Here is a 72,089-nt window from a genome sequence, read left to right on the forward strand (position 1 = left end):
TGTGTTGGTTCTGGGGCTTGAACCTAGAGACTCGACCCGGTCCCTGAACAGTTTTCTTTCCTGCTCACCTACCGCCAAAGCTAGAACTCTACTGCTTGAACCTCCACTTCTGGTTTTTTGCTGTGTAATTACAGATAAGAGTTTGACAGACTCTCCTGCCTGGTTTGGCTTTAAACTAAGATAGTAAGAAAGCCAAGTGACATGAACTTCTCTTTTCAAACCAGAAATATTACATGAATTTTACTGTAAAGCTAATATTTGATAATTTTTTCTTTCTTTTTTATTGTGAGCATACCGTACAGAGGAGTTACAATTACATGGGCAAGATAACGATTACATTTCTTTTCTTTTTTTTTTTTTTTTTCAGTCGGCCGTGGGGCTTGAACTCTGGGCCTGGGCACTGTCCCTCAGCTCTTCAGCTCAAGGCGAGCGCTCTACCACTTGAGCTACAGCGCCACTTCCACGAGTACATTTCTTATCAATCATTGTTGCCTCCTCTTTGTTTCCCCTTCCCAACCCTTCCCATATACCCCTATTTTCCCCACCCGATCCTCCACCCGTCCAAAATTATAAATTTCTTTTTTCGACATAACAACCTGTACATCTCTTTGTTGCAATAGGTCCATGGGTATCCCTAGTTAAACGCTTTGTTTTTAGAGAATATGTTCAGCAAAGAATCCATAACATAACTCAGTAAAAGTAAGTGCACTGAATCATTTTGGAATTTTGTTTTTTTTTGCTTGGGAAAATTATTGATTTTGTCGTTCCTTTTGGGGAAACTTAAAGTCATATTTCAACTTTTTTGTTGGTTGTGGGGCTTGAGTTCTGATCCTGGGTGCTTAACTACAGCACCACCTCCGGGTTTCTGGTGGTTAATTGAAGGTTAGGGTCTCATGGACATTCCTGACCAGTCTGACTTTGAACCACAATCTTCTGGTCTCAACCTCCTGAGTAGCTAGTATTACAGGTGTAATCCACCAGCACCTGGCTCATATTTGCATTTATGTGCACTGAATTGACACTATGTAGACAAAGAATGGAAATTTTAACCAAATGACGACATTGCAGCATTTCAGAAAAATTGAAGTAGCAATAAATATGCCCTCCTTTTCCATTTTGTTACATTAATGACTGATGAGGTATGAAACCCTTACATTAGCATCCTCTGCCATCTGTATAGGTATATTTAGTATCAGGAAATGTTTATAGAGAAATATAGAAAGAATGAGATTTTTAGAAAGCAAAGGAGATAAGGTATGAAAGAATAGCATAGAAGGAGATACACTTATCACATAGAGATTAAGAGCTAGCCTAAGAGATTTAGAATGCTAAAGGCAATGAGGAAAAGCCTATGTGACAACTAGTCCTACAATAGCCAAAAATGGTTCTCTAGAACAATTTCTGGTATACCTTAATTAGTATAATTTATTCCTTCTATCTGGAGTTTTCCTTATTATCTGTCAAACCTATTAATTAGCCTCTGCCTTTTTGGTGCCATACTGACCAAAAAGATTTCAAAATCACACTTAGCCTAACCTTCTCTTTGTGATTAGCAGTGACAACACAAATCCTGGAATAGTTGAATTTCCAGAATTAAACTTTACCTGACATCTAAGCACATTCCTGGCATTAATTGCTGTGACTTAATGAACAAAACTTTTTCAACAAAGTATCCTCATATAAGTTACGTACATGAATTAGGGAGTGTTGTCAGGTGTCAGTATGGAAGGAACAATTATATATTCCAAGTATGGTATCTTTATTTTGCATTTACTAACTAAATTTGTTTTCTTTTGTTGTTGTTGTTGTTCTTTTTGCCAGTCGAGGGGCTTAAACTCAGGTGTAGGGAATTTTCCTGAGCTTTTTTTTTTCTTTCTCAATGCTAGCTCTCTACCACTTGAGACACAGCACCACTTCCAGTGTTTTTTATTTTTAATGTGTTACTAAGTAATTGAACCGAGGGTTTCAAGGATCCTAGGCAATCACCTTACCATGAAGCCACATTCCCAGAGCCCTATGCTTAAGATGGCATTACATTTTCATTCCATAACTATGTAACATAATTTTGGCCAGGTGTTAGAAAATGATGTAGAAAACAATACAATATAATAAGCCTAGTAAGGCTGGATGGACAATGAATAACTTTCATCGTCTAGCCAGGGAACAGAGGGGCTTATCTCATGGAGCTTTTACAACGAGCTGAGCGATACAGCTCCTGACCCACAGCCCACCTCCAAAATGAAAGGGCCACCTTGGGTTCCAGGGACATGAGGATGCTTTGCCACCTCCTCCAGCACCCATTCAAACAGTTTTTGTGAAAGAGAGAGAGAGAAAAAGTCAGAATTACAAATAAGTCTGGTGCCAGTGGCCCAGAATTCTAATCCTAATTACACAGGACACTAAGATATGAGGATGATGGTTCATAAGCAGCCCAGGAAGGAACGTCTGTGAGACTCATCTCTAAATAACCACCAGAAAATCAGAAGTAGTGCTGTGGGCTCAAGTGGTAGAGCACTAGCCTTTTGCTGAGGCTCTCAGGAACAGCACCCATGCCTAGAGTTCTATCCCCATGACTGACAAGAAGTGGACTTCCTACCACAAGAAATGGACTGAATAGCACCCATTGTCCTAGGGAGCATGGGAGTGAAGTCAAGCAGAGCTTCCTGTGAAGTTGAAATCATAAGTAGGTCACCTGGCTCCTCTGTGCCTTGTTTTCACCAGCTGCAAAACTAAACACAGTGAAGGATCCTCTTCCTCATGGGGATAGGGTAATGCTGAAAGAGAGCCATGTTTTGTTTCATAATCCCACATCTGTTTCACAATTCTTAATAGGCCCCACCTGAGCCCTTTCTGGCTATCTTCCTGTCATTTGCTCACAGAATTGCCGAGAACCTTATCTGAAGTTTGCTCCCTCTGTGCCTAGCCATGCTCCAGAGATCCCTCTGTATAAATCCCTTGTTTCCTCACAACTGTCCTGTGAGGAAAATGAGGTCTTATGGTTGCGACCCTACCCTCAGCTTCACCTGTGGTCAAGAATCGTGTGCTGTGATTTTTCTGCCTGCTCAATTTGACTTAAGAAACCATTCAAGCCACAGGAAAATCAAACACCACAAGCAGACCAGAGACAGGTTAAGGACACAAGGGAGATACAGGATCTTCCATCCCCCCCAAAAAAAAAAAAAAATCAAAGAACTCTTTTTTTGTACCTTTTATAAAATTTTTTTTAACTTTTTTTTTAATTTTTAACTTTTTTTTTTTTTTTTTTTTTTTTTGGGGTCCGGTCATGGGGCCTGAACTCTGGGCCTGGGCGCTGTCCCTCAGCTCTTCAGCTCAAGGATAGCGCTCTACCACTTGAGCCACAGCGCCACTTCCGGCTTTTTTCTTTTTGCTTATGTGGTGCTGAGGAATCGAACCCAGGGCCTCATGCATGCAAGGCAAGCGCTCTACCACTGAGCCACCTTCCCAGCCCAATTTTTAACTTTTAAATTTAATTTTTTTTTGTTTTCTATTAACTTTTTTTCTTCCTCCCATAATTTTTATTTTAGGGATATATGTGTGTGTACTTTTTTTTCTCTTTTTTCTTTAAAAATATTTTGTTTAGCTCTACTGACCACTTGTCCTTTTTTTCTTTCCTTCTCACTCTTTTCACTTTTTCTTCTTTTTCATTCTTCTTTGCGTGACTTAATTGCTGTTCTGCTCATCCTCAGATATGCTAAAAGTCGATTATTAGACCTTATCCCCATTGTGTACACACTTAATCTAGAAATTTGTTACTCAATTTAAAACTTCTTAGACTTAAATTCCTTAATAGCACTACTACCTCTTTATAACTATATGAAATCTTAAGCATTTTTTTAATTTTTTTTTTATTTTTTGTGAATGCACTGCACAGAAGGGTTATAATTTCATGGGCAGGTTAATGCGTACATTTCTTATCAAGCATTTTGCCTCCTCCTTTGTTTACCCTTCACATCCCTTCCCAGCATCCCCCCCACCCCCCACCCAATCCTCCCCGCTTCCCCCCCCACCCGCACCAACATTGTAAAGCTCATTTTCAACATGACGACTTGTACTTCTCATTGTTGTAACAGGTCCACCTGTATATTTTAAACATTTTTATTTTTAAGTTTTTCACATCTCCTTTCTATCCCTCCCCTTCTCTTATTCTATCCACGTTTTTCTCTGAATATTATGTTTTCATTTTTGCATAAATTTGTTGTCGGTTTTGGGGCTTGAACTCTGGACATGAGTGCTGTCACTCAGCTCTTCAGCTCAAGGAGAGCACTCTACCACTTGAGCTACAGCGCCACTTCCTCATCTTTGCATAATTCTTAAGTGTTGCTCTTAAATTTTAATTTTTGTTTTTCTATTTTTTCTTGTCTTTTTTCTTTCTCTTACTTCTTATTTTCTCTCTCTCTACTATCATTCTATCCAAACTATTTCCCGCTTTGAGATTAGGATTTAGTTGTTAACTCTCCCACTGCCTTTCCACATCAGTATATGCCTGTTTTTACTCATATCTCTCCCTAAACTTAATAATTTCTGTTTGCCAAATTCTTCTTTGCGGTTCATAGCCCATTAATACATAGTTGTTTGATGTTGAATAGGTATATCTGTTGATCTAGATTGTATCTGCAGATTTTTGACTGTGCAACTACAGACTTTGGTTGATGCTTGCCTTAAAATAGTGTGCTAGCACAAAATTAGCATTACTTTCATCCCAAATGGGCAGAAAAACCTGGGAAAACACAAGAAAAATGTCATGTCCGTGTATCTCAACTCACACTCATGATAATCAGGGGTCAGAAAAGATAATCAATAATCCAGAGGAGAGTTGCCAAATAACTCTACAAACACTACTGGTAAATATGGTAAATGAAAAGATTGAAAACATGTAAAGGACTCTGAATGAGCGTGATAGGGAGAGAGAGGAGGCAAAACAAAGGTTAATACAAGAATATCATGAGCGTGAGGAAGCTACTCAAAGATTGATACAGTAATTGCGTGAGTAGCTTGAGAACATTCAAAGAGAAATAAAGGAATGTCTTGAGCAGGCCGAGATCAGTCAAAGAGAACTACAGGAATTGTGTGAATGTGAAGAAGCTAATCAAGAGTGATACAGGAATTGAGAGAGCGGGATGAGAATGCAGAAAGATCACTAAAGGAATTCATGGAATCCATAAACAGAGAACTGAAAGAAGTCAGGGAGACCACAAAGGGAATGCTGAATGGAACCCACCAGAAGGAATGGGAATAACCAATCAACTAGTTGATTTGAGAATAAATACTGAAAACCAAATTTAGGAAGTAAAGAAGTTCACACAAGATCTAAAACATTGCTCCAACAAAGAATTTGAAGCCATCAAAGCTGACCAACTAGAAGAAAAAGAAATTAAAATCAAAGTAGAAGTCTTGATAGTAGGTTAGACCATGAAGAAGATCGAATTTTGGGGATTAAAGACAGCCTAGATATTACAGAGAAAGAACATACAACCATCCAAGACATCCAAGAAATATGATAGATCTATTCAACACATGGAAGACACCATCAGAAGGCCCAATCTGAGGATAATGGGTGTAGAGGAAAACCTACAGACAGAAGTTAATGGTCTAGGAAATTTGTGTAACAGGATCCTGGCAGAGAACTTCCAAACATGCAAAAAGATAGGCCTATATAGATACAAGAAGCTTATGGAACCCCAAATAGACCAGACCAAAACAGGACATCCCACTATCACATCATAATCTGCACAGGATCAATTCAGACCAAGGAATGGAGCACTAAAGAACTCAAGGAGAAAAGAACAATCACCTATATACAGAAACCAATTATAATCATGCCAGATTTCTGAGCAGAGTCGATTATAGCAAGAAGAGCCTGGAATGGTGTTTGCCATGCGCTAAAGACTAACAACTATTAACCAAGAATACTGTACCCAGGTAAACACTCCTTCATAACTGGAGGTCCAATAAAAACTGTCCATAGTAAAGAAAATTTGAAACAATATATCTCCACCAAACCAGCCCTACAAAACATTCTTAAAGACGTCCTACACATTGAAAACAAACAAGACCACAATAAAGGCCAAGAAATCGCACCCAAACTGAGAATCCAAGAACTGTAGATAGAATCCAGTTGACTCAGCCCCCAAGAAGGTGGATAAAATGGCAGGTACCCCCAAATACCTCTCAGTCCTATCTCTCAACATGAACGAACTTAACTCTACAATTACACGGCGTAGACTATCTAGTTGGATTAAAAGCAAGATCCTTATATCTGCTACCATCAGGAGTCACATCTTGCCCATAAAAACAAACATGAAATGCTGGAACAAAATCTACCAAGCGAACAGCTCCCATAAACAGGCGGGAGTTGCAACCCTAATATCAGATAAAAGAGACTTCAAATTAAAATTCGTGAGAAGAGATAAAGAAGGTCGCTACATACTAATTAAGGGATCTCTCCTTCAGGAGGAAATTATAATTCAAAATACCTATTGGGCAAAAAAAAAGAGCACCCAAATTTATCCATGAAACACTACTTTCCCTCATATCCCACAGAGATCCAAAGACATTAATTGTTGGGGAATTTAACACACCACTTTCCCCAATAGATAGATCAACTCAACAAAAACTGAACAGAGAAATTGCAGATCTAAACAACTGCATAGATCTACTAGATTGCATAAACATCTACCGAATATTCACACAGCAGCATCAGAATACACATTTTTCTCCGCAGCAGCACATGGAACATCTTCCAAAATAGACCACATTTTAGGACACAAAGCAAACTTGTCCAAATTCAGAAACACTGAAGTTATACCTTGCATTCTCTCAGATCACAAGGGAATAAAATTTAAACTCAACACCTAAAGCCACCAGAGATAATCCTGTAACACATGGAGGCTGAACAACACACTGCTGAATCATGAGTGGGTCATGGAAGAGATTAGAATGGGAATTCATGAACACAAAAATTACCAGCTCCTCTGCGACACAGCAAAGGCAGTACTAAGGGGCAAGTTTATAGCTCTGATTTCCTACATCAACATATGTGAGAGATCTGAAACGAACCATTTAATGAGACACCTGTGCCTCCTTGAAAAGCAGCAGCAAAATTATCCCCAATCCAGTAGACGGTAAGAAATAATGAAAATTAAATCAAAATTAAATGAATTAGAATCCAAAAAAAAAACCATAGAAAGTATCAAAAAAACAAAGATTTCTTACTTCGAAAAAATTAACAAAATTGAGACTCTTAGCAAATCTTATCAGAAAAAGAAGAGAAAAAAACCCAAATAAATAAACTCAGAGATGAGAATGGAAACATCACCACGGAAACAACCAAGATTCCGAACATTATAAGGAAATAATTCTCAAAACTTTATGCTAATAAGTTTGAGAACTTGGCAGAAATGGACCTTTTCCTAGCAAATATTCACATGCCGAATCTAAACCAGGATGAGTTAAACTATCTTAACAGGCCCATATCAAGCATTGAATTAGAAACAGTAATAACAGAACTCCCATCTAAAAAAAGCCCAGGACCAGATGGCTTTACAGCAGAATTCTATAAGGCCTTCAAAACACAGCTCATACCAATACTCCTCCAACTCCTCAATGAAGTTGAAAGAGAAAGTTCACTACTGACCTCATTCTATGAAGCCATAATTACCCCCATCCCCAAACCAGGCAAGGACTAATCACAGAAAGATAACTATCGACCCATTTCTTTGATGAACATTGATGCAAAACTTCTCAACAAAATTTTGGCCAATCGACTTCAACAATTCATCCAAAAATCCCTACACCACAGTCAAACAGGATTCATTCCATGGAACATTCCTCAATACAATAATGGTGGTATATGACAAACCTACAGACAGCATTATACTTAATGGTGAAAAACTAAAGCCATTTCCTCTTAACTTGGGAATGAGACAAGAATGTCCACTCTCTCCACTTCTCTTCCATCTAGTATTAGAATGCCTAGCTACAGGAAGAAGACAAGATGCAAACCTAAAAGGAATTCAAATAGGGAAAGAAGAATAAAATACTCCCTCTTTGCAGTTGTCATGATCTTGTAATTAAAGAATCCCATAGACTCCACTCCCAAATTACTCAAGCTGATTCAAAACTTTGGCAAAGTAACAGGACATAAAATTAACACTCAAAAAGCAATGGCTTTTCTGTATACCAACAATGAGAAAAGTGTGGCTGAAATTAGGAAAGCATCTCCATTCTTAATAGCCCCACAAAAAAATAAAATACCTGGGAACTAACTTAACCAAAGAAGTGAAGGAACTGTATGATGAAAATTTTAAAAACATGAAAAAGGAAATCAGAAGAGATCTTAGAAAGTGGTAAAAACTCCCATGCTCCTGGATTGAAAGATCAAGATCGTGAAAATGGCAATACTTCCCAAGGCTATCTACAAATTCAAATCGATCACTACCAATATTCCAACCTCATTCTTCAAGGAAATAGAAGAGGCAATCCAATAATTCATAGGGAACAATAAAAGACCCCGAATAGCAAACATGATCCTCAACAGAAAGAACAGTCCTGGAGGAATATCAATACTAAATTTCAAACTCTACTACAAAGCAACAGTTATCAAAACAGCTTGGTACCCGCACAAGAACAGACCTCAGGACCAGTGGAATAGAATTGAAAATGCAGAAATGGACCTACAGACCAATAGCCATCTAATATTCGATAAGGGAGCTAACAAAATAGAATGGAAGAAAGACAACCTCTTCAGTAAATGGTGCTGGCAAAATTGGTTAACTACTTGTAGAAAACTAAAGCTAGATCCTTATATATCACCCTACACCAGAATCAACTCCAAATGGATCAACGACCTTGGAGTCAAAGCAGACACGCTGAAAACATTACAGGATGGAATAGGAGAAACCCTAGTTCTCTTTGGCACAGGCTGAAATTTTCTGAATAGAGACCCAGAAACACAACAAATCAAAGAAAGGTGGGACAAATGGAATTGCATGAAATTGCAGAGCTTCTCCATGGCAAAGGACATAGCTAGCAAGATCAATAGAAAGCCCAAGGATTGGGAGAGAATCTTCACTAGCCATACAACACACAAGGGTCTCATATCTAAAATATACCTGGAACTCAAAAAATTATATGACCCAACAACAAATTTTCAAAGAAACAACTGCCCATTTAATAAGTGGGCTAAAGCCTTAAAGACAAACTTCTCTGAAGAGGAAAGAAGGATGGCCAATAGACACATGAAGAAATGCTCAACCTCTCTAGCCTTAAAAGAAATGCAAATCAAAACAACATTGAGATACATCATCTCACCCCAATTAGAATGGCTATAATCAAGAACTCTGATAACAACAGATTCTGGAGGGGATGTGGACAGAAGGGAACATTACTTCATTGTTGGTGGGAATGTAAACTTGTTCAACCACTTTCGAAATCAGTATGGAGGTTCCTCAAAAGACTCCACAAAGAGCTCCCTATGACCCAGCAATCCCACTTTTTGGCATTTACCCAAATGTTCACAAACAAGACCACACTAAAGCTACCAGCACGACTATGTTTATTGCAGCATTATTTACCATAGCTAAGATATGTAACCAACCCAGATGTCCCTGGGTAGATGACTGGATCAAGAAAATGTGGTATATATACACAATGGAATTCTATGCCTCCATAAGAAAGAATGACATTGCTCCATTTGTTAGAAAATGGAAAGACTTGGAAAAATTATATTAAGTGAAGTAAGCCAGGCCCAAAGAAACATAGGTCCCATGGTTTCCCTTATTTGCAAAAACTAGTATATGTCTGAGTCAAACAGAAAAGTCAGATAAGATGATGTTAGAGAAATGAACCCTAACACATGTATTCAATTTTTTTTTCTTTCATATGATTGTTTCTAATACATTGATAAGATTATTTCTTTGTTGCTTTTTATGTCCCTTCCCCACGGTATAATCCCTGCTTTCACTGTATTTGATGTTGTTATAATTTATGGAGGGGAAGGGAAAAAACAAATTGTTTAAATAGGGATTACAGGTGGACCCATGGCAACAAAGAGATGTAGAAGTCAAATGTCGAAAATGAACTTTACAACTTTGATAGGGGGAGGGGGATGGTCCAGTAGGGAGGCGGGGGGAGGATGGGATGGGAAGGGGAAACAAATGAGGAAGCTATAATGCTTGATAAGAAATGTACTCATTATCTTGCCCATGTAATTTTAAACCCTCTGTACATTAATTTCACAATAAAAAAAAAAGAAAAAAGAAAGAATCAGCTGCTGTGGTCGAAAAGTTTGGGAAAATACATCTAAATCGGTGACTGTGCATGTTGCTACATGTCTACCATCCCAACTACAGAGTACCAGGCCTGGTGGAGCATATCTGTCACAGATAGGAGGACCTCGATCCAGCCCAGCCAGGGCATATATTGAGGCTCTGTTTCAGAAATGCCCAAGACAGAAAGGTGGCTCCTCAAAGCCAGGGAGAGGACACAAATAGAGGGACATGGAGCCCCCAGGTGGTGTCTGACCCAGGGTAGGGGTGGTTTTGGGGCAGCCCCTCACATGTGCTGCTGGGAGAAGTTGCTTGAGGCTGCTCCAGGTGGGGCGAGCAGTTATGGCAGTGGCATTGCAGACACATGGCCGCAGAGCAGAGAACCAGGGTCAGGGACCAGGTTGGGGCTTTAAGCTGCCTGGCAGGGTGCCATTGCCTGATGTTTGAAATTCCGAACCTTGGGAAGGCAGGGAGGGGGCTGGGGTGTGGGCAGACATTCCAATTTCCTTCTATATTCGTCTCCTTGGGTCTCTTCCTCACCAACCAGCCATCTCTACCTTCCTCAACTGCTGGTAGTGATGTAAATTAACAGAGGGAATCCTGGTGCTACCAGGCAGAATGGAATGTGGGCGTGGCCACCATTATTGTATCTCATTGGTCAGAAAGAACCATGAAAGAATGGAGGTGTGGCCAGAATCCTGTGTTGCAAGCAGCATGGGCTGAGTCAAGAAGGTATCAGCTCCTCTACCCCTTATCCCAGGGAACAATGTCCAATTCAGATGGAGACAATAGGGTGACCTGCTTTAGCCGGATGGCTGCACAGATTGTTGTGTATGTCTTTTTGTTCCCAGTCCCAGACCTTGAACTGAGTATATGGGCACAGTCTGTGAGCTGCTTTTGCTCAAAGCTGGCGTTCCACACTGGAGCCACAGGGATTCTGGCTTTGTTGGCCTTGAAGTTGGACTTTCTTGCATAGGGTGACTTCAACCATGATCCTCCCATCACAGCCTTGTAAGTATAAAGGGAGACTGTTGAGAGCAACTGGTTCCTGCCTAATCCTTGGTCTTACTGATGTTCTTGGACAAACTGGTGTGTTCCCGATCCTCGGGTTTAAGTGGTGGGAGCTGTAGCCCACAGTTGGAATCCGCGTCCTGCCACCTCCAAATGGAAGGAGATCCTAAGAAACTTATATCTTTCCATATGATTATCAATGGAATATGATGTATGTCATGATTGAAAGAGCAGTTATTGAATGATTCTAGGATAAAATTATAAACAATTATGTTAGAGGACACTGATCAATGTTAGTTAATACTTTATGAAGCATTTAAACAATCACATTCATGCCTAAGAATTACTATACTATTACATAATATAAAGGTGCCATTTTTCTGCCACGACTGGGATTGGAACCTATGGTCTTGGTAACTCTGTTGCACTCTGTGGGAAGGGGAAGCTGGCCTCCTTCAAGTCAAGAAATTCCAGTCTGTTCCTTAGGCCTGAAATAGATCCACACCACTAGAAAACATCCTATTCATGTACAATTTACATATATGATTTATATTTATATACATATATTGACTCCATATATTTTTTATTCATGTATTGACCATTTTTTGACTATTATGGCACATAAAACATTGATTACATTGATTACATAAGATATAGGTCTGCATATGTATTCCACTTCATACCTGACACCCAGGACTTTCACAGAAAAGGAAAACATGTGTCACCATCAACTTCTTACTACACAATTCATTTTTACAGAGTGCTGGCATCTGAACTCATGGCCTACAAGGCACAATTCATGAATGGGTGAGTGTCAACACGCCATCCTGGGGCAAATTGATCTGACAGGCTCTTCCCTGCACCTGAGATCAAGCCCCAGGTGTTAGCAAAATAAGAACAGGTTGGCATGCAGATGGCAGTACGCTAATAAATATGTATTTTTATAGAGTGTTAGAGATGTCTATACATTATTCAATTATATAGACTACATTCCTACAAATTCCTGGGTATTAATCATGCGTCCATGTAATTAATGTTATTGTTTTATTCCTTATACTATTAATGAAATCAATCAGTGTCCTGAAATTATTGTGTTCCTGTAAGTAATAATATCCTTTTTATGCTTCATAAATATTAAAGAAAATCAATTAACCTCCTGAAATGATGTTGTCTAAAATTATAGGAGCATCATTCATGATCAATTCATTGAACCTTGACATTGATAACATTCCATTGTTCTTCCTATGGATAGGAACCACTTTCTTAGTATCTCCTGCCATTGGTTGGTGTTAGGAGGGGGATTTGAAATCAGGGCCTATATTGCCACGTGGGCCTATGGCTTCCCTTCAGCAATGCAAGGTGAAGTACACTTTGCAACAGTGTCATTCAGACCCATGAGGGTCACCGTGCAAAGGAAGAAAACATAAAAAGGCCACATTTTTTCTGTGCATTGCTTTCCCTGCAAGGCTTGGAGGTCTAGGATCCCAGAAGCAGCTTTAGGTTTAGTGTCTGCACCCCAGACTAGGGTGATCAAAGCTGAGGCAGTTGCCACAACCTGACTTCAAGTCCGTACTGAGAAAAGTAAAATAAAAAATTTAGCTCCCTGGCTTGCAATTTGTGATATTTATTCTAACAGGCTTTGGATTTGAACTCAGGATCTGGGTAAATCTGCAGAAATGTGGATGAAGGGGAAGATCACTGTACTTGAGGATAAGAAAGTCAGTCCTGTTCACTAGTCCTGAATTCAAGGCCCAGCCCTGGAAATCATATTATTTATATAGATTGTGAAAGTAGGATTTATACTTACCTATAGATGTTCAGTCCATACATGTTTGGTGTGGTTGTTACTTGAATTTTTGGTTTTATTCATTTATTTACCATTGATTGTACTATAATGATACCCATTCCATTTATTGCATTGATGACATCCTGTCACAGAGCATCTAGATTTGTGGAAATGTTCTCCATCATGCCAGTATTCTCAGGATCACCCAGGATATTCAGAGAAACGGAAAACAAGTTTCATACTGGGCTTCTTACTCCACAACCCACTTGTTGGTAGTGCTGGGACCTGGACTCAGGGCCTAGTAGGACCAATTGGCCAATAAGTCAATTTGAACACACCAACCTGTGAGCAACTAAAGATCTAGGCCATTCCCAGGATCTGACATTGATCCCCAGGGTCGTCCACTATAGTCATAAATTAATAATTTTAAACATACAATCTATATTGTCATACATGTGTCAACAGAATCTTGGATTTAGAGAACTTCTCCTTATTTTGTCTCTATTTCATGGGGGTATTGTGTATTTTACTAAATAGGTAACAGGTATAACTTTGCTGACATTGATAGCAACCTGTTCCTATGCTTAATGTGTTGCCTATGAATTCCCCTTCTTGGTTGAGACTCAGGACTTTCACAGGAGAGGAAAACGTGTGCAACAACTGTCTTATGACATCAGGATGAAATTTTTGTCAGTGCTGGGATTTGAACTCAAGTCTGGGTAGCTCTGTTGCACTGTGGGTGAAGGAGAACCTCACCATCCTTGAAGAATAGAAGGTCAGGCCTGGTCTAGGGCCTGATTTGAAGCCCCAGCACTGGACAAAATAGCAAGCCCACCTTTTTTAAACATAGGATCTCTCTTTACCTACAGAAGTGGTATGCATCTTGCATTCAGTGTAGTTATTCTTTTTATTTTGTGTCTTATTCATGGATGTATTGTGCATTTTTTTGAATATGGTGACAGATATAACTGTGTTGACATGGATGACAACCAATTCCCATGGCTATGGATTTGCTTATATAGCATTCTCCATCCTCGATGAGACCCGGGACATTCACAGAACAGGAAAACATATGCAACCTTGGTTTTCTCACATCAGAATGAATCTTTTGGTAGTGCTGGAATTTGAACTCAAATCCTAGCAGGCCCAATTGGTGAATGGGTCATGGTAAGCACAGCAACGTGTGAGCCTCTAATGAGCTAGGCCATTCCCGGGACCTGAGATTGAGCCCTGGTGGGGGGCCTATATAGTCTTAAATTCATAATTAAACAATGGATCTATATTTCAAACATGGGTGGGCTGCATCTTGCGTTTGGTGTATTCGTTCTCTTTATTTTGTGTCTTATTCGTTGGTGTATTGTGTATTTTCTTGAGTATACGTTGACATATAACTGTGGTGAACTGGAAGACAACCTATTCCCATGAGTATAGAGTTGTCTATATATTATCCATCCTGGCTGAGACCCAGAACTTGCACAGCATAGGAAAACAGGTGCAACGCCTGGCTTCTCACATCAGGGTGAATTTTTGGCAGTGCTGGGATTCGAACTCGAGGCCTAGGAGGCCCAACTGCCCAATTGTTCCACGTGATCACACCAGACTTTGAGCCACTACGGAGATGGGCTCTTCCCAGGCACTTGAGGCCAAAATAGTGCTCAATGCATCATTGAAACATGGGATGTATATTCACATCCGTGTGTGGACTGCATTGTGCATTGAGTGTACTTATTGTGTTTATTTTGTATGCTATTCATGGATGTATTGTGTATTTTCTTATGTATATGATGACAGGTATAACTGGGCTGATATGGATAACAACTTATGGACCACAGGGTGGCCCATGCATTCTCCATCCTTGCTGAGACCCAAGACTTGCACTGGAAAGGAAAACATATCAACAATTGGCTTCTGACATCAAGATGAATCTTTTGGCAGGGCTGGGATCTGAACTCGGGGCCTAGCAGGTCCAATTGGTGAATGGGTCCACATGAGCACACCAGCCTGTGAGCGACGAAGGAGCTAGGCTTTCCCAGTACTTGAGTTTGAGCCCCCCTGGGGGGAGAGTGTGGAGCACAATAGTCATCCATTAATAAGCTGAAGGTAGAATGCAAATAAGTACATATTTGTATAGAGTAGGATTGATGGTGACATGTGATGGAATCCAATCTGTGAGTACCTATATTTGGATCTTTTCTGATGCATCCATTTCATGTCTGTGATTATTATTGTCATTCTTCATTAACTCTTCTTTACAAATAATCTATACCCCATGAGTCTTGAGTATCATTTCCTACTCGCGCCATGCATGAACTACTCATTCAAGGAGGAAATCGATCGCTTGCCATGACTCTTCCTAGGTCCAGAAACGAGTATCTCAGGATCCCCCGCCATTCCCTCCTCCTAGGGGGACTGAATTCAAGCCTCAGTCCTGGAAAAGATACTCCTTATAGACATTTTAATGATAGAATTTATACTTCCGATCAGATGTTCAGTCCTTATTGGGTTTGGTGCATTTATTGATTTTATTTCTTGATTTATTCATTTATTTACCATTTATTTTATTGACTCTGATGACACCTATACCATTTATTACATTGTTTACATTCTATCAAATAGAATCTAGATTCTATATGTGTTCTCCATCTTGCCTGGCAATGTGAGGATCTGAACTCAGTTCCTAGCAGGCCCAATTCATGAATGGGTGAGTTTGAGCATGGGAGCCTCTAGCCAATGAAGCTGTAAAGTGGTTTCCAGGCGCTGAGATCGACCCTCAGTTTTGGCCAAAACAGCGATACATGGATAGGCAGACAGTGGTATACAAATAAATATATATTGTTAAAGAGTGCCAGAGCTGTCTATCTATGATTGAATGACACGAACTACGTTCCTACCAACTCTTAGGTATTTATTATCACACCATTGAAGGAGTATTATTCTTTTCATGCTTAATAAACTATACGTTAAGATCAATGAACATTCTAGAACTATTGCATCCAATTTTAGACTAGACGGATGCATGAACTACTCATTCAATCGGTATTCCCATGCATAGGAATGAGTCTCGTGTGATCTCCTGCCATTGGTGTCAGGACTGGGATTTGGACCTGCTTATGTTGACAGGTTGGCCTATGGCTTCACTGATAGCCCACCAGCCATCAGCAATGGCAGGTCAGGTACACTTTGCAGCCATGTCATTCAGACCCAGGATGGTCACCATGCCAAAAAAAAAATCGTAAAATGCCAGCCCTCTGCAGCTCGCCAATTTTTGTGCTTTCCAGCTTCTTTTTCCTTCTTGCAAGCCCTCTGGGCCAAGGATCTCAGGATCAGCTATGGGTCTGGAGACTGTCCCCCAGCCTTGGAAGATCCAAGCTGAGGATGTGTTTCCAGGACCTGAGTTCAAGCCTCATGGATGGTCAAAAAATAAATAAATAAATAAAATATTAGTTATTTAACTACATAAAAATAAAGCTCCATGGTTTGGAATTTCTGCCAGTTTTCCTTGCTAGCCTGGGATTTGAAATCAGGGTGTTGGTAAATTTGTAGCTATATGAGGGAAGAGTTGCCACTACTTGAGTTGGAACCCCGTGTCAACCAAAAATGAAAAACTAAGTCACTAACCTCGGCAGGGTGAGGTAGTTGTGGAGATGGGAGGGAAGGGATGGTAGGGGAAAAAAAAAGGAGAAGTCAACAATTGTCAATAGGAAATGTACTCATTACTTTGCTCCTGTAACTGTAACCCCTCTGTAAAACACTTTTGAGATAAAAAAAGTACAAAAAAGAGAAGCACTTTAGAGGTAAGGAAAGGATGTCTCAATAGTTGTACAAATTCCAAATTGCTTTTTTTTAATGTTCAGTATGGAACTGAGTAAACATAACTGCTTCCATTAAAAAAAAAGTCACTGTCTTGGAAATGGGGCCAGTATTTCTGCCATTGCTAGGATTTGAGATCACTGAGCAGGTAACTCAATTACACCATGGGTGAAGGCGAAGCTCACTGTCCTTGAGGAAAAGAAATTCAGGCTAGAGTTCCCAGGCCCTGAATGAAGGCTCTGCAATGCAAAAAATGTTTCTATACATGTTTAATATATGATATACAGTTACATATGTATGTTAATTTCATATTATGGTTTTTATTATTGATTTTGTATTTTATTTTACTTTTATTCATTTATTGATTGATTATTGTATTTAGTATTATTATATACACAATATTACAATTTGCACATCTATAATAAAATTCTATACAATAATTTAGGATATTGACTCATTTTTATTAATATTTTATTAAGTGTTGAAACATAATACATAAGTAAATGGAAGCATTTGTGATAGTCTTCACATGTTTAGACTCTTCCCCAAGTAGGAGCTTTGTACAATCTTTGGACATCTTCCTATTGGGATTTCTTTAAATGATTTATAGTCAGAAACCTTTTCCTGAGGATAGGCAAGTGAGGGATAAAATTGTAAGAGTGGGACTAGAAATGTGGCTTAGTGGGAAAGAGCTCGCTTAGCATGCATGAATGCCAGGGTTTAATCCTCAGTACTACATACTCAGAAAAATCCAGAAGCTGTGGAGTGGCCCAAGTGGCTATCTTCGAGGAAAAGGAGCTCAGAGACAGTACCCATGCCCTAAAATCAATCCTAAGGACTGCCAAAAAAAAATTGATGAGATGTCAGTGGCTCACACATGGAACTCTAGCTTCTCAGGAGGCTGAGAGCTGAACATCACAGTTCAAAGACAGCCTAATCAAGGAAAGCCTGTTAGACGCTTATCTCCAGTGAACCACGAAAAGACCCCATGTGGCACTGCGGCTCAAGTGGTAGAGTGTTTGCCTTGACTTGAGGGGCTAAGGGACGGTGCCCAGGCTTGAGTTCAAAACACACAATTGGGAAAAAAATGAGGGTTAATCAAGGTACTTTTCCTATTTGCTAATTATCAGAACATTCTTTGGAAAATGAACACTGATGTATACTAGGATTGGAGTCAGACCTTAAGGTTCAAGTGTAACACATCCATATGCCCAGCCTCTCAGACTCTAGCATTGTAATCTTGTGTCCTACATGGTTCTTAAAGGTCTAATGTTGAAAGGCTTAATATGCTCCCCAAGCCCTTTGTGATAAGCAGTTGACTTGTATTGTCAAAGTCATTACAATTCTGAAACTAGCAGAAAACCAGTAGTTCAAGCCCGTTATCCTAGTTCAGGAGACTGAGGTCTGAGGATCACAGGGTGAAGCCAAGCAGGCAGAAAAGGCTATGACACTCTGACTTCCACTTCTGAAAGGTCAGATGTTCAAGAGCTTCCTGTGTTTCCTTTGGTGATGAGAAGTACTTTCACTCTAAATGTTCTTAGAGTTCTTGATCTATAGAAGCAAGAAAGAAACATTATTGACCCATCCTGGGTTCAGATGAAGTTCTCAGGATCCAAGCCCTAGCCCTGGTAGCAGGAAGAACTCCAGTGTATCATTGAAATTGAAGGACAGAAAACAGTTTCAAATGCCAGGCTAGGTGCAGAGACCAGGCCTACAAGATTGGGAGGCAGAATGTACACATTCAACAGGTAAATGAGCGGCAAAAACATTTCATTTATTCCAGGCACTGCCAGCAATGGGGAGAAACCTGAAACATTTGTTAGAGTTACACTAGGGTCAGGCTTTTCTCAGCCTCTTCAAAAAAAGACTAATTAACCTTTCTTCCACAGGTGAAGGGAGTATCAGGATATCTTTAGGTTAACAATAGAGAGCCAATTTAGTGGTGGAGAGGGGAGGAACAAAGTAGAAAAACCCTGCTCTCTGGTCTTAGGGAGTGGGTTTTTGACTCCCCATCTGTCAGATTTGAAGGCATTTCTATCTCTGCCAGTCCTTTCTCCTTCCTTCATTCTCCACATAATTATTGCGAATCCCCAGGCCCACTAGAGTCAGGGTTGTTTCTCTTCTTTCTCCAAGCACTGGAGTTAGAACCTGGCTCTGCTCAATTGTCTCTGGGGCCCTTTGCTGCCTGAGAAGTGGGAAAGAGACAGTCTTCCTGCTCTGTGGTTGTGTGAAGGCGATGCTGGTGTCCTGGTACACTGTGTAAGGCCTAATGATTGGGAAATGTTCCCTTCTTTCCTCCTGAAATCCAAGACCAGATTCATCTAACATCTTTCTTTCTTTCTTTCTTTTCTTCTTTCCTTTCTTTCTTTCTTTCTTTCTTTCTTTCTTCTTCTTTCTTTCTTTCTTTCTTTCTTTCTTTCTTTCTTTCTTTCTTCTTCTTCCTTCCTTCCTTCCTTCCTTCCTTCCTTCCTTCCTTCCTTCCTTCCTTCCTTCCTTCCTTCCTTTCTTTCTTTCTTTCTTTCTTTCTTTCTTTCTTTCTTCTTTCTTTCTTTCTTTCTTTCTTTCTTTCTTCTTTCTCTTTCTTTTCCTTTCTTTCTTTGCTCTGTCTGTTCTACCTACCTACCTACCATTCTACCTAGGTGCAGGGCACATGGGCAGAAAAGATGGCTCTGAGAGATTAAAGTGGGGCTGATCCCAATTTGCCTTACGTTCAGTGCAGAAACAGCCTGTGAAGTCTTTGGTGCATGATAGGGTGTAACCTTGACAGTGATTGGTTCCTCTTACTCCCCTGCCAGGGCACTCGCCTTTTTTTGGCTTTAAAAAGGGCTGCTCTATGTTATTAAACAAGTTTTTCTTCCTGCTTGATTTGGCTCCCTGCTGTGTTTGATTGTCCCCCTGGGCTGACTAGACTAGGGAATGGTCGAGCACCGCACTGACCTTTCCTCGGACCGCATCTGTCTTTGGTAGGACAGACGAAGACCCAACATCTGGCGCCCAACGTGGGGCAAGAAAGGAAAAGATACAGGCCGAGGCTAAGCAGTCTCTTGAGGTAAGTGAAACTATAAGTATGGATAATGCTGTATCAAAGAAGAAGGAGGAGGAGGCAACATTAGGCCTAGAAAGAGAACAGGAGGACTTGGGAAGTGAGAAGGAAAAGGAATGGGTCAAATTCGACCGAGAACACACTGAAACATGCACAGTGGAAGTCAAATGAGGGTGAAAGTTAACCCCTCTGACTCGGATGATCCTGACGGTCCTAGGCCCCCTCTCTATTCCCCCAATTGGAGGGGAGGTACGGCACCCTACGAGACCTGCGAGTGGGACTTGCAAGACCGAGACCCCTACCCCATGGAGGGGCCAAGGGCTGGGGCAGTAACCTACTGGAAGACCTACCCTGGAAAGGAAGGGCCACCCGAGAGCCTGGACTCTAGGCCACAGGATTCCCTTCCCCAAGTGTATCTGTTCAATCTGTCACCAGGGTCTAACAGGACCTTGGAATGGTATCCATGGGAAGCTAAGGATTTTAAAGAGCTCCACAAGGCAGTGGGAGAGGATGGCTCAAACTCTCCTTGGGCCCAGACCCTATCACAGGACATTGCTTATAAACCATGTGTCCTTAAGGAATGGTTGGATGTGGCCAAAGCCGTCCTTACTAGTTCTCAGTTTATTAAATGGTGTGCTTTCTTTGAGGAGGTGTGCTTTCTTTGAGGAGGAATACAGAGTGTGGGTGGAGAATAACTGGCAGGCTCAACCCGCGATACCTATTACTTATGCCATGTTAGCAGGGATGGGGGAAGGGTACTCCACTGACGTCCAACAGGCCACAATACCTGGCCCGTACTGTGACCAGGTGAGGCAGGCAGGACTTGCCGCGTTGTACAAACTGGATGATGGGCCTACCGAGTCCCCCGTAGCAGGAGTGGGACAAAAACCAGGTGAGCCTCTACCAGATTTCATATACCGAATCCAGTCGAACATTCACCACAAGTTGCCAGCAGGGAACCTCCAGGATCAGTTTGTAAAGCTGCTGGTGTGGGAAGGGATGAATGCAGACCACCTCATGGCCTGCAAGGGATTGAGAGAGAGTTCCCTGGGTAGATGAGTGATGGCCTCCCAGGATGTGGGAATGCAACAACACCAGTTCCAATCATTAGCTTTAGCTTTACAGGCTCAGACATCTGCAATGACTGAGGCTATTACCCAGGCATTGGCAGCCCAGGGCAAAGCAACCCCAAGATCATCTGGGAGAGGGACTTGTTTTAAATGAAGGCAGGAGGAGCACTTTAAGAGGGACAACAATCCCCTGCTGACCGGCCTGGGGCAAACCTCTCCCTACACTGTGCCCCAGGGGCAGGCAGGGATACAAGTTTGATTTAGATAGGAAGCCTTTAAACTTGCAGAGGGGCATCCTCCAGCCCCACTAACTCAAGGAGGAACCCCCTCTGCTGTGAGGTCCAGGCAGCCTTGTGGCAGGGTGACCCAGGCCCACTGGAACCTCCCCCTGGTGGAAGGACTCCATCCTAAAATGAATACTCCCTTAGGCGGAAATAGGTTTCACTGCTCAATTGACATTGGGGCAGATCAAACCATACTCAGGGAGAAGGAAGTGCCCTTGGACGGGAAGCTTGCACCTGGGCTCCTGATATTGGGTGTCGGGGGCAACTCCCAGTCCCTAGAGATGGTTGCCCTTATGACATGGACTAGCCCAGATGGAGAACAGGAAAAGATATGCCCTTTAGTGGCAAAAAAACCTCACTGCCAATTTACTAGGGCAAGACATGCTAAGACAAATGGATGCCGTGGACACACCAGACCATCAAGCATCCTATGATGATATAATGGATGAGGATGAAGCACAAAGGTTTAAATAGGATCTAGAGGGATTTAAGGAAAAGGATGTTTTTAACTTTAATAATTACATAGAAGAACATAGAGGACCCATTCAGGTGCACCCCAATCCTAAAAGACCACTGCCCCCAGATTACCTCCCATTAGGTGGAAGGCGGGAAGCCCAATCTGGGTGGAACAGTGGCCCTTGACCAAACCTAACACCGGTATTTGTTATTCAAAAAGCCTCCAGTGCTTGGCTTATGCTCCAAGATCTCCATAAGGTAAATGAAAGGAAGGAGCTAGTAGGAATGCCCCTAAGAGGCATGCCCTGGACTCCTGCTATACCTTCAGAATATACCTTGGTTGTGAAAGACTGTTTTTTTTCTATCCCCCTGACAAAACATTGGAGAAGACCTGACCCACTAGTACTATGGCAAGGGAATTTGGATGCGTTTTTCCCATAGGGGAGACAGCCCCCATTTGGATCCCTGCCAGGAACCTTAAGTTTTTACCCATCTCCTCTATACAGGAGGATGCCCAAGGATAAACTAACTAACAAGGAAAGAAAAACAGCCATGGCCGAGGCTTGTGTTTAAAAGAAAAATGCCAGAAAGATAACCACTAACCATCCCCAAGGGCAATCAGCCCTTGAGAAGTTCTTGTATTCTCTTACAATTACAGATGGTGATACTCCAGCTGCTGGCTGTCCTGACCCTCCCAGTCCTTGCAATGGCCCTACGGAATCTGCATCAACCTCTCAACAGGTGACCTGGGCAGTGATCAGCACAGGGCATGCAGAAATCACCAATAGCACCACAAGAGAAGCTGTCCCTTTGACATGGTGGCCTGACCTTCATTTTGATTACCACCCTATGTCATTTTAATATTACCTGCTTTAATTGTTCTTTTACTAATTGCTTGTATAGCGGCATTGAATCCATACTTATTGGTAAACAACCACCTTTTGTTACAAGCCCCACCTCTGGACTCTGAAGTGGCAAAGACTGCTATCCTATCCTTCACTAATGTTAAAGGACTGGTAATGACATTTACTGGCCCGGTAATGCTTTTGCTAATGGTTTTTCTATGCCTTCCTTGCATTATACGTGCATTGCAAAACTCTTATGAGCTTAGCCAGCCTGTTACATAAGATCAAGCTCCAAGTGAATGAATTTTCCCCCGAGAGGAATCGCAGCCAGAGATGGGTAAGAGGGGGTGTCACTCTAACGAACCTAAGACAGGGCCTTCAGCTTTGTTCTGAAGAAGTTCCCGATGACGAGTAAGGCAGACAAGTCGATCCACCCAACCTAAGACAGGTGGTTCACTTCTTTAAACAAAGATGGGAGAGATGATGTTGGGAGCCAATGACAGTAAATCTCAGAGGTCATTTTGACCCCTGTGCTAGCTTAAAGGCATGTGTAAGGAACTGGCTTACTTAAAAGACACCAGGTACCCAGGACTGCTTTGCTATTTCTGCAGTTTCTTTTAAATTTTCCTTGTTTTTATGGACTATAGTAGAATGGCCTGAATGTGGGGGCCCATGAGGATGCACTTTGCCGCATGTGTGGAACTCCCAATTCTAAGGCTGCTCCCATGTTCTAAAGAGGACGACCTTACGAGATACTGATACTGACTTTTATATATGGCCAGGAATTAATTGAACTGCTTTGGACATTTCTAATTGTGGTGGGACTGATGTTTATTACTAGACTAGGTGGGGATGTGAGGTAACTGGGACAGGCTCTTGGATCATGCACAAGGGCCCTCCCTATCCTTGTCTGGTGAATCTCGACCCCCAGACATGCCTCAAACCCCCTGCCTGGCAAATGCTATTCTTACCAATGTAATCCTGTTAAAACAAAAAATAAAAGTGTGTGTGGGGGGGAATCTGCAAGGCACATGGGCAGCAAAGATGGCTCTGAGAGAGTAGAGTGGGCTGAGCCCAATTTGCCTTAAGTTCAGTGTGTAACCAGCCCGTGGTGCATGATAAGGTGTGACCTTGACAGTGATTGGTTCCTTTTCCTCCCCTGTCATGCCACCCGACCTTTTTGGCTTTAAAAAGAGCTGATCTCTGTTAATAAATGAGTTTTTCTTCCTGCTTGATCTGGCTACCCGCTGTTTCTGATGGTCTCCTAGGCTGAGGGGTTATAGGGAATGGGCCAGCACTGGACTGACTTTTCCTCGGACCCCATCCATCTTTCGTGGGACAGATGAAAACCCAACACCTAGGTATATCTTTGTCAGTTCTTGGGTTGAACTCAAGGCCTTAGCATTGTCTGTAGCACTCTTCTACTTGAGCCACTGTCCCAATTCTGGCTTATTCTGTGTATGTACTACTGAGAAATCATACCCAGGGCTTCTTGCATGCTAGACAAGCACTCTCTCACGAATCCACATTCCCAGTCCCTCATCTTTTCCTTAATGGTAGTTTTTTACCTAAGTATGCTGCCATTTTACATCCCCAAGTTTAATTTTCTGAATACTGGTTACTTCTATGAAACCTGATCTTCTCTTCCCCTGCCTGGTTTGTGACTGTTCCTGCATTGGACTCATAACAAAATGTAAATAAAGGCTGCTGAGAGCAGCAGTGTATCATATAAGGACACAGGCCTGGAACCCTGGAGGAGAAAAGCCATGGGCCTGAAATGAAGAGAATAATGCAGTATGCACAAGGAGCATATCTGAAAAATAAATCAGTAAATTAAAGGAGAAGCATTTCATAAGGTCTGTTTGCATTCAGGGAGGTAGTATACAGACTAAGTAGGTAGCTCACTGAAAATTTTTTGTGGCCATACTTGGGCTTAAACTCAGGGCCTGATGCGTTCCTCAGCTGTTTTTCCCAAGGCTGAAGCTTTACCACTGCCACAGCTCCACTGAGAGCCATCTGGTCATTAATTGGACATAAGTACCAACCAGGCTTTCCTTCCAGGTGAGGCCTATGAATCCTGCTCCTCTTACTCTCTTAAAGCTGGAGCTCTAGAAGATGGTGGAGGAGAAGCTGGAGACTAAACAAGCTCTCGCATAGAAAGCAGTTTTAGAGTTCCAGTAAACAGTCCTATGACAGAGAATCACACCAAGTGTGCCATCACAGGACAGAGAGTTAGGCCAGAGAGGGAAAATCCAGACAAGGAGACAGATCTGAGCACTTGATAGCAGCTGCCGCTGCGGTGGAAGCAATGGCAGATACGGCCATTCCCGCCATACTTACAAATCAGAGAATCCGGGACGAAGGAGCCAGACGTGGCAGGCGAGTTGATTCTACTCAAAACCAGCAAGAACCAACAAGGAGCAGACATATTCATCCTGCAGTTCACAGACCAGAGACGACCCAGGAACCAAGACTCGACATGAGTATAAGCCAGACATCCTCATTCCTTCTCAGGGAGCAGAGGAGGGAAGGGACCCCCCCCCCCTCCGCTACCGGAGATCTCCATCTTGGATACTGACAAAGTTTGGTGGAGCTGCTAGATCCAACTCAGGCCTTGGAAGAAAGCTAGAGTGATTTAGCAGGTCACAAAAACCTAAACTGACCTTCCAGACTCAGCTCCACCCAGGGAAAAGTCACTCAGCTTGGGCACAAACACTAGGAGTGGCTTTCTTTACTGAGTAATAAGAGCCAGAGGCTTCCCCTCCCTTTAGCAGCCTTGACAATCAATTGAAATTCAGTAAACAGAAACCCTAAGAGTCGCTCCAGTCTGGGCTCTGTGAATTTCTCACAAACTAGCACCCGGGAAAAGCTACTGTTTGCTGAAAGGCCTCAACTCTACCCAGAACCTAACCTCATCACAGCATCTCCAAACTTGAGAAAAAAGCTCTCTCCCTCTTTGTGATACTCAAAGCAGATCTCCCTTCCATTGAACTAAGCTGGGAGGAGGATCACAAAATCCTGGGTAAAGCAGAGCATTTTTCTGCTCAAACAAACTGACTTAAGAAACCAATCAAGCCACAGGAAAATCAAACACCACAAGCAGACCAGAGACTCCAACAAGAGGCTGGTTACAGACACAAGGGAGATACAGAATTTTTCCCACCCCTCCCCCCAAAAAATCAAATAACTTTTTTTACTTTTTTGTGTACCTTTTATAAAAAAAATTCTTTTTAACTTTTTTTTAAATTTTTACCTTTTTTGAAAAAAATTGTTTTCTAGTAACTTTTTTCCTCTTATATTTTTTTTTTAGGGGTATATGTGTGTGTGCTTTGTTCTTTTTAAATTTTTTTTATTTTGTTTAGGTCTACTGAACTTCTGAAGTTTTTTTCTTTCTTTCTTATCCTTTTCACCTTTTCTTCTCTTTTGTTCTTCTTTAGGTGACTTAATTGTTGTTCTGCACTTCCTCAGATAAACCCATAGTCGAATATTATACCATATCCCCCATTTTGTACACACTTAATCCACAAATTTATTATTCAATTCAAAAACTCTTAGACTTAAATTCCTCAATAGCAGTACTACCTCTTTATACCTATATAATATTTTAAGTATTTTTATTTTTAAGTTTGTCACATCTCCTTTATATCCCTCTCCTTCTGTCATTATATTCACATTCTATTCTGAATATTTTGATTTTGTTTTGAATAATATTTTTAATTTTTACTTTTCTATTTTTTCTGGTCTCTCTTTTCCCCTTTCCCTTTCTTCTTTTTTTCTCTCTCTCTGCTTTCATCCTATTCAACCTATTTCCTGCTTTGAGATTAGGACTTAGTTGACTCTCCCTGTGCCTTCCCACATCACTCTATTCCTATTGTTTACCCACAAAAATAATTTCTGGTTTACCAAATTCTTCTTTGCAGTTTGTAGCCCATTAATATATAGTTGTTTGATGTTGAATAGAGGTATCTGTTGAACTAGATTGTATCTACAGACTATTGACTGTGAAAATACACACTTTGGTTGATACTTGCCTTAAGTTAGAGTTCTAGCACAAAAATGGTGTTATTTTCATCCCAAATGAGCAAAGTAAGCCAGATAAACACAAGAAAAATGGCAAGTCCGGTATCTCAACTCCCACTCATGATTATTAGGGGACAGAACAGATAATGAATAATCCAGAGGAGAGTTTCAAATAGCTCTACAAACACTGGTGGCAAACATGATAAATGAAAAGATTGAAAACATACAAAGGATTCTGTATGAGGGTGATAGGGAGCAAGAGGAGGAAAACAAAAGGTAAATGGAGGCAAACAAATGGGCAATGCAGGAAAAGATTGAAAACCTAAAAAGGACACTGTATGAGCATGATAGGGAGAGAGAGGAGGCAAACCAAAGGTTTATACAGGAATATCATTAACGTGAGGAAGCTACTCAAAAACTGATACAGGATTTGTGTGAGCAGCTTGAGAATACTCAAAGAGAAAGGCAGGAATGGCAAGAGCAGGCTGAGAACACTCAAAGAGAACTACCGGAATGGTATTAACGTGAGGAAGCTAAGCAAAGAGTAATACAGGGATTGAGAGAGAAGGATGAGAATACACAAAGATCACTAAAGGCATTCATGGAATCCATTAACAAAGAGCTGAAGGAAGTCAGGGAGACCACAAATGGAATGCTGAATGGAACCCAACAGAAGGAATGGGAGTCCAAGGAAACCATAATCAATCAAGTAAGTGATTTGAGAAGAAACAGTGAACACCAAATTAAGGAAGTAAAGAAGCTCATAGAAGATCTAAATCAAAGCTTCAACAAAGAATTTGAAGTCATCAAAGCTGACCAATTAGAAGGAAAAGAGATAAAAAACAAAGTAGAAAGTGTTGACATCAGGTTAGACCATGCAGAAGATCGAATCTCAGGGATCGAAGACAGACTAGATATTATAGAGAAAGAACATACAACAATCCAAGACAAGTCTGAGAAATATGATAGATTTATCCAACACTTGGAAGACACCATCAAAAGGCCTAATCTAAGGAAAATGGGTGTAGAGGACCACCTAGAAACAGTAGTTAATGGTCTAGGAAATTTGTTTAACAGGATCCTAGCAGAGAACTTCCCAAACATGCAAAAGGAGAGGCTTATTCAGATACAAGAAGATTTTAGAACTCCAAATAGACCAGACCAGAATAGGACATCCCACCGTCATATTATAATCCACACAGGATGAATTCAGACTAAGGAAAAGATCCTTAAAGCTGTCAAGGAGAAATGATTAATTACCTATAAAGGGAAGCCAATTATATTCACCTCAGATTTCTCAGCAGAGACAATCAAAGCAAGAAGAGTCTGGAATGATGTATGCCAAGCCCTAAAAACAAACAACTATCAACCAAGAATACTGTAGCCAGCTAAAATCTCCTTCATAACTGAAGGCCAAATGAAAAACTTCCATAGCAAAGAAAAATTGAAGCAATACATCTCCACAAAACCAGCCCTACAAAAGATTCTTAAAGATGTCCTACACATAGAAAACCAACAAGACCACAATAAAGCCAAGAAACTGCACCCAAACTGAGAATCCAAGGACCATAGGAAGAATCCAGTTTTCGCAGCCCCCAAGAAGGTGGATAACATACAGGAACTCCCAAATGCCTCTCAGTCCAATGTATCAATGTTAACGGCCTTAACTCTGCAATTAAGCGACAGACTGTCTAGTTGGATTAAAAAACAAGATCCTTCTATCTGCTGCCTTCAGTAGTCTCATCTTGCCCGTAAAAACAAACACATTTTCAATGTTAAAGGCTGGAACAAAATCTACTAAGCAAACGGCCCCCACAAACAGGCAGGAGTTGCAATCCTAATATCAGATAAAATAGACTTCAAATTAAAATTCGTGAAAAGAGAGAAAGAAGATTGCTACACACTAATTAAGGGATCTCTCCTTCAGGAGGATATTACAATTCTAAATATCTATTCGCCAAAAAACGGAGGATCCAAATTTATCCAAGAAACAATGCTTTCCCTCAAATCCCACATAGTTCCAAAGACTCTAATTGTTGGGGATTTTAACACTCCACTCTCCCCACTACCTAGATCAACTCGGCAAAAACTCAACAGAGAAACCACAGATCTCAACAGCTGCATAGATCAACTAGATTGCATAGACATCTACAGAATACTTCACACAGCAGTATCAGAATATACCTTTTTCTCAGCAGCACATGGAATAATTTCTAAAATAGACCACATTTTGGGCCACAAAGGAAGCTTGTCCAAATTCAGAAACATTGAATCTATACCTTGCATTCTTTCTGACCACAAGGGAAGAAAATTAGAACTCAATACCAAAAGTCACCAAAGAGGTGGAGGATGAAGAACACTCTGATGAATCATGAGTGGGTCATGGAAGAGATTAGAAAGGAAATTCAAATGTTTATGCTATTCAAAAAAAATGAGCACACAAATTACCAGTTCCTCTGGGACACGGCAATGGCAGTAATCAGAGGCAAGTTTATAGCTCTGAGCTCCTACATCAACTAATTGGAGAAATCTGAAACCAACAATTTAATGAGACATCTGAACCTCCTTGAAAAAGAGCAGCAAGATAAACCCCAATCCACTAGACAGAAAGAAATAATTAAAATTAAATCAGAATTAATTGAATTAGAATCCAAAAAAACTATAGAAAAAATCAACAAAACAAAAAGTTGGTTCTTCGAAAAAATTAACAAAATTGACAGACCCTTAGCAAATCTTATCAGAGAAAGAAGCGAACACACCCAAATAAATAAACTCAGACATGAGAATGGAAACATCACCACAGAAACAACCAAGACTCAGAACATTATAAGGGAATACTTCTCAACACTTCATGCTAAGTTTGAGAACTTGGCAGAAATTGACCTTTTCCTAGCAAATATTGACATGCCAAAACTAAACCAACATGAGTTAAACCATCTTATAGAGACAGAATAATCATTCGACAAGATCCAACACCCCTTTATGATGAAAGTTTTGGAAAAATTTAGAATCCATGGAATATTCCTCAACACAATAAAGGCTGTATATGACAAACCTATAGCCAGCATTATACTTAATGGTGAAAAACAAAAGCCATTTCCTCTTAACTCAGGAACAAGACAAGGATGTCTACTCTCTCCACTTCTCTTCAATCTAGTATTAGAATGCCTAGCTACAGCAATAAGACAAGATATAAACATAAAGGGGATCCAAATAGGGAAAGAAAAAATAAAACTCTCCTTCTTTGCAGATGACATGATCTTGTATTTAAAGAATCGCATAGACTCCACTCCCAAATTACTCAAGCTGATTCAAAACTTTGGCAAAGTAGCAGGGTATCAAATTAACCCCCAAATATCAATGGCTTTTCTGTATGCCAACAATGAGAAAAGTGTGGCTGAAATTAGGAAAGCAACTCCATTTGTAATAGCCCCACAAAAAATGAAATACCTAGGAATTAACTTAACCAAACAAGTGAAGGAACTCTATGATGAAAATTTTAGAAACTTGAAAAAGGAAATCAAACAGAACCTAGAAAATGGCAAAACCTCCCATGCTCCTGGATTGGAAAGACTAACATCATGAAAATGGCAATACTTCTCTAGGCTATCTACAAATTCAATGCGATACTTATTCTTCAAGGAAATAGAAGAGGCAATCCAAAAATTCATATGGAACAACGAAAAACCCCGAATAGCAAAAACGTTCCTCAACATAAAGAACACTGCTGCAGGAATATCAATACCAAATTTCAAACTCTAGTAATCAAAACAGCTTGGTATTGGCACAAGAACATACCTCAGGACCAATGGAATAGAATTGAAAACCCAGAAATGAACCCACAGCCCAATAGCCATCTAATATTCGATAAGGGAGCTAACAAAATAGAATGGAAGAAAGACAACCGCTTCAGTTAATGGTGCTGGCAAAATTGGTTATCTACTTGTAGAAAACTAAAGCTACATCCTTATCCATCACCCTGCACCAGAATCAACTCCAAATGGATCAAAGACCTCGGGGTCAAAGCAGACACTCTGAAAACATTACAGGATGGAATAGGAGAAACCCTAGGTCTCCTTGGCACAGGCTGAAATTTTCTGAATAGGGACCCAGAATCACAACAAATCAAAGAAAGGTTGGACAAATGGGATTGCATGAAGTTGCAGAGCTTCTGGATGGCAAAGGACATAGCTAGCATGATCAATAAATAGCATATGGAACGGGAGAAGATCTTCACTAGCCATACAACGGACAAGGGTCTCATATATAAAATACATTTGGAACTCAAAAAATTAAATGCCCCAACAACAAATCCTCAAAAAACAACTGTCCAATAAATAAGTGGGCTAAAGACTTAAAGAGAAACTGCTCTTAAGAAGAAAGAAGGATGGACAATAGATATATGAAGAAATGCTCAACCTCCCTAGACATAAAACAAATGCAAATCAAAACAACGTAAAGATTCCACCTCACCCCAGTTTGAATGGCTATAATCAAGAACTCTAATAACAACAGATGCTGTAGGGGATGTGGACAGAAGGGAACCTTACTTCATTGTTGGTGGGAGTGTAAACTTGTACAACCACTTTGGAAAATAGTATGGGGGTTCCTCAAAAGACTTCACATAGAGCTCCCCTATGACCTAGCAATCCCACTTTTGGGCATTTACCCAAATGATTTCAAACAAGACCAGACTAAAGCTACCAGCACAACTATGTTTATTGCAGCATTATTTACTATAGCTAAGATGTGGAATCAACCCAGATGCCCCTCAGTAGATGAATGGATCAAGGAAATGTGGTATATATACACAATGGAATTCTATGCCTCCATAAGACAGAATGACATTGCCCCATTTGTTAGGAAATGGAAAGACTTGGAAAAAATTATATTAAGTGAAGTGAGCCAAGCCCAAAGAAGCATAGGTCCCATGGGTTCCCTTATTTGTATGAGTATATGTATGAGTCAAGCAGAAAAGTTCAGATAAGGTCAGATAAGGTGATGTTAGGAAAAAGAAGCCTAAGATATGTATTTATATCTTTTTTTCTCTCCTGCATTTGTTTTTAACGCTTTTATAAGATTATTTATTTGGTGCTTTGTATGTCCCTCCCCCACAGTATAACTCCTGCTTTCAGTGTATTTGATGTCGGTATAATTTGTGGAGGGGAAAGGGAAAAACAAGTCGTTCAAATAAGGATACAGGTGGACCCGTTGCAAAGATGAGAAGTCCAAGTTTTATTGTCAAAAACGAACTTTACAATTTAGTGGGGAGGGGAGGTTTGGAGGGGAAGGGGTGCCTGGGAAGGGGAAAGAAAGGAGGAGGCTACTATGCTTGATATGAAATGTACTCATTATCTTGCCCATATAATTGTAACCCCTCTGTACAGTATTTTCACAATAAAAAATAAATAAAAATTAACCCAAAAAAGCTGGAGCTCTACTCTCTGGACAACTGTTCCACTTCTGGTTTTCTGGTGGTTTATTGGAGATAAGATTCTCACAGAATTCCTGCTCAGGCTCAATTTGAATGGCAATCTCGTGAACAGGATTCAAGCGGCTTTCCTCAGGAATACAACAAAGAGCCCCTCCACACAAACCCTTAGTCTAAATCTCGAGATGCACTAGAGAAAAAGAGATACATGAAGACGTGTCTAGTGTCTTCTAGATACTTAAGGTTGGAGACACACAACACTCATAATTATTAGATCATTTTACAGACAAAAGGAGCAATGAAGACAGTATGAGGATCGCTCCAGCTTTTGGTCCTCTCATCTTGAGATAGCAAATTCAGTGCAGTTCAATGCTAAGTGACAGAACTGACATGTCCTATGGACATTTGCTCCCAAATCCTGTGACACTCGTTTCTGACTTTTGGCTTCAAATCTGTGACTGAGAGGAGAAGATGAGGAGAAAAAAATCCTTCTTAGGGCAAACAGCTTTAAAGAACATTGGGTAGTTAATTTATAAATTCAAACAATTGGAATGACCTTGTTAAGATGTCAGATTGTCCAGATTAAAAAATGAAGAAGAAAAGAAAGAAGGTGCCAATGGCTTCTCACTGTAATCCCAGCTCCTCAGGAGGCTGAGGGGTAGCGCATCTGAGTTGGAATCCAGCCAGTATAGCAAAATCCATGACACTGTTATTTCTAAGAGATCACAGAAAAACCCAGAAGTGGGGCTGTGATGCAAAGTTAACGCAATACCCTTGAGCAAAAGGAGCTCAGCGACAATGTCTAGACTCATAGTTCAACCCCAAGACCTACCCCCTCAAAAAGAGCCTGTACCCCCATGTCTTTGGGTATGTATGGATGTATTCCTATAGGTGAAGCTCCAGAGTAGTTATGATGAATGGCACAAAGCTAGGAAATTTGTATCCAATAAAATGATTTCGTAACAGAGACTGCTTTCATGACAGTGCATAATCCAGGGCCCCCCTCACTGTTTCCAGTGTAGCCTGAGGGTTTCTCTGCATCCCAGGCCTGCTGGAAGAAGTCTCTCTCATTGTCTGGACAGGCAGACAAAAGCACTCACCCTTGTACAGCTGTGTAACAAAAAACTCCATCTGGGTCAGATAGTGAGGATGATTTTGGGCAGGCTCTGAAGGTCAGGAGAAAAAGGTCTGTTTATAAACCAAACTATCTCTCTCACCAGTGCTCTGGTTTGACAGGAAGCCTTCATTTGTGCCACCTCCCATGGCAGGGCAAGTCCTGTGCACTTATCCTGCCTTTGTGAGACTATATTCCGGTGTTCAGATACAGTGCTGAATATAATTCAAGCGTCCTCCTGGCAGACAACTAGGTCACTGAATTTAATTACATGTTTCATTGCCTGTGATGATGGGCCTATGATGCCTCTCCTAGGTTTCTGGAAGATTGGGAAATCCAAGCACATAACTTATATTACAAAGCTTCCTGTCATCTGGGGCTGGTGAATCTCATCAGGTTTTGAAACATTTGACCTCTCCTAGTTGGGCCCTGGGTGGCTAGGTTTTGGGGTTGAACACAGGGCCAGGGTGCTGACCATGAGCTCAGTGCAGAAGCCCAGTGATTTATCATTTTGGGTAACAGCATCACTTCTAGTCTGTGTGTGTGTGTGTGTGTGTGTGTGTGTGTGTGTGTGTGTGTGTATGAGAGAGAGAGAGAGAGAGAGTGTATGCACATGGGTGCACAGGGGCATGGGCACATAAACCATTCTTGGAGGTTGAACTCAGGACCTGAGCACTGTACCTAGTTTCTCTTGTACAGTCTTAGCTTTCTCCCACTTGAACCACAGAGCTACTTCAAGCTTTTTTTTACTGTTGTGGTCCAGAGAAATCAAACCCAGTGTTTCATATTTGCAAAGCAGTGTACCCCTAAGGCACAATCGCAGCCCTCTACTTTAGGTTTGTTAGTTTCTCTTTGTTTATTATTGTAGGAGTTGATGTCTGGGCCTGGGTTCTGTCCTTGAGCACAAGTCTTGTGCTCTACCAATTGAGCAAAACACCATTTCAGCTTTTCTGGTGGCCCATTGGAGGTAAGTGTCTGAAGGACTTTCTTTCCCAGGCTGGCTTTGAACTATGATCCTCAGATCTCATCCTCCTGAGTAACTAGAATGACAGGCATGAGTGACAAGCACCTAGCTTCCACTTCAGGTTTATTAGTGGTGAATTGGAGATAATAGGCTCATGGGACCTTTTGTGTCTGGGATAATCTGGAACCCAGATCCTCAGATCTCAGCTTCCTGAGAAGGCAGGATGAGAGACCTCAGCTATAGACCCCTAGACTGTGGCCTTTGCTGAAGGGGGTCCATGGCTCCATATGGCTGAGTGCTAGCCATGAGCCTAAGACATATGGGTCAGAGCTTAGGCCCCTATTTCAAGGTTCATGACTGAGAAAAAACAAAACAAAACAATTGCCTGCAGTAGACAACTCACTAGTTTTCAGTAATACATAATTTGTCCCTGCCATGGAGACATATCTGAGCCTCAATATTCTTGTCTGCATCATCATCTCAGTGGGGAGACCCAATGAAAGGACCCAGTGAAAGAATGCACCTGGTGAAGGACAGCACATGGCACTCTTTGCATGACTCAGCACACAGCATCCTGTGAAAGACTCAGAACCCAGCACCCAATGCAGGACTCAGCACATAGTACCCTATGGAGGACTCAGCACATAGCTCTGTTCCACAAGCTGTCATTAGACTTAGGGCGCTCTAATCAATATCACCATTCTTTGACGAACACTTCACAAACTCACAAGTTCACACCTAACAGTTTGGTGGGATTTTTTTTTTGGGGGGGGGTTAGGCATGGAGCTTGAACTTAAAGCTTGGGGATATTATTGTTCTAATAACATTTGCACAAGGCTAGATCTCTACACTTTGAGCCATATTTCAAAGAGTCTAGCAGACTTCCTGCTAGGTTATAAAGCCCAAGAGAGGTCAGGATATTGGGGTAAGCCAGGGTAAGCCAGGATGATGGGGGTAACCCATGTAGCTGGGTTGCAGCAGTTTATATCAGGCTAAGTCAGGTTAGGTGGAAGCTGTCAGTACCAGACTCCTAGCTTGCTCTGTCATGTGGTATTTGGAGTCCTGTCCTTCTATAGTTGCAGTAAGAACATTGTACCTCTTTTTGGCGGCAGTCCTGGGGCTTGAGTAAGGGTTTTGACATTGTCCCTAAGCATTTGTGCTCCAGGGTAGAAGTCAATTGATTGAAAGACAGCAGAACTTCCGGGTTTTCTATTTATCTGGCACTGAGGAATCGAATCCAGGGCTTCATGCTCACTAGGTAAGCACTTAACCACCGAGCTCCAGGAGTGAACGAGGCATAAATAGGTAGAGATTGATGTATATAAGCATATACACAGAAAGATGTCTGTATATTATTAATTTATAGATAGTACTACCAATTATTACTTATTAAATTATGTCTCCATTTAATGATGTGCTCCAGTTAACAATTAATAAAGCATTAACTAAATTACTCGATATCCTGTTATTTTTTATCATATATGTACATACATCCATACACATAATTTCATATTTTATAAGATGAGACAGATATCTATATATTATTAAATTATGCATCATGTGTTACTACCAATTATTAGGTATTTATGTTTCCATACAATTTTTATTCTAGTAATACTTAATAAAATATTAAACTTAATCCAAATCCTACAGTTTTTGTATCTAATTTTATCCTAGAATGATTCACTACTAATTCAATCTGTTTTTCATTTATTGTAGTGACAATTCTTCCACCTATGACATTTTTTACATTTATGACATCCTATTACATATAGATTTGCATATATTACATATAGATTTGCATCTGAATTATACGTGCTACCTGTCACCGAGCACTTTCAAAGAAAAAGAAAACACGTGTCACGCTCAGCTTCTCACTCCAAGATTACATTTTTTGGCAGTGGTGGGATCTAACTCAGGGTCTAGCAGGCTCAATTCATGAATGGCTGACTGTCAGCACAGCAGCCTCTAGCCAATTCAGCTGCCAAGCACTTCCCAGGCCCTGAAATCGAACCCCGTATGTTGACCCCATATTGCGCTTAGTGTATTTATTCATTTTATTTTTTGTTTTATTCATTTACTTACCATTTATTTTATTGACTGTTATTACACATGAAATATTTGTTACATTTATTACATAGGATATAGATTTGTCTAGTATGAAACTTCAAACTTGATACCCAGGACTTTCACAGAAAAGGTAAACATGTTTCGCCATGGGCTTCGTACTCCACAATTCAATTTTTGTGTGTGCTGGCATCTAAAGTCACAGCCTACAAGGACCAATTCATGAATGGATGAGTGTCAGTATGCCAGCCTGAGGCATATTGAGCTGACAAGCATTTCCAGAACTTGAGATCCAGCTCCAGGAGTTGACAAAATTAGAACAGATAGACAAGTAGATGGTAGTACACAAATAAATATTGATTTTTATAGAGTGCCAGAGATGTCTATACATTATTCGGTTACATAGGCTACATTCCTATCAATTCTTGAGTACTTAGTATACCTCCATGTAATAATATTATTGCTTTCATCCTTAATTATTAATTAAATCAACCACTGTCCTGAAACTATTGTGTCCATGTGATTAATAGTATTCTTTGAATGTGTCAAAAATATCCATTAAAATCCATTGGCCTCCTAAAATCACTCTATTTATATAGTAGTATTCAGAAACAACTAATTCAACCTTGCCATTCCTAATCATCAGTCGGTATTCCTATGAATAGGAAGGAGACTCTTAGGATCTCCCTCCATTGGTAGAGGTCAGGACCTGGCTTCAAACACAGGGCCTGTATTGCCATGTTGGCCTATGGCTTCCCTGGTAGCCTGGTAGCCTGCCAGCCTTAAGCAATGCCAAGTTACCAACATTCTTCAACCGTGTCATTCAGATGCAGGATGGTCACCTTGCAAAGAAGACAAATGTAAAACCTGTAGCCATCTGCAAGTTGCCAGTTTTTTTTGTGTGTGTCACATTAATTATTTTTTTTCTTGTCAGCCTTTGGGTCCCAGGAACCCAGGTTCGGCTGTGGGTCCAGTGGCTGCACCCCAGCCTAGAGTGATCAAAGCTGAGGCAGAATTTCCATGACCTGAGTTCAAGCCCTGTGCTTGACAAAAGAAAAATACATACATACATACATACATACATATATACATACGTACATACATTAAAAATATTTTAAAAAATTATGAGGCTCCTTGGCTTGGAATTCATGCCATTTTTTCTGCCAGGCCTGGGATTTGAATTCAGGGTCTGGGTAAATCTGCAGCACTGTGGGGGATGGGGAAGATCACCATTCTGAAAGACAAGAAAGTCAGGCCTGGTTCCAGGGCCTGAATTCAAGTCTTAGCACTCAAAAAAATAATATTCTTATATATTTTAAGTACATGATTTTTATTGACCTACACATTTTTACTGCATATTGCAATTAATGTATTTATTTTATTTTGTGTTTTATTTGTTTCTTATGTATTTTAGTGAATATGATTACACATATAATATTTTTTGCATCCTATTACATAAGACATAGATTTGTCTATGTATTCTACATCATTCCTGAGTCCCAGGAATTTCACCAATAAAGAAACCAAGTGGGACAATTGGCTTTCCACCAGGATTAAGTTTTTGGCAGTTCTGTGACTTGAACTCAGGGCCTAGCAGGCCCACTTCGTGAGTGGGTAGACATTAGCACACCAGTCAGATGCAAGAAAAGTTGGCGGGCAAATTTGAGGACCTTAAATCAACCCCTAGGAATGGCCAATATATAAACACATAGATGATTAGACTGCAGTGTGTGTGTGGGGGGGGGCGTTGTGAGCTGCTTTGGATCAGGCTAGCCCTCTACCACTGGAGCTACACAGCTCTACTTCTGACTTTGTTGGCACTGAAATACGACAGGGATCTCAAGGACTTTCCTGCCTAGTGTGAATATGACCATGATCCTCCTATCATAGCCTTGTAAACATCCATGAGGACTGCTGAGAGCCAGTGGTGCCTGCTTAATCATTGGTCTCGCTGTTCTTGGACAGACCGGTGAGTTCCCTATCCTCCAGTTAAAATGGTGGGAGCTGGAGCCCACAGTTGGAATCCTGGTCCTGCCAACTCCAAATGGAAGGAGATCCTTAGAAACTCATTCCTATCTATATGATTAACAATGGAACGTGATATATGTTATGATTGAATGAGCAGCTCTTAAATAATTCTAGGATAAAACTATACAGAATTATATTATAGGACGCTGATGGATTTTAATCAATATTTCATGAAGCATTTAAACAATCACGTTCATTAAATGGAGGCATAATAAAATACCTAAGAATTGAGCATCACATAGTATAAAGGTGCCATTTTTTTCTGCTAGGACTGGGATAGGAACTCATGGTCTGGGTAACTCTGTTGCACTGTGTGGAAAGAGGAAGCTAGCCTTCTTGAAGTCAAGAAATTCATGTCTTTTCCTTAGGTTGGAAATCAATCCCCAGCACTAGATTACACCCTATTTGTGTACATTTTAAGTATATGATTTATATTTACATACATAGGTTGAATCCATATTGCATTCAGTGTAGTTATTCATTTTATTTTATTTTATTTTATTTTTATTTTATTTTATTTTATTTTATTTGAAAACATACTGTACAGAGAGGTTACAATTACATGGGCAGGAAAATGCATACATTTCTTACCAAGCATTGCAGCCTCCTCCTTTGTTTACCCTTCACCTCCCTTCCCAGCCTCCCCCCTCCCCCCCCACCCAATCATACCCCCCCTCCCTCCCCCCCACCGACATTGTAAAGCTGGTTTTGACATGACATTTTGTACTTCTCATTGTTGCAACAGGTCCACCTGAATCCTTAAACGACTTGTTTGTCCCCATCTCCTCCACATGTTATACTGACGTCAAATATAGTGAAAGCGGGGGTTACACTGTGGGGGAGGGACATACAAAGCAACAAAGAAATAATATTATAAATGCGTTAGAAACACATGCATGAATGAAACAAAAACATTAAAATACATATTTGAGGGTTCGTTTTCCTAACATCACATTCTCTGACTTTTTCCGCTTGACTCATACCTATACTAGATATTGCCAATAAGGGAAACCATGGGACCTATGTTTCTTTGGGCCTTGCTTACTTCACTTAATATAATTTTTTCCAAGCCTTTCCATTTCCTAACAAATGGGGCAATGTCATTCTTTCTGATGGAGGCATAGAATTCCATTGTGTATATATACCACATCTTCTTGATCCATTCATCTACTGAGGGGCATCTGGGTTGGTTCCATATCTTAGCTATGGTAAATAATGCTGCAATAAACATAGTTGTGCTGGTAGCTTTAGTGTGGCCTTGTTTGTGGTCATTTGGGTAAATGCCCAAAAGTGGGATTGCTGGGTCATTGGGGAGCTCTATATGGAGTCTTTTGAGGAACCTCCATACTGCTTTCCAAAGTGGTTGAACAAGTTTACATTTCATTTTATTTTTTGTTTTATTCATGTGTTTGTGGGGTACATGGGCAGCAAAGATGGTGCTGAGAGGAAGTTGAGTGGGCACAGCCCAATTGTTTACCTTAAAATCTGATAGTGTATGACCTTTACAGTGATTGTTTGGTTCATTTTCCTCCCCTTCCATGTCTCCCAGTTTTTCCCTTTAAAACGTGCTTGCTGTGTGGTAATAAACGAGTTCTTGTTTGACATGACTCCCCACTGTATCTGAATTTCTCCCAGGCTAAGGGAGGCTGGGGAATGGACGAGTGGCGCACTTACCATTCCCGGGCACCATCCATCTTTCAGGGACAAACAAAGACCCAACATGTATTGACTGTTTATTTTATTGACTAATATGGCACATAGAACACTGGTTACATTGATTAATTAGTATATAGATCTGCTTATGAATTCCACTTATTCTTGACACCCAGGACTTTCCCAGAAAAGGAAAACATGTGTCACCATCAGTTTCTTACTCCATGATTCATTGTTTGGGCGTAATGGCATCTGAACTCAAGGCCTAGAGGGCCAAATTAATGAATGGGGGTGTGTCAGCATGCCATCCTGGAACAAATTGAGCTGATAGGCAGTTCCCAGAATCTGAAATCGAGCACCAGGGGTTGACAAAATAAGAACAGATTGACACGCAGATCGTAGTACTCTAATATATGTGTATATATATATATATATATATACATATATATTTTACAGAGTGCCAGAGATGTCTATTCATTGTTCAGTTATATAGCCTACATTCCTACCAATTCCTGGATATTTATTATGCCTCCATTTAATTAATGTTATTATTTTTATCTTTAATAAACTATTAAGTAAATCAGCGTCCTGAAATTATTGTGTCCCTGTGAGAAATAGTATTCTTTAATGTTTCATAAGATATTAAATAAAATCAATCAGCCGACTGAAATCATGAAATCTAATTGTGTACAAGTATCATTCATAAACATGTCATTCAACTGTGATATTGATAACATTCCATCATTATTCCTGTGGATGGGAACAAATTTCTTAGGATCTCCCACCATCTGGAAGTGGTATGACTGTATTCGAACTGTAGGCCTATGTTGCTGTGCAGGACTATGGCTTCTCCAATATCCTTCAATTAAAAAAAAATACTTAGCTCCCTGGTTTGCAATTCATGACATTTTTTCTGCCAGGCCTGGGATTTGAACTCAAGGTCTGGGTATATATACAGCACCGTGACAGAAGGGAATCTGAACATGCTTGAAGACAAGAAAGTCAGGCCTGTTCCCTAGGCCTGAATTCAAGCCTCAGGGATGGAAAACATACTCCTCATATCCATTTTAAAGATAGGATTTATACTTCCATACACATAGTCAGTCCATATTTTGTTGGGTGTGGTTATTCATTTTATTTCTTGTTTTATTCACTTATTTACCATTTATTTCATTGACTCTGATGACCCCTCTACCATTTATTACATTGTTTACATCCTATCACAGCATCCCGATTTGTAAATATGTTCTCAATCATGCCTGACACCCATGACTCTCACAGAAAAGGAAAACATGTGTCACACTTGGCTTCTTACTCCAAGGTTGAAATTTTGGCAGTGCTGGGATGTGAACTCAGGGTTTAGCAAGCCCAATTCACGAATGGATGAGTGTAAGCATGGCAGCCTTTAGCAAATGAAGCTGTGAGGTGGTTCTCAGGTGCTGAGATCCAGCCCCAGGTTTGGCCAAAACAGTGATATATGTATAGACAGAGGGTGGTATACAAATAAATATATTTTAATAAGGAGTGCCAGAGCCGTCTATCTATGATTGAATGTCACCTACTACATTCCTACCAACTCTTAGGCATTTATTATACTGCCATTGAAGGAATATTATTCTTTTCAGGCATAATAACCTATTAATTAAGATCAATCAGCATCCTAGGATTATTGCATACAATTTTAGACTAGACCGAAGCATGAACTACTCTTTTAATTGGTATTCCTATGCATAAGAACGAGTCTTTTGTGATCTCCTGCCATTGGTAGGTGTCAGTACTGGGATTTACACCCGGTGCCGATGTTCACAGTTTGGCCTATGGATTCCCTGATAGCAAGCCAGCCTTCAGGTAGGGCAGGTCAGGTCCACTTTGCAGCCAGTGACCAGGATGGTCACTGTGCAAAGAAAAAAATGTAAAACCCTCAGCCCTCTGCAGCTTGCCACTTTTTGTGCTATGCTACTCTTTTTTCCTTCCTGAAAGCCCTCTGGGCCTACGATCCCTGGATTGGCTATGGGTCCGAGGGTGCCCCACCCTAGGGCAATTTAAGCTGAAGCAGAGTTGCCATGACCTGAGTTCAAGCCCCGTGTTGGCAAAATAAAGAATAAATAAAAACATTAATTAATTATTTAACTAAATGAAAAAAGAAATAAAGCTCCCTGGTTTTGAATTTCTACCAGTTTTCTTTCCTAGCCTGGGATTTGAACTCAGGGTCTTGGTAAATATGTAGCACTGTGAGGGAAGGTGCAGATTTGCCACTACTTGAGTTCAAACCCCATGCAAATCCAAAAATAAAAATTAAGTCACTGAGCTCAGCAGGGGGAGTAGTTGTGGAGATGGGAGGGAAGGAATGGTAGGGGGAAAACAAAGCAGGAGGCAACAACGCTCAATAGAAAATGTACTCATTACCATGCCCATTTAACTGTAACCCCTCTGTACAACATTTTTACAATAAAAAAATGAAAAAAAGTAGTGCTCAGACAAGCATTTTGGAGGTAAAAGAAAGGTGTCTGAATAGATGTACAAAATTCTACACTGCGTTGTTTTTAATGTTGATTATATAAATGAATAAACATAACTGCTTCCATTTAAAAAAAAATTAAGTCACTGTCTTGGAACTGGGGCCAGTTTTTCCATCATTGCTGGGATTTGATCTGACCATCCAGGTAACTCTTTTGCACCATGGGTGAAGGCAAAACTCACTGTCCTTGAGGAAAAGAAATTCAGTCTAGAGTTCCCAGCATCTGAAGGAAGGCCCTGCAATGGAAAAAGATATTTCTATTTATGTGTAATATATGATATATTTACATATGTATGTTTATTACATATTATAATTTTTATTATTGATTTTGTATTTATTTTATTTTTTACTTTTCATTTACTCATTGTTTATTGCATTTAGTACTATTAAACACATAATATTTAGTACATGCTGTACTTCTATTATAAATTTATACAGAATAATATAGGACATTGACTGTTTTTTCATTAATATTTTATTAAGTGTTGAAACATGATACATAATTAAATGGAAGCATTTGTCACAGTCTTCACATGTTTAGAGTCTCTCCAAGTATGAACTTTGTCTTCTTTATCTTTAGAACCTTCCTATAGGAATTTCTTTAGACGATTTATACGCAGAATCCTTTTCTTGGGGATAGTCAAGTTGAGGGATAAAATTGTAAGGTTGGGGCTAGAAATGTGGCTTAGTTGTAGAGAGCTGGCTCAGCATGCATGAATGGTAAGGTTTGAATCCTCAGTGCCACATACTCAGAAAAAGCCAGAAGCTGTGGAGTGGCTCAAGTGGTACAGCGCTAAGCTTGAGAAAAAGGAGGTCAAAGATAGTACCCAGGCCATTAGTTCAAGCCCCAGGTCTGGCAAAAACAACAGGCCAGATGCCTGTGGCTCTCAACAGGAACCTTAGCTTCTCAGGAGGCTGAGATCTGAAGACCACAGTTCAAACACAGCCTAGGCAAGGAAAATCTGTTAGACTCTTATCTCCAATGAACCACAAAAAGACCACATGTGGTGCTGTGGGTCAAGTGGAAGAGTGTTCGCGTTGAGCTGAAGGGCTCAGGGACAATGCCCAGGCTTGAGTTTGAGACACAAAACTGGAAAAAAAAAAACGTGAGGGTTAAGCAAAGTACTTTTCCTTTTTGCAAATTAGCACAATCTCTGGAAAAATGAATGTTTATGTACACCAGAATTGGAGTTAGAGCTCAAGGTTAAAGTGTAGCCCATCCATATGCAAAGCCTCTCAGAGTCTAGCATTATAAGCTTCTGTCCTACAGGGTTCTGAAAGGTCCAATGTTAAAAGGCCTAATATGTTGCACAAGCCCTTTGTGATAAGCAGTTGACTTGTAATGCCACATTATTACAGTTCTGAACCTAGAAGAGCACCAGTAGCGCATGCCCATCACCCTAGCTCAGGAGGCTGAAGTCTGAGGATCACAGGATGAAGCCAGCCAGGGCTGAAAAGTCTATGACACTCTGACTTCTACTGCTGAAATATCAGATGTTCAAGAGCTTTCACTTGGTAATGAGAAGTTGCTTGCACTCTAAATGTTTTTAGAGTTCTTGAGTTATAAAAGCAGGAAATAAATATCATTGAACAATCATGGGTTCAAATGAAGTTCTCAGCTTCCAAGCCCTAGTCCTGTTAGCAGGAAGAACTCCGTGTAACAATATTTGAAGGCAGAAAACAGTTTCAAAAGCCAGAGTAGGCGAAGAGACCTAGACCTACAGGATTAGCAGGCCGAATGTACACACTCAACAGGGAAGTGAGCTGCAAAACAACTTCATTCATTCCAGACACGGCCAACAATGAGGGGAAACCTGAAACATTTGTCAGAGTTACACAAGGATCAGGCTTTTCTCAGCCTCTTCAAACAATGACTAATTAAACTTCCTCCCTCAGGTGAAGGGAACCTTGGGCTATCTTTAGGTTAACAATAGAGAGCCTTGCTTTGTGGTCTTAGGGAGTGGGTTTTTGACTCTCCATCTGTCAGATTTGAAGGCCCTTCTTCTACCTCTGCCAGTCCATTCTCCTTCCTTCATTCTCCACATCATCAATGCAAATCCCCAGTCCAAGGAGAGGCAGGGACCTTTCTCTTCTGGCTCCAAGCACCTGAGTTAGAACCTGGCTTTGCCCTCTTGACTCTGGGGCCCTCGAATGTCTGAGAAGTGGGAGACAGTCTTCCTGCTCTGTGGTTGTGTGAAGACCATGTTGGTGTCCTGGCACACAGCAGAAGGCCTCATGACTGGGGAGTGTTCCCTTCTTTCCTCCTGAAATCCAAGACCAAGTCTGGCTTTTGCTTGAATGTACTACTGAGGAATCAAACCCAGGGCTTCTTGCATGCTAGACAAGCACTCTCTGACTAATCCACATTCCCAGCCCCCTCATCTTTTTCTTAATGGTAGTTTTTACATAACTATGCTACCATTATATATCCCCAATTTTAATTTTCTGAATACTGTTTACTTCCAAGAAACCTGATTTTCTCTTCCCCTGCCTGGTTTGTGACTGTTCCTGCATTGGCCTCATAATAAAATGTAAATAAAGGCTGCTGAGGGTGACCTGCTTTAGGCAGATGGCTGCACAGATTGTTGTGTATGTCTGTTTGTTGACACTCCTGGACCTTGAACTCAGGATCTGGGTGCAGTCCGTGAGCCGCTTTACTTAAGGCTAGCCCTCTAACACTGGAGTCATAAGGCTATACTTCTGGCTTTGTTGGCCCTGAAGTTGGACAGGGCTCTCAAGGACTTTACTGCCTAGGGTGACTTTGACCATGATCCTCCTATCACAGCCTTGTAAGTATCAAGGAGGACTTCTGAGAGCCACTGGTGCCTTCCTAATCATTGGTCTTGCTGATGTTCTTGAACAGACCAGTGAGTCCCTATCCTCGGGTTGAAGTGGTGGGAGCTGGAGCCCACAGTTCAAATCCTGGTCCTGCCACCTCCAAATGGCACGAGATCCTAAGAAACTCATTCCTATCCATATGAATACCAATAGAATGTGATGTATGTCATGATTGAATGGAAAGTTCTTAAATGATTCTCGGATAAAATTGTAAACAATTAGATTATAATACACTGATCAATTTTAATTAGTACTTTATGAAACACTTAAACAATCACATTCATTAAATGGAGGCATAATGAAATACCTCAGAATTGGGTGTCACATAGTATAGAGTGTCATTTTTTCTGCCAGGACATTCTTTAGTTAATAGTTATATCCCATTTTCTGAATGCAATTTGGTATATGAAAGTAAGATATATTATAAATCAATTATTCAAACAGTTTTATCAGAAATGTTTATAGCAAAATATAGAAATAAATCCAAATTATATATATTTGAAGACCGTGCTTAGTTTGTCCTCTTCTCATATTCCCCATGCCCTTCATGGGAATAATACACATTGTAAGGTAATGCTTACAATGTTTTGGTGAAATAGGTTGACTTTAAACCAGTGAGTTACTCTATGCTGCATTTTGTTTACTTTGTATCCAGAAAATCTAAGTTCTTACTTTATCGTTTTCCTTAGGCTTTATACTCAGATTAATCTCTGATGGGTGACAAATCAAGATATAAACATTTTTTAAAACTGGCTAAATTTAGGCTGAGGAATCTTGGTACAATGCAACTCATGCAGATAGGTCTCATAAGTCATGAGACCCTGGTATCAAAATGTTAACCAATGCTCACTGGTGTCATGCTTATGAGATTCTGTGTATTATAAACAGTGGTTATTAGAATGGTTTTGGAATCAACATCATTTCATGAGTTAAGAACTGAAAAGAGACATTATACTCAGAACAAAATTTAAGGAGGCATCCAAAATTAGTTACCAAGATATACAACATGTCTCACAATGTTTTAAAAATGCCAACTAAAGGAAATAATTTACGAAAAACCATCAACATTTACAATAAATGCAGAATCACTACGACTGATTTTTCTTTTACCCCAGTTGCAATACGGCTTACATAATACTTTTCTGGTGATATGTTTAATTAAGCCTTGATATTTAGTTGGAGAAGTTAGGTTCTTTCATATATTCATTTGTCAGATCAAAGAGGAAATGAATTCCATTCCAGAGTCAACATCCATAATAATGTTACAGATGCATCCTGCTACTTTGGCAAATTTTTAAATCAGCTTGAGTAACTGGGGTCTTTTTTTGGATCGAAATAAATAGGTATGCAATTTTGTCAGTACTAGAAAGATTTTGACCACCATTTGTTAAGCTATTATTTTCCAGAAAATACTTCTCTCTTTTCATGAGATTTTTTTAAATTTAATTTTATTTTTGGGGGGAAACATACTGTACACAGGGGTTACAATTACATGGGCAGGATAATGCGTACATTTCTTATGAAGCATTGCACCCTCCTCCTTTGTTTACGCTTCACATCCCTTCCCAGCCTCCACCCCCACCCAATCCTCTCCCCCTTTACCCCCCCTCTCGCAATAACGTTGTAAAGCTCGTTTTCGACATGACAACTTGTACTTCTCATTGTTGCAACAGGTCCACCTGAATCCTTAAACGACTTGTTTTTCCCCATCTCCAACACGAGTTATACTGATATCAAATATAGTGAAAGCAGGGGTTATACTGTGGGGGAGGGACATACAGAGCAACAAAGAGATAATCTTATAAATGCGTTAGAAACAAATGCATGAAAGAAAAACACATTAAAATACATATCTAAGGGTTCATTTTCCTAACATCACATTATCTGACCTTTTCTGCTTGACTCATACATATACTAGATATTACAAATAAGGGAAACCATGGGACCTATGCTTCTTTGGGCCTGGTTTACTTCACTTAATATAATTTTTCCAAGTTTTTCCATTTCCTAACAAATGGGGCAATGTCATTCTTTCTGATGGAGGCATAGAATTCCATTGTGTATATACACCACATTTTCTTGATCAATTCATCTACTGAGGGGCATCTGGGTTGGTTCCATATCTTAGCTATGGTAAATAATGCTGCAATAAACATAGTTGTGCTGGTACCTTTAGTGTGGTCTTGTTTGTAAGCATTTGGGTAAATGCCAAAAAGTGGGATTGCTGGGTCATAGGGGAGCTCTATGTGTAGTCTTTTGAGGAAACTCCATACTGCTTTCCAAAGTGGTTGAACAAGTTTACACTCCAAACAACAATGAAGTAAGGTTCCCTTCTGTCCACATCCCCTACAGCATCTGTTGTTATTACAGTTCTTCATTATAGCCATACTAACTGGGGTAAGGTGGTATCTCAGCGTAGTGTAGATTTGCATTTCTTTTATGGCTAGGGAGGATGAGCATTTCTTCATGTATCTATTGGCTATCCTTCTTTCCTCTTCAGAGAAGTTTCTCTTTAGTCTTTAACCCACTTATTTATTGGGCAGTTGTTTCTTTGAGGATTTGTTGTTGGGGGATTTAATTTTTTGAGTTCCAAGTATATTTAAGATGAGACCCTTGTCTGTTGTATGGCTAGTGAAGATTTTCTCCCAATCCATGGGCTTTCTATTGATCTTGCTAGCTATGTGCTTTGCCATGCAGAAGCTGTGCAACTTCATGCAATCTCATTTGTCCAACCTTTCTTTGATGTGTTGTGTTTCCGGGTCTCTATTCAGAAAATTTCAGCCTGAGCCAAGGAGACCTAGAGTTTCTCCTATTCCATCCTGTAATATTTTCAGAGTATCTGTTTGACTTCGAGGTCTTTGATCCATTTGGAGTTGATTCTGGTGCAGGGTGATATGTAGGGATCTAGCTTTAGTTAACCAATTTTTCCAGCACCATGTACTGAAGAGGCTGTCTTTCTTCCATTCTATTGTTTTAGCTCCCTTATCGAAGATTAGATGGCTATAGGTCTGTAGGTTCATTTCTGGGTTTTCAATTCTATTCCATTGGTCCTGAGGTCTGTTCTTATTCCAATACGAAGCTGTTTTGATTACTATGGCTTTATAGTAGTTTGAAATTTGGTATTGATATTCCTCCAGGAGTGTTCTTTCCGTTGAGGAGCGTTTTGCTATTCAGGGTCTTTTATTGTTCCATATGAATTTTTGGATTGCCTCTTCTATTTCCTTGAGGAATGAGGTTGGAATTTTGATTAGTATCTCATTGAATTTGGAGATAGCCTTGGGAAGTATTGCCATTTTCACGATGTTAATCTTTCCAATCCAGGAGGATGGGACCTTTTGTCATTTTGTAAGTTCTGTTTGATTTCCTTTTTCAAGATTCATAGAGGTCCTTCACTTCTTTGGTTCAGTTAATTCCTAGGTATTTTATTTTTTGTGGGGCTATTACAAATGGAGTTGCTTTCCTAATTTCAGCCACACTTTTCTCATTGTTGGCATACAGAAAAGCTATTGGTTTTGGAGGGTTAATTTGATACCCTGCTACTTTGCCAAAGTTTTGAATCAGCTTGAGTAATTTGGGAGTGGAGTCTATGGGATTCTTTAAATACAAGGTCATGTGGTCTGCAAAGAGGGAGAGTTTTATTTCTTCTTTCTCTATTTAGATCCCCTTTATGTCTACATCTTGTCTTATTGCTGTAGCTAGGCATTCTAATACTAGATTGAAGAGAAGTGGAGAGAATGGACATCCTTGTCTTGTTCCTGAGTTAAGAGGAAATGGCTTTATATTTCACCATTAAGTATAATGCTGGCTTTAGGTTTTTCATATAGAGCCTTTATTTTATTGAGGAATGTTCCATGGATTCCTAATTTTTCCACAACCTTCATTATAAAGGGGTGTTGGATCTTTTCGAATGCTTTTTCTGCATCTACTGAGATAACCATGTGGTTCTTATTCTTGCTCCTGTTGATGGGATGAATAATATTTATTGATTTGCGTATATTGAACCAGCTTCACATCCCTGACTTGAATCCTGTTGGATCGTGGTTTATGATTTTTTTGGATGGATTGTTGAAGTCGTTTGGCCAAAATTTTTTGAGAAGTTTTGCATCAATGTTCATCAAAGTAATGGGTCTATAGTTCTCTTTCTCTGATGAGTCCCTGACTGGTTTTGGGATGAGGGTTTTGATGGCTTAATAGAATGAGTTCGGTAGTGAACTTTCTCTTTCAATTTCATTGAAGAGTTGGAGGAGTATGGGTGTAAGCTCGGCTTTGAAGGCCTTGTAGAATTCCGCTGTAAAACCATCCGGTCCTGGACTTTTCTTAGGTGGGAGGTCTCTTGTTGCTGTTGCTATTTCAATGCTTGATATGGGCCTGTTAAGATGGTTTAACTCATCTTGGTTTAGTTTTGGCATTTCAATATTTGCTAGGAAATGGTCCATTTCTGTCAAGTTCTCAAACTTATTAGCATAAGGTTTTGAGAAGTATTCCCTTAAAATGTTCTGAATCTTGGTTGTTTCCGTGGTGATGTTTCCATTCTCATCTCTTAGTTTATTTATTTGGGTGTATTCTCTTCTTTTTCTGATAAGATTTGCTAAGGGTCTGTCAATTTTGTTAATTTTTTCGAAGAACCATCTTTTTGTTTTGTTGATTCTTTCTATAGTTTTTTGGATTCTAATTCATTTAATTCTTATTTAATTTTAATTATTTCTTTCCGTCTACTGGATTGGGGTTTATCTTGCTGCTCTTTTTCAAGGAGGTTTGGATGTGTCATTAAATTGTTGGTTTCCGATCTCTCCAATTTGTTTATGTAGGAGATCAGAGCTACAAACTTGCCTCTGAGTACTGCCTTTGCTGTGTCCCAGAGGAGCTGGTAATTCCTATCTTCATTTTTGTTGAATATCATGAACATTTGAATTTCCTTTCTAATCTCTTCCATGACCCACTCGTGATTCAGCAGTGTGTTGCTCAGCCTCCTTGTGATACCGGACTTTCTTTGGTGATTTTTGGTGTTGAGATCTAATTTTATTCCCTTGAGGTCAGAGAGAATGCAAGGTATAACTTCAATGTTTCTGAATTTTCCAAGTTTGCTTTGTGGCCCAAAATGTGGTCTGTTTTAGAAAATGTTCCCTGTGCTGCTGAGAATTGTAATATCCTCCTGAAGGAGAGATCCCTTAATTTTTATGTAGCGACCTTCTTTATCTATTCCCACAAATTTAATTTGAAGTTTATTTTATCTGATATTTGGATGGCAACTCCCGCCTGTTTATGGGGGCCGTTTGCTAGGTAGATTTTGTTCCATCCTTTAACATTGAAAATGTGTTTGTTTTTATGGGCAAGATGTGACTCCTGAAGGTAGCAGATAGAAGAGTCTAGTTTTTTAATCCAACGAGACAGTCTATGTCGCCTAATTGGAGAGTTTGACCGTTATTGTTAAGAGATAGGACTGAGAGGTATTTGGGGGTTCCTGCCATGTTCTCCACCTTCTTGGGGGCTGCGAACACTGGGTTCTTCCTATGGTTCTTGTATTCTCAGTTTGGGTGCAGTTTCTTGGCCTTTATTGTGGTCTTGTTGGTTTTCTATGTGTAGGACATGTTTAAGAATCTTTTGTAGGGGTGGTTTGGTGGAGATGTATTGTTTCAATTTTTTTTTTTTTGCTATGGAAGGTTTTTATTTGGCCTTCAGCTATGAAGGAGAATTTAGCTGGGTACAGTATTCTTGGTTGATAGTTGTTTGTTTTGAGGGCATGGCATACATCATTCCAGGCTCTTGTTGCTTTGATTGTCTCTGTGGAGAAATCTGAGGTGATTCTAATTGGTTTCCTTTTATAGGTGATTAGTCTTTTCTCCTTGACTGCTTTAAGGATCTTTTCCTTGTTCTGAGTTGATCCTGTGTGGATTATAGTGAGACAGTGGGATGTCCTATTCTGGTCTGGTCTATTTGGGGTTCTAAAACTTCTTGTATCTGAATAGGCCCATCTTTTTTATGTTTGGGAAGTTCTCTGCTAGGATCCTGTTAAACAGATTTCCTAGACCATTAACTTCTGTTTCTAGGTGCTCCTCTATACCCATTATCCTTAGATTAGGCCTTCTGATTTTGTCTTCCCTGTGTTGGATAGATCTATCATATTTCTTGGACTTGTCTTGGATGGTTGTATGTTCTTTCTATATAATATCTACGCTGTCTTCAATCCCTGAGATTCGATCTTCTTCATGGTCTACCCTGCTTTCAAGACTTTCTATTTCGTTTTATATCTCTTTTCCTTCTAATTGATTAGCTTTGATGGCTTCAAATTCTTTGTTGAAGCTTTGTTTTACATCTTGTATGAACTTCTTTACTTCCTAAATTTGGTGTTCAATGTTTATTCTCAAATCACTTAGTTGATTGGTTATGGTTTCCTTGGACTCCCATTCCTTCTGTTGGGTTCCATTCAGCATTCCCTTTATGGTCTCCCTGACTTCCTTCAGCTCTTTGTTAATGGATTCCATGAATGCCTTTAGTGATCTTTGTGTATTCTCTTCCTGGGCTCTCAATTCCTGTATTAGTCTTTGATTAGGTTCTTCCCGTTCGAGGGATTCCTGTAATTCTCTTTGAGTGTTCTCAGCCTGCTCTTGCCATTCCTGCCTTTCTCTGTGAGTATTCTCAAGCTGCTCACACAAATCCTGTATCAGTTTTTGAGTAGCTTCCTCATGCTTATGATATTCCTGTATAAACTTTATGATTGCCTACTCTCTCTCCGTATTACCCACATACAGAGTCCTTTGTATGTTCACAATATTTTCATTTATCATGTTTGCCAGCGGTGTTTGTAGAGCTATTTGGGAACTCTCCTCTGGAATTCATTATCTGTTCTGTCCACTGATTATCAAGATTATGAATTGAGATACCCGGATTTGCCATTGTTCTTGTGTTTTTCCGGCTTACTCTGCCCATTTGAGATGAAAATAGCCCAGTTTTGTGCTAGAACACTATCTTAAGGCAAGCATCAACCAAAGTCTGAATTTGCACAGTCAATAGTCTACAGATACAATCAAGTTCAATAAATACATCTATTCAACATCAAACAACTATATGTTAATGGGCTACGAACCGCAATGAAGAATTTGAAAGACCAAAAATAATTAGGGTTAGGGAGAGATGCGGGTAAAAAATAGGAATAGATTGATGTGGGGAGGCACAGGGAGAGTTAAATAAGTCCTAATCTCAATGCAGGAAATAGTTTGGGTAGGATGAAAGTAGTGAGAAAGAAAGAAAGAAGAAAAGGAAGGGAAAAGAAAAGAGAACAGAAAAAATAGAAAAGTAAAAATTAATAATATTATGCAGAAGAAAAACAATCTATATAGAGAAGAACGTGAATATATTGACAGAAGGGGAGGGCTATAAAGGAGATGTGAAAAAGTTAAAAATATAAATACATAAAATATTATATAGGTATAAAGAGGTAGTACTGCTATTAAGGAATTTAAGTCTCAGAGGTTTTCAATTGAGTAATAAATTTTTGGATTAAGTGTGTACACAATTGGGGATAGGGTCTAATAATCAACTAAAGGTTTATCTGAAGATGTGCAAGACAAGATTTAAGTCACATAAAGAAGAACGAAAGAGAGGAAAAGGTGAAAAAAAGGATAAGAAAGGAAGAAAAAAGTTCAGAAGTTCAGTAGATTCAAACAAAAAACAAATAGATATTTAAAAAAGAAAAAAAAAGAGAAAGAAAACAAAAAAAGAAAGAAAAACGCACACTCACATATCCCTAAAATAAAAATTATAAGAGGAAAATAAAGTTACTGGAAAACAATTTTTTTAAAAGGCAAAAATTAAAGATTAAAAAAAGTTTTAGAAAAGAAAAAATTTTTTTTATATAAGGTAGCAAAAGAAGAAGAAAGAAAGAAGAAGAAGAAGAAGAAGAAGAAGAAGAAGAAGAAGAAGAAGAAGAAGAAGAAGAAGAAGAAAAAGGAGAAGAAGAAGAAGAAGAAGAAGAAGAAAGAAGAAGAAGAAGAAGAAGAAGAAGAAGAAGAAGAAGAAGAAGAAGAAGAAGAAGAAGAAGAAGAAGAAGAAGAAGAAGAAGAAGAAGAAGAAGAAGAAGAAGAAGAAGAAGAAGAAGAAGAAGAAGAAGAAGAAGAAGAAGAAGAAGAAGAAGAAGAAGAAGAAGAAGAAGAAGAAGAAGAAGAAGAAGAAAGTTCTTTGATTTTTTTGGGGAGGGGTGGGAAAAATCCTGTATCTCCCTTGGGTCTCTAACAGGCCTCTTGTTGGACTCTCTGGTGTGTTTGTGATCTTGTGGCTTGGTTGGTTTCTTAAGTCAGTTTGTTCGAACAGGCAGAATGCTCGACTTTACCCAGGATTTTGTGATCCTCCTCCCAGACTAGTTCAATGAGAGGCAGATCTGCTTTGAGAATCACAAAAGAGGGGGATGCAGTGAGGAGGCTAGGTTCTGGGTAGAGTTGAGGCCTTTCAACAAACAGTAGCTTTTACCGGGGGTTAGTTTGTGAAAAATTCACAGAGCCCAGCCTGGAGCCATTCTCAGGGTTTCTGTTTACTGAATTTCAATTGATTGTGGAGGCTGCTAGTGGGAGGGACAGCCTCTGGCTCTGATTACCCAGTGAAGAAAGCCACTCCTAGGGCTGGCGCCCGAGCTGAGTGACTTTTCCCTGGGTGTAACTGAGTCTGGCAGGTCACGCTGCCGTTAAGTTCTTGTGACCTGCTATATAACTCATTTTATTCCAAGGCTTGAGTTGGAGCTAGCAGCTCCGCCGAGCTTTGTCGGTATCCAAGATGGAGATCTCTGGTACTGGGGGGGGAGAGGTGGCCTTCCCTCCTCTGCTCCCTGAGAAGGAGTGAGTACATCGGGCTTCTACTCATGCCGAGTCTTGCTACTCACGCGGAGACCTGTTACTCAAATTTCCTACACCATTAACTTCTGTGTCTAGGTGATCCTCTACTTCCATTATCCTTAGATTAGGCCTTCTGATGATGTCTTCCAAATGTTGAATAGATTTATCATATTGGATTATCATTTTGGATTTGTCTTGCATAGTTGTATGGTTTTTCTATATAATATCTACACTGTCTTCAATCCCCGAGATTCGATCCCCTGCATGGTCTAACCTACTGTCAAGAGTTTCTACTTGGTTTTTTATTTCTTTAACTTCTAATTGGTCGGCTTTGATGTCTTCAAAATCTTTGTTGGAGTTTTGTTTTAGATCTTGTATGAACTTCTTTACTTCCTTACTTTGGTGTTCAGTTTCTCAAATCACTTAGTTGATTGGTTATGGTTTCACTGGACACTCATTCTTTCTGTTGGGCTCCATTCAGCATTCCATTGGTGATCTCCTTGACTTCTTTCAGCTGTCTGTTTATGGATTCCATGAATGCCTCTTTGATCTTTGTCTATTCTCATCCTGCTCTCGTAATTCCTGTATTACTCTTTGATTAGTTTAGTCAAGTTCACGCAATTCTAGTAATTCTCTATGGCTGTGCTCAGTCCGCTCATGCATTTCCTGTATTTCTCTTTGACTCTTGTCAACCTGCTTATGCAATTCCTGCATTAATCTTTAAGTAGCTTCCTAATGCTTACAAGATTCCTGTATTAATTTTCGTTTGCCCCCTCTTGCTCCCTATCACGCTCACACTGAGTCCTTTGCAAGTTTTCAAACATTTCATTCACCATGTTTACCAGTAGCATTTGTACAGGTTTTTATGGAACTCCTCTGGATTATTCATTAACAATTCTGTCACCTGATTAACATGAGTGGGAGTTGAGATACCTGTGCTTGCCATTTTTGTTGTGCTTTACGGCTTGTTTTGCCCATTTGGTATGAAAGTAATACCAATTTTGTGCTAGAACACTATTTTAACGCAAGCATCAACCAGAGTCCTGTAGTTGCACAATCAAAATGGCTGCAGATACAATATAATTCAACAGATAAAATCTATTCAACATCAAACAACTATGTATTAATGTGTTACAAACAGCAAAAAAGGATTTGGCAAAACAATTTATTAGCTTTAGGGAGAAATGTGGGGACAAAAAGGACTAGAGGGATGTGGATTGGTAAAAGGAGAGTAAATTTATCCAATTCCTAATCTCAGAGTGGGAAATGGATTGGACAGAATGACAGGAGAGAAATAAAAAAAGAAAATTGGAAAAATAAAAATTAAATTTAAGAAGTGAAACACTTAAAAATTATGTACGTTTAAAGAAATGATATTGAGAGAAGAAAAGGATAGGATGAGAGGAGGGGAGGGATAGAAAGGAAACATGAAATCAAAAAAAAAAAAATTAAAATTAGTTACTTGATAATTATGTTGGTATAAAGAGATGATAATGCTTTTAAAGAAGTTAAGCCTAATAGTTTGTGAATTGAATAATAAATTTCTGGATTAACTATGTACACAATGGGGGATAAGGTCTAATAATTGACGACAGGTATGTATCTGTGGATGAGCAGAACAGCAATTAAGTCACACAAAAAAAAAAAGAGAGAAAAAAATGACAACAATAAAAAAGGACCAAAAGGTCAAAAGAATTTAAACACACACACACACACACACACACACACACACACCAAAAATAAAAATTATGAGAAACAGATCAACAGAAAACACTTTGAAAAAATAAAAATTGAAGAAAAGTTTCAAAAAAGAGTTTCTTAATTTTTTGGTGGGGGTGGTGGTGAGTGGGAAAACCCTATATCTCCCCTGTGTACATAACAAGTCTCTAGGTGGAGTCTCGGTTCTGCTTGTGGTGTTTGGTTTTCCTATGGCTTGATTGGTTTCTTAAGTTTGTTTGGGCCAGCAGAATCTGCTCTGTGTTAGGCATGTTTTTCGATCTTCCTCCTAGGCTAGCTCAGTGGGAGGGAGATCTGCTTGGAGTATCACAAAAGAGGGAGATGGCTGTTTCCTCTAGTTTGGAGATGCTGTGATGAGCCTAGGTTCTGTGTAGGGTTGAGGTCTTTCAGCAAACAGTAGCTTTTCCCTAGGGGCTAACTCCTGAGACACTCACAGAGCCCAGCTTGGAGCTTTTCTCGGGGTTTATGTTTACTGACTTTCAATTGTTTGTCTAGACTGTTGTAGGGAGGGGCAGTCTCTTTCTGTGTTTACCTGGTGAAAAAAGTCACTTCTCTGTGGGCAGATTTTTTCTGCCTGGGCAGGATGAGTTTCTCCTGGGTGAACAGACATCATAATTGACATCATAAACATATTATGTTATTGTGGTATTTCCCCTGCCAAGTAAGTATGGGAAGGGATGGCAAGGGGAAACAAAGGAAGAGGCTATAATGCTTGATAAGAAATGTACACATTATCTTGCCCATGTAATTGTAACCCCTCTGAACAGTATTTTCACAATAAAATAAAACCTATTGTGACTTATTGTAACATCATAAACCCATTATGACCTCATCACCATTATGGCATCATTAACTAACTATAACATCAAAATATTATTATCACTCAATATTGTGCCATCATATTGCCATTGTGTTATCATTGTTCCATTGGGTTTTTCAAACCTATTTTGACCTCATAACATTTTACAAAAATCGTGGCCTTTGAGACTATTAACTTGTGAACTTGTACACTTATGATGCATAAAACACAAAGTAATCCAATGAGGCATATTGAAGATAATTTTATTTACACTAGAAATGGGCCTGTATTTACCTTGTCCTGGGCTGTACACTCAGTAACAGCCCAGGCCCAACCACTAAAATTCAGACGTCCAATAGGCATAGTTAATTGGTTTGCAAAACACCAACTCCCCAAATTACCATCTCCACGCTCCAAACTTCAATAAGTAAGGCTTTTTCCTTTTCCCTTATTCCTTCCTTCTTTATAGACCTTTCCTTCATTTCCCTTTTTCCCTTACATCACTTCTCTTTAGGGCTCTCCACTACACTTCTCTGGCCTGGTGGCCAATTGGCTTCCTTCCCCTCTTGCTCTCCCTCAAATTCCTCTTCTCCCAGGTCTTTCCCCTCCTGCTGTCTCACCACTTCCTTCCTTGCAGGTCTTCCCTTGACTTTCTCCAATTCCATTGCTCTGATCATGCAGCCTATATATAGTTTGAACCCCTCCATCACTCCAGTGGTTCTCCTACCTAACAGTTTTCAACCATCACTTCACAAACTGTCTGTTCCCTAATCAATTCTTCACAGCTCATCGTGTGAGGATGATATTCTGCCCCCTCCAGCAGCATGCCCTGCTCACTTGGGTGCCATGCCCCATGCACTCCAGTGGGCCAGGTCATGGGACAGCATTGATTAGTGGGCCCTGCTCATTATTAGGACCATGCTGCTTCATATATCCCCCAGTGTTTTTCATGTCCAATCAAATCCTTGATTCCTTCTAACCAAATCCTAAAAATTCCCTTCTCTCCACCCAATGAACAGGCTTAAAAGGTAAATTTAATAGAAAACAAGTAAATTATAGAAACACACTAGTTAGCACTGATTAACACTTAGTAAGTCTTATCCTTAACAGTCCATCTTGCAGCATTCTCTGTAATTGGTCCACTACGTATTCCACTTGAGACTGATGGATCCAATGCTGTTTTTGTGCTAATTTAATAGGCGACAGTGAAGTTAGCACCACCAATAAGGTCCTTGCCACTTCGGTTCCAGTTCAGGAGCATGATGCATTTTTACCCACACCAGCTGTCCAGGAAAGAAAGAGTGGGTGGAGTTTCTTATTTTCTTTTTTCAGCTCCATTTCCTAGTTTATTTCACTTACCTGGGGTCTAGTTTTTGAATTTATTTCTGAAGTGAGACTTGCTATAGAATAAACTAAAATACTCTCTCCAAAGAAATTTTCCTTCCAACTAGATTTAATTTCTTATTTTATATTTGAAATTTTTATTTTCATCCTTATGTTTATTTTTAAACAGTTTTTATTATTATTATCTTTAAATAGTTGTACAAAGAAGTTCCCATTCTACAAAACAGTACACAAATACAAGGTATCTGACAACATTGCCACCCATCCCTCCTAACCCTTCCATTCTCATACTTTTTGTAAAAATTGAGATAGGTTATTACATATATTTCAAAGTATTGTGGAATTGTGATACTTAGTTAAAGTCATTTTAACCTTGACAAGGCAAATTATTGTTATCAAGGTCCAAAGTTTGTTAATTCTATGAGCTTTTACAATCCAAATTATTTTTCCCACCTCAGGTGATATTTACATTTTTTTCCTTCTGCTTAATGTAGGCTATTCCCTTTTGCCCTCTTGCCCTCTCATTCATCTCTTTCCATCACTGTGTTTGGGTTGCTTAGTTATTTTTCTTCTATATCCAGTGCAGCTGATGGGCCCCTTTGCTCTATGTTGTTCCATTTCCCACTTATTGTGTTCCTCCTCCTGGCTTCCCTCCATTGCGTGCATATTTCTACCGTCTACATAGTCGAGAACACGGAGTCATTAATGGTGATACAACAAAATGATTGGCTGTCCTTTGTTTCTCGAGTCCTGTTTATTTTGTCGTACCTTCTTGCATTTTGGCTTTAGCATCCATGTATCAGCTAGACTCTATGCCATTTGTCTCATTGTTTTGGCTTACCTCACTCAAATTTGGTCTAGCTCCATTCATTTCCCTGCAAATACCATCATTTTGTCCTTTCTAATGGCTACATGTATTCCATTGTATATAGGTTCCACATTTTTTGGATCCACTTATCAGTTGTGGCTTATCTGGATTGTTTCCAAATCTTGGCTATTGTGAACAGTGCTGCAATAATCATAGAGGTGTGTATGTCTATGTATACTGGTTCCTGTTGTTCAGAGTAGATGCCTAGGCGTGGTATGGCCAGTTCATATGACAGGTGGATATTTAGCTTTCGAATGTAGCCCCAGACTGCTTTCCAAAGTGGTTGTATTAGTATACATTCCCACTAGCAATGCACTAATGTTTCTTTCTTTGTATCCCTTCCAGTATTTGTCACTGGCTGAATTTAGGATGTGGGCCATTCTGACTGGGGTAAAATGGTATCTCAGAGTTGTTTTTATTTGCATTTCCCTTACAGTCAGGGATGATGAACATTTCCTCATGTGTTTCTTTGCCGTTTTTATCTCTTCTTCTGAGAAGTCTCTTTTTAGCTTCCCTGACCATTTCAAGATTGGTTTGTTAGTATTGTGAAGGGTTAGTTTCTTGACTTCACCATAAATATTATAATGGATATTATAATATAATGGATAATAGACACTTGTCTGTTATATTGCTGGTAAATATTTTTTTCCCATTTCTTCCCATTTCCTGGTAATCACTATGATTCCTTTTTTTAGCCTTTTATAATTTTCATGAAACAGACCATGTATATCTTTGGTTAGGTTAATTCCTAGATACGTTTTTTTTTTTTTTTTTTTTTGAGGTTATTGTGAATGGGGTTGTTTTCTTGATTTCCCTTTCTATTTGTACATTGTTACTATACAGAAAGGCGACTGATTTTTGTGAGTTAATTTTGTATCCTGATACTTTGCCAAATTGGTTTATAAGCTCTAAGAGTTTGGGGATGGAGCTCTAAGGATTGGTAATTTATAAAATAATGCCTTCTGCAAAGGGATCCTATGTGGATCCCTTTACCGTCTTTCCCTTGCATTATTGCTCTGGCTAAGAATTCCAGAACTAAATTGAAGAAGCGTTGATAGAGTGGGCATCCTTGCCTTGTTCCTTGTTTTAGGAGAATTGATTGTAGTTTTTCCCCGTTAAGTATAATATTGGCCTTTGATGTGCCATGTAAGACTTTTATTATCTTATGTAATGTTCCTTCTATTCTTATTTTTCCATAGCTTTTAACATAAATGGGTGCTGAATTTTATCAAAAGCCTTTTCTGCCTCAATGGGGATAATCATATGGTTCTTGACCTTGGATTTGTTGACGTGATGGATTAGATTTATTGACTTACATATGTTAAACCATCCCTGCTTCTCTGGGATGAAGCCCACTTGGTCATAATGTATGATGTTTTTTATATGTTCCTGGATTCTTTTGGCTGCAATTTTATTGAGGAGCTTTGTATGTGTCTTAATAAAACAGATTGGTGTGTAGTTCTTTTTTTGTTGGGTCTTTGCCTGGTTTGGGGATAAATGTGATATTGGCTTCATAGAATGAGTTTGAGATTACTCTCTCTGTTTTTATTTCTCTGAAGAGCTTGAGGAGTTTGGGTATTAGTTCCTCATTAAAGGCCTTATAGAATTCTGTAGTGAATCCATCAGGTCCTGGGCTTTTCTTATTGGAAGATTTCTGATTATTACTATTATCTCATTGTAGGTAATTGACATGTTTAATTGATTTCTTTCTTCTTGGTTCTGTTTGGGCAATTTGTATTTCTTTTTGTTCAGGCAGAAAAAAAGTTTATTTACTTAACTGCTGCCCACACTATGTATGGTGGAGAAGCATGTCTTAAAAGGAAGGGGTGAGACAAACCTCTGGGCCAGGTCTTATCTAGGCTAGGGAAAGGAAGAAGTGTGACCCGGTGGAGGAAAGGTGTGGCCACACTGGATCTCGTAGTGACTTCAGGGTTTGCGAACCTCCTAAGATCAGATGGGAGGCTTGTGACCAGAGGTGGCTCAGGATGTGACCTAGCAGGAGGGGAAACTGACTGCTTCCAGGTCTGCTAGTTACCTATGTAACAGATATTGGGTGGAAACTTAGCCAAGAAGGAGGGTGGTGTTCATGTTCAGACCTTACATTCCAGCCTTTTGATAATATGAAAAAGAGTGAAGATTCTCTCTGGCTAATTCCTGTTTGCAAGGGGTATCAACAGTAGGGGTAAAAGGCTGAAATGAGATCCCATCTGAGAGAAGGCAGCAGGCAACAGCTGTCACTTGGGCAATGAGTCCTTAGATGAAGTCTGGAGGAGGCAAGTCTCTTGGACGAAGTATGGAGAAGTCTCATGAGGCATTGAGGGACTAAAAAAATATTCGAGAGCAAATAAATGGCAAGAGGTAGGACTTGGGGCTGAAAATCTTGGTAGAAATATCACTATCTACTTCTGACATCTCTAGACTGGGTAGAAAAGAAGTCAAGTGACAAAGGCAAGAATATAAATTCCTGTCCAGTTGAAAGGTCGACTGGTATGGACATTAGATGGGCAGTCTTCTTACTTCTATTGAACTACCGGCTCTGGTTAATTTTGAAAGGGCAGGCACATAGTGGCTGATGTGTATCATCTCCTCTTGTTCCTTTCCATGTTCCTTTGTTCTGCAGACTGGCTGAGTCTAAGTGTCGTTGCTGGCATGGTTTGTCCCAGTTGGTATTCAAAGAGGTTTGAACTCAAGGCCTGGGCACTGTCTCTGAGCACTTCTGCTCAACGCTAGCACTCTACCACTTTGAGTTATAGTACCACTTGCAGTGTTTGCTGATTAGAGTTAAGAGGATCCAGCCAGGCTTCCAGCCTGGCTCTTTGCAGATTAGTTGGGTGATGGAGTCTTAGGGATTTTTCAGCCAAGGCTGGATTTGAATTGCAACTTTTGTCATGAAAACACTTTGCTATTTCCAATTAAAGCAACAAGGAGATCAAATAGAATAAGAAGAGCTTACCTGGTCCTTATCAAGAATTGACCAAATATTCTGCAATGACAAAGCCTGTTAGATGGGAGAATCTTAGCAAAGATATGCCCAATATTTTAGACTCACAAGTCAGTACTAAACTAAACAACACAAAACAAAAAAGGCAAAACTCAAATCCTAAAATTTTAGAGAATAATATTTAGACATCTTTGCTAACAAAACACATCAGATGGTTGGGCCTCACTTACCAGAGTCTCTGAAAAGAGCAACTTTTTAGCGAGGCACATTTGAATAGATGGATAGAGGAGAAGTAAGCTAGGTGGAAGTGTAAGTATTGGAGGGGGCCAAATCCTTAACCCACCATTTGGCCAAGATGGCGAACTCAAGATTGCAAATTTCTAAAAAAAATGGGAAGAAAGCCTGAACAAAAAAATCAAGCCTAGTTTGTCTAGCCTTTTAGAGGGAACCTAGAACGGGTCCCCTGGACCCAGTCCATGTCTCATGCTTCATGGCACAATACAAATAGTTGTAGAAAAGAAAGGGAGAGATATAGAAAGTTGGACATGATTAACAGAGAGCAAAGAGATCCTGCAAGTGAACAGACTTCTTACCATTTACAATTGCAGAGGCAAAAATTGTCTAAATCTGAGAAAAGCATAAAAAATTAGGTGTTCTGGCTATCCAGGGAGCACAGGAGGCATTTCAGAGGGGCTTCATGGCTTGGGCATGACTCGTAGCACCCCGTTAAATGTGTAGGAGAGTCAGTCTGGTCAGTGAAGGACAGCTGACCAGACAGAAGCGATGACCCTACTTCCCCTAGAGCACTGTAGAGAGAAATGGCCAAGACCCCATAACCGAGCATCCTCGGGTTCAGAGGTGACCAGCCTTTCCGCTAAAGGACATAGGAGCTCTCTGACATGGTGCCACATCAGAACAGAGATTGAGCAACAGAGAGCCATAGAGAGTAGTTTCACTCACCAGAGAAGAGAAGTGGTGTGGACGTGGATGTCAAGGTCAGCAATGGTATTGGTGAAAAGTCTTGCGTTGTGTCTCAATGCAGTTTAGTTCACAGAAAACAGGTGGTTAGGAAATTCTACCATTTCCAACTCAAAAACCCCATGTTAGTCACAGCATCATATGTAAGGAATATTAAATAGGTAGGTTTCATTCGGTAGCCTATGAAAAGTATACCACACACTATTAAGGCAGGAAAAGAAGTTTATTTACCGAACTGCTGCCCCCACCGTACATGGTGGAGAAGCAGGGCCAAAAAGGAAAGGAGGGATAGCAATTTGTATTTCTGTAGAAATTCATCCATCTCTGTTAGGTTTGCCTTCCTTTGTGAGTAGAGTCTGGAATTATTTCTTTATGATTGTTTGGATGTCTTGGATGTTTGTTGTAATTTTTCCTGTGGTAACTCTGATAATATTGATTTAGGTCTCCTCTCTTATTTTGTTAGTTACTCTTGCTATTGGTGCCTCAGTTTTATTGATTTTTTCTTAAAAACAGTTTTATGTTTTGTCAATTTTATTTATAATTTTCTCAGTCTCTATCTCATTAATTTCAGCTCTTATTTCGGTTATCTCTTTCTGTCTAGCAACTTTAGGTTTAATTGTTTTCTTGTTTCTGTAGCAGTTTTAGTTGTATCAGAAGATTGTTTACTTGGTCTCTGTTTCTTGATATGTGCACTGAGAGCAATACATTTGCCCCTCAGGACTGCTTTCGCTGAGTCCCATAGGTTTCTTTGTGATGTTTCTTCATTTTCACTGAATTGTGGGAACTTTTTAATTTCTTCATTAACTTCTTCTGTGAACCATGTATTTTTCAACTTAGTGCAGTTTAATTTCCACGTGTTTAAGTTTTTTCTACTTTATGTCTTGTTATTGAGAACTAGTTTGATTCCACTATGGTCAGATAGAATACAGGGTATTATGTCAATCCTCTTGTATTTGCTTAAATTCCTTGTATGAACTAAGAAATTATCTATTGTAGAAAAAGTGAAGGGGCTGGCAAGAGTTAGACCCTGCTGGTGTGAATGCCTGTAATTGTAGCTACTCAGGAGGCTCAGATCTCTGTATTCAGGTTCAAAGCCAGACCAGGCAGGAGGGTTCATGACGCTTTTCTGGGGGTTTTCAGGACCACACCCTGCGTCATATCTGGGGTTGTTCACCATGGGCTGGGCTGGGATGCTTATGCAAGCCGGTATGGAGAGATGCTCCACCCCAACACGAGTCAGGTGTTAACCAGTGCTGCTGCCTCAGGCTGGGCTAGGCTGCTTATGTGGGCCAGTATGGAGAGGCACAAACCGCCATGGGTCTGGAGTTGTTCACTGTAGCTGTCCCTGCAACAGTTATCACTGCCGCCCTGGGCTGGTCTGGGCTGATCCTGTGGGCTAGTGCCAAGAGGCATTGTGCCCAGAGTCTGGGTGGTTTGCCACTCCTGCCAGCTGCTGCTGCTGATCCAGATTAGGCTATGCTATTTACACCAGCAGGACAGAGGTGCTACACTGCCAGTCTAGTGTTGTTTGCCACTGCTAACAGCTGCTGCTGCTCTTGACTGTGTTGGGCTGCTTGAACCAGCCAGGCATAGGTGCCATGCCAGGAGGGTGAGGGGAATCTTCATGCTGGCTCTGTCTTCTGAGATTTTGGTTTGTATTCTATGTGCTGGCACTGGACTTTGGGAGTCTTCTGTGAGCCTTGGAATGCTTGTGGGTGTGTGGTCCTCAGAGGGTCCAGAGCCAGGCCACTTAAGCAACCTGGCACAAAGCTCCACCACTTAAATTGCTTAGCGGGGAACCCCATCACCAACAAGGGGTGGTGCAAGGGTCTTCCCACTTTACTGTCTGTGCAGGTTTTTTCCCTTTCTTTTCTCACTTTCTGTATCTCTCTGAGTAATCGCCTTTTTTTTTTTTTGTGGGTCACTTGCAGAAATGGAGCATTGAAATCCAAATTTTATTTCGTTGGGGAGAGCTGTGGTATATTCCTGCTGTTCCATCGCCATCTTGGCCCCTCCCCTTCAGGTGGAGTTTTTCTTAGATGGCTGGTGGGCCTTGGTTACCAAAGGATAGTTCCATAAAAGAATATGTTGTAAAGCCTGCAGATTGTAGTTAGACATTTCTGTTAATATAGCCTTCCCAAATTTAGGAACCAAAGGGGGTGGTCTACCCTAAATTATTTCAAAGGGATTAAATCCTTTAACATAAGGGGTACATCTTGCTCAAAAGAGAGCAAAGTGGAGGAGGCTCACCTAGCGATGGACAGTCTCTATATTTAATTTAGTTAGTTTCCTTTGAGGGCATATTCATTCTTTCTAATGCCTTGAACTCTGAGATCTATAAATGGATTGTAACTTCCAATTTATTCCTACAATGTTAGTTAATAATTGAAAACTTGGGCCATGAATGCATGGCCATCTTTGGACCCCACAGCTAAGGGTAAGCCAAATCAAGGAATTATTACATGCCTCAGCTCAGCCTGAAAAAGTGTTCAGTATTACGAATAGATACCAATACCCATACTTTCCAGGCTTTACCTCTGTGAAGTCCACTTTTCCAAATTCACCATCTGAGGTTCCTCACATATGAATTCTTTCCATAGGTTCCAGCTTTTCAGCATTTACCTGTTGGAAATTGCCTACACACCTTACAAAGTATTGTCATGCTAAGGCCCCACTGGTTTTCAGAACAGTTTTAGGTAATGGCTTGGGAAATTTACCAGGGTGCAAATATCTACACGTAAACTGACAGAAACCTTGAGCCTGTATGGTTTTTTCACAAGTTCAGTGTTAACATTTGCACACTTATTACAACTGTTTTTGCTTCTTCCTTTAATTTTAACAACCAGTAGCTCTAGAAACCCCACTGGTTTTAGAGTGATCTCCCAAGCTACCTGATCAGCTAAGATATTTCCCTGTATCTTAGGGTCTCTAGTTTCTTTAACTCCTGTACAGTACTCTGAACCTTGGACACTTCTTCCATTTTATTCTCCTCCTTTTCTCTCAAACTTGCTTTCAAAATCTCTCTCTCCTTCTCAATGTGCTCCTTAAACTGTAACTGTTTTGGCAGGGTCACAGGAGAGTTCCTTTGACTGGACAACTGCTGCTCCTTCTCACAACACGTTTGCTTGCTCTTCAACTGCTCCCTTAAGTTCACAAAGGTGCTATTGCGAGGTATTTTTCCCCACCTCCACCTATTCCATAGGGACACGATGCTTCTGCATTACATTTATGGCGAAGATCTCAGCAGTCTTTTGGGGCTTTTACTCTAGCAGTTTCTCTTTCTAGTTTTCCACTTCAGTGTATTTTTGTGACAGATGTTTCAACTGTTTGATTAGCCCTTCTGTTTTTCTTCCTAATGCTCTTTCCCTTTCCCCAGCATTCTCTATCAGAGCATGTGGCCCTTTAACTTTTTCTGAAGAGTAACAATCTCTTTCTTGAGCTTGATATTTTTCTGTACACTTTTCTTGGCCTCATCTTCTATGACACAGCACTTACCCGTCTTCTCTACTAACTACTCTTTCCTTCTCTCTCTGTTGCTTTGAATTTCTGGTGACAACTTTCAAAGCTTATAATCGACATGTACTTCAGCCTAATACATTCTTAAATCAGGTCCAGCTCATTTTTCATGTCCACGATTTCTTAATGCAGCATGAGGATCTCTTCCTGGCCTCACATGAGGTTTGCAAGGATCACAGCATTGCTGTCTTGTGCTTCTGTCGGCCTGTGGTCCCCTAATTTGCTTCATATTCATCCAGGCTAATGTATTTGAATTTCATTTGATTCTGAGTGTTTTCTAGGTTCCCTTTGAGGATTTTCTTCTCATTTTTCACTCTCACAAGTTTATATCTTCAAATCTTTTCTTCATGTCAAATAATTCTCTCTGTTTTCTCCAATGTGCTCTTCTATGTGCTTTTAACCTCTTGGTTGGTTTTGACTGGCACATAATGGAGATTCAGTCTGTTATAAGCCTGTGTTTTGAGATAGAAGTATATGAATTTTTCTTTTCCACATTTCTTCTTAAGTTCAGAGGGCTGCTTTTCAAATTGAACACAGTTAGAATTCAGAGCCCCAAGCTCCTTTACATATCACTCCAGAGATATGAACACATTTTCCAGGTGTTTAATGTGATTACATAACCTGTCATTTTCTATCTTTCTCCTTCTTGGACATTCCTTTTCCCACTCATCTGGTCCTAGAGGTTCTCTACTGCCATTTGCAAATGAATTGTACTGTCTTTGCCAAGGGTTTCTTAATCCCTATTCTGGTGCTCCTATCAAAACTCAACCCCCTTTTTTATAGTCTTTTTTATGCAGGGTGTCTCTGTTATCAAAAACCTACTGGGCAACCACTTCCAACTTAGAATACACCTTTCCCTAAAAAGCTAACTTTTGAAGCTTTTTTTTCTAATATCTAGGGCTGACTGGGTAACAAAGACCATATTTAGGGTTCTTTGATTCTCCAGGGCTTCAAGATCTATAGGCCTATATGTAATATAGTCTTCTGGGGAAGTTCCAGAAAAGCATTAGGATACTCACTGAGGAACTGTACCATCTCACTCACCTTAGATTGATGACTTGGCTTTCTAGCAACTGAAGCATCCCTGCTAATCAAACTTAGCAATAATAGGAAGCACTTCCATATCTCGATCACTGTTAATCTCAGCTTGGGTAAGTCTGTGGAAAGACTTTCTCCAAATGGTCTGGTTAATAGTGGGGCTACTGTGTGGTCCAAGGACTCTTTTCAAGTCACCGAGCAGGATTCACTCCCTTTTCTACCAGGTGAAAAGCACCTTTAAAATTTGCTGACACTCATTCCGGATGTGCTTGTGTGTGAAAATTACTGTCTCTAATGAAATAATGAGCCCCTGTTTTTTTTTCTTCTGTAAAGTATGGAGTTTGCTGTTTCCAGTTATACAGGTCACTACTTGTAAAAGGAACATATATTAAAAAGGGGGCCTGCCCCCCATCTCTTTCATGTTCCTGTCTCAAGGGTAATAATATTAACATACCACATTGTACCACCTCAGGCTGGTAAAAGTAACCCCTTTTGGTATGGGAGCACTTAACATTAGAGGTGTTGATAGCAAAGAATAGGAGAGAGAGTACATCAATGCATCTTCTTCTGAGGGACTCTATAAACCTGCGGGAGAATATTTTTTGGATATAGGAACTTTAGGCCTTGTTCTCCCATCCTGAGAAAAGGAGTAAACAGAGGTACATACAGGACACAGATAGAAGTATCAGCCTACACAAACAGACCAATAGCCACAGACACTTAACTTACATGTCCCATATCTCTCAATGTTGACCTCTACAGGAGGTCCCAGATGACAGAGAGAATGTCCCAGATTGCCTCTTGAGGAGGCTGCAGATGACCCCTGGAACATGTCACATATGTCCTCCCTATGAGGCCCTAGATAATCTCTCATGGAGGTTCCAAATTGATCCCCAAGGAAGTGTCAGATGACCTCCAAAGGAGGTCCCAGATATCCTCTCAATGAGGCTGAGATTAACTCACGAATAGCTACCAGATGGCCACTCAGAGAGTCCATATATGAACCCCAGAGGAGGTTCCAGATAACTCTCTTGAGAAAGTCACAGATGATCTCCAGAGAAGGTCCTATATGGCTTCTCAATGAAGTCCCAGATTATGTCTGAAGACGGTCATACATTTCTCATCAAGGTAACCCAAGCTGACCTCCCAAAGAAGTTCCAGATGACCTCAGGAGGTGGTCCTAGATTGCTTCTAAAGGAAGCCCAAAGATTCAGGCCTCAGGTTGCTTCCTGAGGAAGCCCCAGATGACCTCTGGAGAAAGTCCAAGATGGCCCCTGGAGAAGGCCCCAGATGACCTCCAAGGTAGGTTTCAGATGGCTGCTCAAGGAAGTCGCAGATGTACTCTTGATGAGGTTCCAGATGGATTCTCAAGGAAGCCCTACATGACGTTTCAAGGAGTTCCCAGAAGCTACAAATGACCTCCAGAGGGGGTCCCCAAAACAGGCTGGCAAGCTTTCCCAGATGCACCCTTAGAGGAACCTAAATGACTTGTCAATGTTGGTCCTCCGGAGGCAAACACTCGAGGTAGACTCTTAACCCTGAGGGTTGACACTTTCACCTATGGGGATTTTTCCCTGGGGCCAAGGCCTGATTCTATCCAAATTGATTATCTTGATGGGGTTTCTGAAAATTAGGAACTCTGTAGTTCAAGAGAATCCATCGAGACACATTTAATAAAATAAATGTTCTCCAAACCACCAAACCCCAAAATTATGATATCCAAGGCTCCAAACATCAAAAGGCAAGCCTTTTTCTCCCTTCCCTTTGTCTCTCCTTGGATACAGAACTAAACATCCTTCGATGTCTTTCCATTGTTCCCTTCTACCAGTTCCTTCTTCTCTTCAGGTCTCTCCACTTTCCACAGGTCTGAACTGCTTTGCCTGGGTCGTCAGTTGCATCCTTCACCTCCTGCCCCCCTCAACTTCCTCTCCTCCAAGGTCTTTCCCCTTCTGCTATCACACCACTTCCTTCCTTCCCGGATTTTTCCCTTTTTCTCTTTCCTTTTATTGCTCTGAACAAGTACCCTATATAAAGTCTGTACCCCTTCTCTACACCAACTGCCTAACAATTTTCAACTGTCACATCCCAAGCTGCCCGCAGCCCAATCACTTCTTAACAGCTCAACATGTGGTGGTTAATGCACCAGCCCCTCCCACAGAATGCCCCACCTTCTTTGGTGGCATACTTTGTCCTCTCCAGCTAGCCAGGAGATGGTGCTTGGCTGATTATCGGACCCTATAGATTATTGGGGCCCTGCTGATTATTACAGTATCCTCCTTGTGAACTAGTAACAATTGAAATTGGAAATTTGATTGTAATATTACAAACTTGTTGTGACATCACAAACACATTTTGTCATCATTATCAGCACGACATCACAAACCCATTGTGATAATATTGCCATTGTGACATTCCATTGTGACATCTCCAATCTATTATGACCTCTTAGCTCCTTTGAAAAATCCATGCCCTTTTCAACAACACAGTCCCTTTGTGTACCCATATCCTTGTTGTTAACTGACAATTGAGATCAGACCTGCCATTATAACATCAAAAAGTGTTTGTGGCATCCTCAGTGTGACATCACATTTTCATTATGAGAGCATGAGCTCATTGTGATATCACCAAACTCAATGACATAATCGCATTATGACAACAATTCTCATTGTGACATCATAGACACATTGTGAATGCCTATTCTGTGATTTCATTTTATTTCAAGTGTGGCATGAGAGTTGATATCAGAAACACATTTTTGTGCCTATATAACCATTTTGACATCATAATCACTTTGTGATATCACAGTGCCATTGTGATATCACTAACACAATTTAATATCACAAACATCTCCTGTCTTAATAAATTTGTGACATGCTAATATTGTGATATCTTAGACCTTTTTGCCCTCATAATTTTTCAACATATTTCATGTATGACATGAGATACCAGAAATCCACTGACATCATGACCATTCTGACATCACACTGACAGATGTCATGATCATCATGTCACATTGTGACATCACAAAAATTTTGATGTCACAATTAGTTGGTGATGCCATACAGGTAAGGGGTCATAGTAGGTCTATGATGTCACAATTGGTTGGTGATTTCCAAATGGCATAAAGGTTCTCATTGTTCATGAAATCAGAATATATGGGTTTACGAATGGACTGTGGTATCTACAAAGGCATGTGTTGTTGCAAATTTGTTGAAGTCGTAGGAGGATTATGATGCCACAGTGTGATGTTGTCTGTCAGTATGATGTCACAATGGTCATGATGTCACAGTGGATTTCTGATATCACAAATCAGAACTGAAAAATTATAAAGTTGAAAAAGTTTATGAGCTCATAAGGGGCCTAAAACATCACAATTGGAGCACGTCACAAGATTTATGAGGACAGTGTGGGTACACAGGCATCAAAAATGGCCCTGAGAGGAAGTTGAGTGGTCAGAGCCTGATTTGTTTAAGTTCAGTGTGTAAACAGCTTGTGGAATCTTAGGTGCATGATAAGGTGTGACCTTGGTGCAGTCTTTTGCTTTAAAAATGGCTTGCTCTGTGTTAATAAATGAGTCCCTACTTGACTTGAATCCTCACTGTGTCCGATTGTCTCAGGCTAAGGGAGGCTGGGAACGGGCAAGTGGCCGCACTTACCTTTCCTTGGTCCCTGTCCGTCTTTTGTGGGACAAACGAAGACCTGACATCTGGCTCCGCAAATGGGGCTTGAAAGGAAAAGATACCGGCTGAGGCTATGCGCTCTCTCAGAGTAAGTGAAACCTTAAGTATGGGTAATGCTATTTCACAGAAGAAGGAGGAGGAGGCAACATTAGGCTAAGAGGGAGTAAAGGAGGACTTGGGAAGTGAGAAGGAAATGGAATGAGTCAAATTTCACCAATAATGCACCGAAAAATGCTCAGTGGAAGTCAAAACGAGGGTGAAAGTTACCCTCTATGACTCAGGTGCCCTTGATGGTCCTAGGTCCCCACACTATTCCTCTGATTGGGGGGGAAGGTAAGGCGCCCTATGGGACCTGCAAGAGGGACCTGCAAGACCCGGACCACTACCAACCTTCCATAGAGGGGCCGAGGGCTGGGGAAGTAACCTACTTGGAGTCCTGACATTTAAGGGAAGTGCCACACAGGAGTCCGGACCTTAGGCCACAAGATTTACTTCCCCAAGCTTATCCGGTCAATCTGGCACCAGGAGGTAATATGCCCTTGGAATGGTATCCATGGGAAGCTAAAGATCTGAAAGAGATCCACAAAGCAATGGTGGAGGATGGCCTGAACTCTCCTTGGGCCCAGACCCTATTACATGACATTGTTTATCACCTGTGTGTCTGGGGGGATGTGGCCAAAGCCCTCCTCACCAGTTCTCAGTTTATTAAATGATGTGCCTTCTTTAATGAAGAATGCAATGTGCGGGCGGAGAATAACTGGCAGGCTCAACCCACAATACCTATTACTTATGCCATGTTAACAGGGACAGGGGAAAGGTACTCCACTGGCTTCCAACAGGCCACAATACCTGGCCCCTACCATGACCAGGTGAGACAGGCAGAACACTGAATCCCCTATAGCAGTAGTGAGACAAAAATATGGTGAGCCTCTAGCTGAGTTTGTAGACTGAGCCCAACAGAGTATTAACCACAAGCTGCTGGCAGGGAACCTCCAAGATCAGTTTGTAAAGTTGCTGCATAGCCTGTGCAGGATTTAGAGAGAGTTCCATGAGCAGATGGGTGGTGGCCTCGCAGGATGTGGGAATGCAACAATACCAGTCCCAATCATAGTCCCAATCATAACCTGGCCGGCTTGGGGCCC

Source organism: Dipodomys spectabilis, unplaced genomic scaffold (genome assembly GCF_019054845.1).
Source record: "Dipodomys spectabilis isolate Male_0828 unplaced genomic scaffold, ASM1905484v1 ptg000361l, whole genome shotgun sequence".
Lineage (NCBI taxonomy): Eukaryota > Metazoa > Chordata > Mammalia > Rodentia > Heteromyidae > Dipodomys > Dipodomys spectabilis.